The sequence below is a fragment of the Gossypium hirsutum genome, chromosome A01, assembly GCF_007990345.1.
Source record: "Gossypium hirsutum isolate 1008001.06 chromosome A01, Gossypium_hirsutum_v2.1, whole genome shotgun sequence".
NCBI lineage: Eukaryota > Viridiplantae > Streptophyta > Magnoliopsida > Malvales > Malvaceae > Gossypium > Gossypium hirsutum.
The window spans coordinates 19,893,769-19,965,857 of NC_053424.1; the positions used below are offsets into that span (position 1 = coordinate 19,893,769).

Here is a 72,089-nt window from a genome sequence, read left to right on the forward strand (position 1 = left end):
CAAATAATAATTGCTAACTTCATTAAGTTCTGTTGTTTTTTAAAATCTGATGAGCCAAACATATTATCATATGTGTAATGTCTTACCAACTAATTATTTTCACATGCTACTCACTAAAAATCAAATTAATGGACTAAAGACTATCATTTGTATTAAGATTGAAATTTCAAAATTCAACAAGTATGGAGACTTAAAAGGATCAAATTGGAGAATATGGGCTAAATTTACATCTGTACAAACTAATAATTGAATGTAACCAAATGGATTTAACTACAAATGCTTAGCTTAGGACTAAAATTTTAAAATTAAAAAAAGGATAAGGACTAAAATTTACGAATTCAAAAAATTCGGGAACTAAAATTGATCAAATTAAAGTATATAGATTAAATTTACAATTTTAGTAAAGTACAGAGACTAATAACATAATTTAACCATAATTGAAAGATAAATCATAAAAGTATCGATAGATTTTTTTCCCTCAAAATTTAAATAAATAATTTTACCAAAAAATACTAAAAATTAGAAGAAAAAATTTGATTTGTCACTTATAGAGATAACATACAATCTTTTCTCAACAAACACATACTAAAAGAAGAAGAAGAAAATCTCTAATTATTATTTTTCTTTATATATGTGAGTTCCATCCATTAGTGGATTAGTTGGTTTTCTCTCATATATAAACTAGTTTTTCGTATATAAATTTTCAATTTCTCATTTTAAGAAAGATATGCAAGGCAATTGATACACAATGATTGACAAGTTTGTTGGTAGTAAAGGAAATTATGATAAATTCGTTACTTGTTACTTGGTAGCCATTAATTGAAAATTGAGGATATATAATTATATAAATCAATTGATTTTCCATGGTTATTAACTTCTCTAATGATAATTATTTGTTTTCTGATTTATACATATGTTTAACTTTTTATTAATAAGATGCTTACATCTTCGAATCTCAAACAGTGTCATTGAATTGATACTAATACATTTACCTCCTTTTCATCATCATCCTTATTATAAAAGTATCATTACTCAAATCAAAAAAATAAAAATAAAAAATCAAATCTAACCCAACTCAACAGACTAACTTCATACACTCGTCTCATTCATATTATTATTACAGTTATCAAAATACAAATAGCATCACAAATGAGTAGTTAACATTAGATAAGGTTACCTTGGAAGATTATGTTGGGTTATCGATTTATAATTGTGTTGTAAAAATATAAATTTTATGCGTAAAGTTTTTATATAAAGACTTAACTTTATATAAAGCTGTTTTGTAAAACAATAATTTCCTATGAAAGTGTATCTAATTAAAAGATACATCCTAAAGAAAGGTATATCATGGTCAGATATACGCACATTAAATGTCTATATAAATGACTTTTCTATTAGTATTTAAAGTGTTGAGGAATTTATTACAAATTAGAGACATTTTAAAGCATTAAGAAAAATATTCTACGTGTCTTAAAATCATCATATTTTACTAACATTATATTTTATTTCTCTTGCTTCAAGTTTCTTAATTATTCTTCTAACATCTTAAGGCTTTAATATGATTTTCATATGAGATTTAAATTCAAGGCTGTAATGGCGGACAAGAGAAGAATAAATTGCAACGGTTGATTTATTTCAATTATTATTACAATGAATCAAGATCGGTTTCTCATCAAAATGTTCATGTAAGTTCTCTTTTCAATTTTGCATTTTTTTTATTATAATGGTAAGAAATTGTATCACTCTAGCAACAAAGTAAAATAAAAATTGCATAATTCATTTTTCTCTAAAATTTTTTTTGCTAAAAACTATGTTGGAAAACTTCATTGGTGTTGGCGATGACACTACTCCGATTGAGGATCGAATACAAAAAATTTCGCTTTAAGGAGCCCCCAACAAATACTAACAATTTCATGGCGGTGGACTAGACTCCAGTGTCGATGGAGTCATGGAAAGATAAATTGCTAGGAAAGGGACATCATGTTTATGCCGGAGATGAGGATCTCGAGTTTTTAGAGGGTGATATCATGAAGACTATGATTAATGGCAAACACGGTGATGGTGAAATTGTTGGGATGAAATATAGCATATTCCACCTTGCACAGTTGGATCTTCAGTCTTTGGAACCCTTCACTTCCGTTCCATCTCATGGATGTTAAGAATGATTATTTTCTCATCAAATTTCAGGGCAAGGATGATTATGAAAAAGTGCTCACTTAGGGGCCATGAATTGTTTTTGGACAATACCTCATCGTTTAGCCATGAACCCTAAATTTTAACCCCCTTTAGTTGTTCCTGAAATTTGTCATGGCTTGGGTTCGCTTTCTTGGTTTACCCAGGGTTTTTTACAAGAGGAAAATTCTAGAAGAAGTCAGAAGTCTAATTGGTAAGGTTACCAAACTTGAATTTAAGACAAATTGTGGTTTGAGAGGAAGATTTGCTCGTATGGCTATTTTTATCAATCTAGATAAACCGCTCATACCACATGTTTTGGTTATTGGCACAGTGCAATGCGTTGAATATGAGTCGCTGCCGATAGTTTGCTTTTCGTATGGCCGACATGGCCATGTCCATGATATCTGCCCTTACCAAGAACCGGCTACAGAGGGCACAATGGTAAAAAAAGCAATCATGATGAACTTATCGGAGAAGGAGAAGATGAAGGAGACATTGAAATCGTTTGGTCCATGGATGCTTGTTGAGTGAAAATCACGGAAAAATCCAAGGGGTAATGAGAATTTGACAGAAAAAATCTTGCCCAAAAATGGGGTGGGCTCCCATTCCACTATGTTGTCGACGGTCGGTGATGGCGTAAATAATGGAACAAAGAAGGTGTAACACCCTCAACCCGTATCCGTCGTCAGAATAGGGTTATGGAGCATTACCGTAAAAACATGACTTATAATCATTCATTTCTAAACATTTCATAAATCATATCATAGTCCATTCAAACACATGCATATTGTCTCTTATTTGAGCCCTCAAGGCCTTAGAAACACTTTAAAAACAATTTAGGACTAAATCGAAAACATATGGAAGCTTAAGGAAAAATATAAAAAATTTCACACTATAGGGGTCACTCACACAGCTAAGACACACGCCCGTGTGCCAGGTCATGTAACTTTCGAAAAGCAACCTTTAAGACCTACAGGGGACACACGACCATGTCACATGATCGTGTGTCACACACGGCTGAGATACACGCCTGGATCTTAGGCCGTGTGGACAGGAAATAGGCCAAATTCAGGCCATTTCTTTCACCCAATTAAAACACACACTACAAGCCATTTGCACATTCAATCAAACCTTAAAACATACCTAAAACATGCATAATAAGACCAATTCAAAATGTCATTTATCCATACAACCAATATGCCCAAAAGGCACCTTAAACATAATGTATCAAATATGCTTAAACATGTGCATATTTAACCATTCATCAACTAACTTATTTTCCATACCAAAACATATCACAATTGGCACATATCAACCATACCATATGAGATTCATGACATGTCAAAGTAACATTATCATTTGGGCCATTTCTCACATGCATCAAAACCATATAAATGACACAAATCTAGCCATTTCCAAATGGTACTAACAGCCAATATATATGCAAACCATATTCAATCTTACGCATCTATTCAAAAAATTTCCAAAGCATATCATAACTTGACCATGTTGAGGCAAATTCATCACCTATCACTTTGGTCATTTAAACATGCATTATCACATTGTCAAAACAACATACATCAATAAGGCATCGGAAGCACCAAGGTTACATCAACCAAAATGACATATACATGCCAAACTCATCAACTAACATAAACCACAAGTCCACCCATACATGTCATTATAACCTTGATCAAAACATCAAAATCTACCAATATAATCGTTGGATAGTGTGATAGATCTCCGACGAGCTTCCAAACCTATCTAGCTTCCAATAATCTGTAAAGTAAGAGAAAGATAAATACGTAAGCAATGAATGCTTAGTAAGCTCGTAGAACATGACACATAACTTATCACTTCAATATTATAATACATAGATTAACACCAATACTTTAAACCTAGTATAAACCTATTGAACACCATTCAATTTACAATTGAGTATATTAATCAACATTACATATACTTTTCATAAATAAAATATTGGGATTTATAAGTAGTAATACATAATCATCAACCTTTTATAAGATTATGAATCATTCTATTTACTTACTTTCTCTTCCATTCCAAATGTTTAGCATAAGTCTAGACAACATTATCATTTCACGAATTAGTGTATTTATCCATGATATAGGTAAATTATTCCATAACATAAATAGACTTTTCACATATAAGTACATCATTAATCACATCAAACCACAAGCTTGGTATAAGCCTAAGGACATCAACAACACATGTTAATTCATTTAAACATAATTCACTTGAATTAACATAAGATGAACTAATGGTACATGAAAAGACTTCTTTTAAATGCATCATTTCCATGAACATAACATACTTTCATATAAACTTTCCATTTCAATCCTTTTCATAATTTCATGACATAGTTCATTTGAATTCATACCTTTCCTTTCCCTTTTATAATTTCATGACATAGTTTATTTGAATGTATACTTTTCCTTTACTTTTTCATGGTCGTTGAATCGTTTAGAATATCATTGGATATGCGGGATAGCTCACCCTAAGTGTGCTAACATATAACTGTAACATTTCCTTTCCTTTTTATCATTACTCACAGGAGCTGTGAAATGGGCCTGCTCACATGAGTTGTGGGTCAGAATGTAAGCTACACGATGCTGCTCACACAAGCTGTAGAGTATCAGCAACAAATGTTAGCCCTTAGCCATCGGTAGGACATTCAATACCAACATTGGAAACATGAAAACCCTAATGGCATGTTATTTGTATCCTACAAATTCTTAAGGTTCAGACGGGGATCAATAATCATCGTACGTCATTGGATTTCCATCGTTTCATGACATGATAAATTGCATAATAACACATATACATGTTGCATCATTTACATTAGAACAACACATTAACAATCAATTTAATCAACATTTAAGTGACTATAGTTCATACGAACTTACGTGACTAAATTCTAGAAATGTCGAAGTATAGGGGTTATTTGGAAATTTTCTATTCTCCTCGATTTTCCACTTGATATTGATCTAGATTAATAATTTCATTCAATTTGTTAATTTAGATAGTAAAATGATTTATTTTATGCAATTTAGTCATTTTTGACATTTTTACAAAATTGCCCTTAATATTTTACTTTTATTCAATTTAGTCCCTAAGCCTAAAACATGCAAATTAACCATTTTTATTGCAAACCCATACCAGAAGAATATTCATAGCTTCCAATACAACCCATATCTATAAAAAGGTCACATCAAGTTACTACATTTTTACTATTTCAACAATTTAGTCCCTAATCAGCAAATTCATCAAAAATTACTTAACAAAATACTTTTAAATACCAAATAACACTTCAAATTCACCATTTAATATCTAAAATCACATAGATTCATCAATAGAAATATTCAATATCTTTAACAGTTTCAAAAATGAAGGTGCAGGCTAGTTGGACCTAGTTGCAATGATATCAGAAACATCAAAATTGCTAAAAAAGGTAAGAATTACTTACCATGCATGAGGAAATCACCATAGCCAAGCCTAGCTTCATTTCCATGGACATTCAGTTATATTTGGAGAAGAAAACCAAAAAGATGATGATAATTTAGCATTTTGTTTCTTTTAATTAATTTAATTATATTTTTTTGTCCACTTAAATATCATCCAAATTTTATGCTTTTAGTTGCCCAAAACGGTCCACTAAATACTTAAATTGTTTAATTACCATTTAAGTCCCTTTTTCCTTTATTCAATAAGCCATTTAATCACCCAAATCAAATAGTGATTAAATTTTACATCCATATTTTCGGATTCCATCAGCAAGTGGTCTGTTCGGACTTAGAAATTCCAAACCTTGAAGAGCTATGGGTATTGGTTGGGAACGGGTAGGGTGGAGGTTGTTGAGCAGTAGGATTTGTTCGGACATACTCAGAGAACCATTCGTTCATCATCTAGAGGAAGGCTTCTTTAGCCTCTCCCCCTTGACTACTCGATACAGGTCTAGGTTCAGGAGGCATTGTCCTTTGAGCGGGAGCAGGCGCAGGCCAATTACTCTCTACTTCGTCAGCTATCGCTCAATTTGGATCCATTTTCTATATGAAAACACATTTCAAATGTCAGGAGTCATCACACTATTGCAGGTTATATATATGGCATGTATAGCTAGACTCACATACGCTACGTTAGTCCTAGAATCGACTAAACCGTAGTGCTGATACCAACAAATGTAACACCCCTAACCCGTAACCGTCGTCAGAATAGTTTAAGAGGCATTGCTAGACTTATAACTCAGTTCAGAACGATAATTTATCAAATAACATTACATTTCAGTAAATATCACTCATTCACATTCATTATATACTTAAATCAAGCATACAAAACCTTAATCATGCATTCGGGATAACCCGATCAATCGAGAAACTTATAAAATTTTCAATACTGGAGGGGTCACATGCCCATGTGCCCCATCCGTGTCTCTCACAAAACCAAAAGACACATCTGTGTTTCAGGCCATGTGGATATTCGAAATGGGATCACATGGCCGTGTCCCAGCCCGTGCCCAACCCCATGTAACTCTCTGACTTGCTCACACGGCCAGACCATACGCCCGTGTGTCTAGCCCATATGATACACACGACCCACAGACATGCTTGTGTTTCAGACTATGTGAAAACAGCGCATACATACTGACTTCCACCACATGGGCAACCACACACCTGTGTGGCCAGCCTGTGTGAAAACTGGGTGTTACACGGCCAAGCCACACGCCTGTGTGCTAGGCCGTGTGGACAAAAATAGGCTATTTGCCAAGCCAATTTTGTCACCTAAATTGTGCATACCTACACAAGCAATTTATGCAACATTTACTAATCAATGGGCAACCAATTCCTTTACATTTCATACACCTATAACATCAATTCAAATCATGCTTTAAACTAAACCATTTCAATGACACAAAATGTCCCATTTGACAACTTGCAAAACATGCCAAACTCACATTCAAAAAGCATACCCATATTTACCAACTATCAAAGCAACATTTGCATAATTCTTTTTCATCTTTTATAGACAAAAACACATCATGTTAGATCACTGAAATACAACCAAAATACTACACGTATTAAGCCAAATCACATGGCTTCACCACAACACAACTTGTGCCAAAACATCTAATTCAAGTGACCATAACTATCATCCTTATACTAGTCTATACATGCCATATTTACAGATATCCACAAGATCAAAAGTACCGATCTGCAACTGGATAGTGTGATGTGTAACTCCGACTTCGTCCGAATTGAGCTAGCTATCGAACCACTATAAAACACAGAAAAGAAACAGAGTAAGCTTCATAGCTTAGTAAGCCCGTATAATATAGAATTTAACTTACCATCTGTACAAGTCAATAAAAATAATTAAGGTAACTCCATACAATTTCCAAATGCCTAACACCAATAACCATCCATAAGTTAGTCCATTCAACATTCAATATCATATACATACCAAATTCATATAACATGTATAACATGAATACTAATTCATATATACGTACCGGTAATTCATCTATATAACCATTAACTAAATTATGCCCGTTGAACTTACTAGAACATCGATAGATACATGGCTAATACACATTAAGTGTATTAATCGGTAATCCGTCAATTTTTCATCATATTTACTCTTACGAGCTATGATCGGTAAGCTCCTATTGAGCTGATAAATGGCAAGCTTCTCCTGAGCAGATGGACAATAAGCTTTATTGAGCTGGGACGTTAAGCTCTGACGAGCCAAAACGGTAAGCTTATATGAGCTGTGGTAAGTCCGTAACACATGCAAGATCTCGACCAAAATTGTAACCCTAGTGACATGTCACTTGTATCTTACGACTTCTACAGTTCAACGGGACTTGGTAATTCAACAGACTATATTAATAAGGCATTTGTATTACAAGTAAATCAAGTAATTCATTTTATATAACCATAAGTAATTAAAAGTTCGATTCTAATTATACGAACTTACGTCGAGTTGTTGGATAGAAATTTATCGACTACTCGTTAATTTTTTCCTTTCTCCGATCTAAACTTGATCTCAGCTTATCTTGATCTAATTGAAAGGAAAAAGCTTGTTGAAATTTCAAGCCTAAAATGGCTTTTCTTCTTGCATGAATTCGGCTAGATAAAGAAGAAGCACTAAAATTTGGTTTGTTTTATTAATTTATCATTAATAACCATTTTACCATTTTATCCCTTAATAAATTTAATAATTACACCAATTACCATCCACTAACATCCACTAATTCTAAAAATGGGCTAATAACATTATAAGGACTTTCACTTTAATAAACCATAGCTATTAGACACATTTAACTAATAGCACACAAGTTTTTCACTTTATGCAATTAAGTCATTTTTACCGAATTAAGCATTTAAACAATAAAATTTCTTTACAAAACTTTCACATAATAATTATATCATGCTGTAAACCTTAATAAAATAATAAAATAATATTTTAACCTCGGTTTTGTGGTTCCAAAATCACTGTTCCGATTGACTCAAAAACGGGTTGTTACCGCTTTGTCCTTGGAGGTTGCTATAGATTTGTGGAAAAGTCTTTGGACATGATTTGGGCAGAGTTGGAAGCTTTAAACGAAGGCTTAAAATTGGCTGAACGGTTAAAACTGGCCTAGCTAATATTGGAGTCTAATAGCGCCATGTTGGTTAACACGGTCAAAAAGAGGATGCATGACATCACTATTTTAGGCCAACGCATAAAGCATGATTGCAAAGACTTTAACAAGTTTGATTCGGTCCAAATTACTTAGATTAATCGTAACAGTAATAATGTAGCAAATCCACTTTGTAACTTAGCGATTAAAAATAGAAGTGATTTGTATTTCGATATGGATTATCCGTTGGATATCCATAACATTATTATTCATGATGCAATAAAATGAGCTTGACTTTCAAGTCATTTTTCTTTCAAAAAAAAAAAGCTTGAATTTTTCAAAAATTTTAGAACTACGAATTGGTGAAATTAATGGTTTAAATATGAAGTTAAATGACATTTAGGATGTTTGAAATTGAAATTGGGGATAAAAAATGAGATTAGAATGTCGAAACTTCAATTAAAATAATTTTTATTTTATTTGTGGATTTTGAGCTATTCGACGTCGATTTTATCCTTCCCCTTTTTGGTCGAGGATTTCGGTACGACGTTAGCTACGACATTAAAACAATTAAAATACACCCATACAACACAATTCACTTTCACATTGAATATTTCAATTTTTATTCAACATTTGCTTAAATTCCAATTCAGTCCCTAAATCGAGACTAATTTTTATTCTTCACATTTAATCCTATATTTTTAAAAATTCGGTTATAAACTATCAAATTGAAGTGAAATATCTTCTAATTAAGTTAAAATGAATAAAAAAATAACTTTAAAAACATGGGTTTACGGAAGATTTCGAGTTTGCCATTTTTGAATCGAAGCTTACTTGAAAAAAAACAAATTTAAATATAATCATTTAAAACTCAATTTGAATTAACAATACTCTTTATTTAATACTAAAAAGTCAGAATTTAACTTAATTTGATGAAAATGATGATCTGCAACTCTAATTCAGGATTTGAACTCAAGAAGAACAATGACGAATTTGGGGAAGAAAACACGATTCTCGTTTGAAATTGGGGGTTATTTTGGTGTTTGGGAGGTTAATAAATCTGAAGGAATGAATTAATTTTCAAAGAACTCTCCAATTTTAAGTTTTTGAAACTTTTGAATGATTTGGGGTTTAAAAAAGGGAAGAAGATGGTCGTATACTCCATGTAAAAGACTAATTCCAAAAATTGGGCAATTTTCCCTTTTAGTCAATCCATGTTTTTTTCCCTTTCCAATTAGGTCCTAACTCAATTAAAATCCATTTTTTTCAAGTTAGACCTCAAAATTAAATTTTTTTAAAGCTAGTTAATAAAATAAAAATCCAATTATGTTACTCTAATAATTTAATTACTTATTAATGACCCTAATTTATGATATCTGACACAACCCATTGGTTTAATAACTTGATTCTACTAATCAAAACTACTAGGCTGAGTTTTAGGATATTACAAAGTATACTAGAGAACTCATATTTACCGAAGCGGAAATGTGTACTTATTTCAAGCGGGGATCGGATGAAGACATTCAAATGCTAGTGGAAGCTCTAAAATTGAAATAGTTTGTTGCTTTGTTTGAGAGGGCTTAGAAAATGGATGATATGCGTAATGAGAAAAAGTAAGTCAAATCCAAGATTCGAGATTCCAACAAGTAGAGTCTGACCAGATCTTTCCCGACTCTTCTATCTAAAAGTCGACAGATTTTCAAAGTTGTTTCTCCACTCCAGCAGGGATTTCTAGGAGAGATAGGCCAAGAGCTAAGTATTCTGCGACCCCAGACTATGTCGGTAGTTAGTGTTGGAAGTGTTCAAAATGCAAATAGACCAGTCTATGAACATTGTGGAAGAAATTACAGGGGTATGTGTAGATTGAAAAGTGGAGCTTGTTTTCTTTGCAATTCCAAAGAACATTTAAGAAGAAATTTTCCAAATAGACCAGAAGAAAGCAAAGAACAAAGTGTAAAGTCAGTGTTAGCTCCACAAAAGGGTAGAAGATTGGAAACTAGTGATGGTACTGGTGCCAATTGAGGTGGAACCAAATATACATCAGTGATATTCGAGGCTCGTTCACCTACTAGAACTTATGCTATTCGAGTCAGATAGGAGGCTACTACTCTCGATGTTATTGTTGGTACTTTCTCACTATTTGATATTTATAAGAATTTTTTGCCTTTTTCTATCTATATTATTAATAAATCCCTAATTGAATTGGTGTCATGTGTAACACCCCAAAACTTGACCCAGAAGTTTCGACTGGATTTCAAAGGTCACATTGGCCACCGAAATAGCCTTAAAACAAACATTGAACAAATCTCTTAATTTCCTTTCTAAATCCACTTTTGCTAGCTTTTAACAAAATTCAGTAGCAATTCATCTTACAATTTCCAAACATTAGTTTAATTACCACTTAAATTAATTTGAAACCAAATTAACAGGTCATGTATTAAATTTGTAACCAAAAGAGATTTAGAAATTTTGTTAACCGAAGTTCCAAACCAAAATTTGCAACTTAAAGTCAAAACCTTTCTTTTCGCTTGAAACCATAAACAGTTACTTTAGAACGAACATTTGTTAAAGAAAATATCATTTTGGTTAGCTTAAACCTATGCATGAAATTATAGTTTTTAATTCAAAACTAAGAACTCAAAACTTTACGAGTCCAAAATTCAAAACTCATACCACAATCCATATAACTTAATGACAGTCCGATTGAAAATAGTTTATTAAATCTTAGTAAAAACTTATTAAACCAAACCATAATAAAAAACTCCAAGACCTCCGTTTCACTGAGTACGGGACCTAACCTCGTGAATTACCTGAAAAGGGAAAACTAAAGGGGTGAGCTAAGAAGCTCAGTGTGAGTCTAAAACAAATGTAATAAGCAAAGTCGAAAAAAAGCAAACAAATATAGTAACACACAATAGCTCAAACTTATAGAAGCAAAATTCGAATCGTAATCAGACATCATAACAAAATAAAGCATCGTAGTACTTTACACTATAGATGTGCAAATATCATATACAAATGCAATATGGCGAACAACCTACCTATCCAACTACTATGCACCATCTCTATAAATCCCATGCCCACACCAATAAGGGTATACTAAACCCTTTTCAACCTCTACACACCAATATTTGGGTTATGGTGGACCCATCCAATCAAATCACATCTTAAAGTGGTCAAGTGCCACTTGTATGTTATGCAGTCAAGCTGCTAACATAATTGCAGTTTTACCGCTATAATATGGAAATGCAGGTTTACTGCCAAATCAAACTTCCTTTTCTTCATATTCATATCCCAGACACAATGCATATGCAAATCACATCATTCGTATGAATAATTTTTGAATCAGACATGTACATATTCAGTTTTTGATAACTCACATCAAACTCATGACCAATACAAGTTAGAGAAATCATTAATATGGACACTTTTCTAATTAACACATTCAATCCATCCCATATCACAAAATTAATGTAATGAATCATAATAAATAAAACTTATACACATATGTACAAATGCGTAAACATATCCATCAGAAAAACACTTATCACTATCAACCAATAATCAGTATTCATGTCCCAAACATACCTACAGAGGTTTAAACGTGCAAGAAATCAACCAGGGACTAAAATAAATCATTTAACGAATAATGAGTAAAAACTACAAAAAATAGAACATATGGTCGTATGGCCAGGCTATATGGGAAGGTTTAGACCACATGACAGGGTTACACAGTCGTTTCGTAACACCCCTATCCCGTAACTGTCGCCGGAATAGGTAAGGGGTGTCACCGGACAGATAGAGCATTTTCGAACAACACAGCTTCACAGATATCATATAACATTAATACATTTGCCCTCATCAACAATTCATCCATTAAAATGGTCTACAAGACCTAAAATATACATTTAGGGAAGGTCGAGACTAAACCGAACCCATTCAGAATTTTCAGGACTTAATCAAACTTTTCAAAACTGACAAAGTCACACGCCCGTGTGACTAGGCCGTGTGACTCACACGGGAACAAGGCACGCCCATGTGCTCCAACCGTGCCAAAAAGAGGTCCTATACTGACTTTTTAACACGGCTAACAGACACGGCCGTGTGCCATGACCGTGTAAAATTTAGCTAGCTACTGACTTTTTCACACGGCCACAAGACACGCCCGTGTTCCCTAGCCGTGTGGCACAATACAGGCTTGGTTTAAGCCAATTTGCCACCCCATATGGTTCCAATCCTACAAGCATTAATATGCAACAATTATACTAACATTTCCAACCAATTCCATGCTCAAATATGACCAAAACACATTAGAACATGGCACATTACCACATACACCAAAACAATACACAAACATATCATTTGCTAGCCAATTCAAATGGCATAACTTTTATACAATTCAAAACTTAATACATAGACATTCTAACCTATACATGCCATACTTAGCAATATTTACACTTCAAGAGTACCAAAATGAGTTCGATAGTGTGGTGACGATCCTCGACTATCCCCTAGCCTTCAATAGCTACGACAACTGAAATACAGACAGAAATCACACAGAGTAAGCTACGAAGAGCTTAGTAAGCCAAACACAAATGGTCTAATTACTAAAGCATATATATGTAGTTCAAAACAACAATAAGAATTCATAGCCATTTCTCAGAGTTGTTCATAAACTTAACCATGCTCATTTGCTTGTATGCATATTATATTCATTTCCATGATTTCGAACCTACTTCGCAGAAACAGAGTCTTTCATATTCAAAAATTAAGTACGATACAAACATACCTGTATAGACTACACATTTCACATGCTCATTTTCATATCTCATATTTTGTCATCAGACGGTTCAGAAACAATACAAATATTCATAAACGAGTATAATGCCAACGTCCCAGATGTGGTCTTATATGTAATTCAGTATCGATGCCTCTGTCCCAGATAGGGTCTTATACAAAATCAGATACGATGCCGATGTCCCAGACATGGTCTTACACGTAAATTTCAAATCGATGCCTGTGTCTCAGACACGGTCTTACACGATAATTACGATTAATACCAACGTCCTTTTATCAGGATTTCAAGGCCGTCCAATGTAGATAACAATTTATAAACACAGAATTTAATCAACTTAACACATAAGTGTAGTTTGACTACCTCGTACGGATTTCGGATGAAAATGAGTCGACTATTCGACTACTTTGGACTTCCCTCGATCTAAGTCTGATTTTCTTTGTTCTTGATCTAATACAATTCAAATTCAACCATTCAATCATATTTTTCTTTCAAAATAGTCCATGAATACATATTTAGGGCACTTTACAATTTAGCCCTTATAATTTTAGATTTTGACACTTTAGTCCATTTTTCACAAATTCACAAATATACCAAATTCACCAAGACTATAACTTGGCCAAACATAAATGGCTTAAATATAAGCCCATACAACATGTTTAATTCACAAATTAGTCCTTCAAAACCTCATTTTCACAAATTAGCCCAATTAGCTCATTTCATCAAAAATTCAAGAATAAAACATATAACTCATCTAACAAGCCTTCATAATTCATCCAAAAACATCACAAAACTCATGATATCAACAATGGAATTTCATGAAATCTTTAACAGAAACAGAAATTCGAACATGGGCTTTGAAGAACACAAAGCAACGATCACAGAAACGTAGAAATTATCAAAAACGGGCGAAAATTCATACATTAATTTATCAATCAAAATGCCAAATATACAAAAGCTTCAAACCTTTCTTTCATTTTCTGATTTTCGGTTAACATGCATGAGAATAAGGCCATCTTTGTTTTTTTTTCATTTTTAATTAACATTATTAACCATTTTCCCATTTTGCCCTTGTTAATAAAACATAAATTTCCATCCACTAATGCCCATAATTGTCCACCATTTAAACAAATGGTACAATTGACATGCAAGGACCTTTATTTTAAAAGCCAAGCCAAATAGGTGTTTTATCATCTAGCACTCAAGTTTTACACTTTTCGCGATTTAATTCTTTTTCATAATTAAGCACAGAAACAGACAAATTAAATCACAGAAATTTCACAGATGCAAATTCTCATATCATAGACACTGAAAATAATATTAAAATATTTTTCAGACTCAGATTTATGGTCCCGAAACCACTATTCCGACTAGGGTCAAAACCGGACTGTTACACATGTGGCTGAAGGACACACCCATGTGACTGAAATACACGGCCATATGGTTGAGTGACATGCCCATGTAACTAGGGTACACGGCCATGTGGGTAGACCGCGTAACGCTCTATGCCTGTGTGACAAAATTAACAAATTAGAAATAGGGAAGACACAGTCGTGTCTCAAGCCGTGTGGGAACTTCCCAGATCGTGTGCGATCGATAAATTCCCTAACCAAGGTCACACAGTCGTGTGGCCAGTCTATGTGACAAGAAAATTGACCTAACCTTTAAAGTGGCACACACCTGTGTGGTTTAGAATCCATACCAAAATCTATTGTGAATCATGCAATTCAGCATTAAAATGACCCCTAATTACAAAAGTTAAAGAACACATACCTTAAAACGCAATTCCAAGCACAAACAAACGACCGATTCCCACCACTATACTGATACTACACCCTTCAAATCCTTGTTGAGCGAAAAGAAAACACAAAAGAGTAGATGAACTCCAAAGAGCTAGAAATTGAAAGTGATATAAAAACAACAAAGGGCAGAACCAAAACTAACAGGATTTTAACAAAATCCTATCATTTTTTTTAGGGTTGGAACCAAAAAATCAATCTTCTCTAAACACACACGAGGGTTCGAACATGATAGCTAAGGCAAGCTATCACCTTATCACTGAACCAACAATCTCATTCTGTTCTTAAAATGCAGAAACTAACTTAAAGGTCCATCCGAACCACTGACCCAACCAACAAACTTAATTCTTCTAACCCAAATTTTGGGGTGTGACATCACGAGTCAGTTGGGCATAAACTCAGATTGGAAAATTACATAAATGTCCTTAAGCACATATTGTCCTTCATTTTAAGCAGGAGGATGTGGTTTCGAGTATGCTTACCCACATATTACCCTTCATTTATATTGTAAATACGTGATTTCTATATTTCAATATTTATTATTCATATTTATATTCTAAATTGATGGTCTCTTATAAACATGATAATTTCTTTCATCCGTATCATGAAATGGAAATGATTACTCTATCCGTCTAAATTTAAATATACCTTGAAGTGGATTAACTATTTCCCTTACAGAACACATATTAATAAAAATAGTATTTTATTTTAATTAATAGCTTATATTCTAAAATAAGTCATCTTGTTAAGATATTTCAAGAAGTTATGACGATGGGGTTAACATCTTACATGGTCAACAAAGATACAATCCAATTTAATTCACAGTTGAAACTTTGAAAGCGTTATCAATTATTCTTAAATTGCTTTTATTTTAAATCAAAATGTAAATATCAAATTCATTAAAATCAGAGTTAAGACAAAGTCCATGTAACACAACCTTCTCATATTTATTCCTAAGCTAAACTCATCAATTAATTAAATAATAATTAGATTATGAATGGGAATTTTTATATATAACCATTGAAATTGAAATGATAAATTTAAAATTTTAAAATATTTTTTAATTTTCATTTTCAAAAAAAATATTTTTATTTTTTGAAAATTGAAAACCACATTAATAAATAAAAATAAAAATAAAATGTTTTCAATAATAAAAACCTGAAAATATTTTAGATACCTAATTTTCTATAATAGAAACATGAGAAATAAAATAAAAATTTTCTATATTTATATGGATTCAAGAATACCATATTTAATATTTGAAAATATTTATTTATTAAAAATAATTTTGTGTGTATATAGGTTTGAACCAGAATCAATTCATTTAAAGTTAAAATTTTTTATTTTCATCATTTTCAATTTTACAAAATATTTTTAGTAAAAATTTGAATATATATATTTTTAATTTTCTAATTATGACATATTTCATCTTTATTTTCAAAAAATTATTTTTAAAATTTTCAACCAAACATATATTTTTTAATATTTTTCATTTTCTAAAAAAATAAAAACTACATTTATTTCTTAAAACCACAAAAAACCTAAGGCTCAGTTTGGTTTTTTTTTAATATATCTGCTATTTCTATTTCCATTTCCATCTTATTTTTTAAATAATTGAGGCTATTGCTAATTGTTTTTTTTTTCTAAAAATGAAAACACACATCTAGTAAATAAAAATATTTTTTTTCAAAATTAAAAATATATTTGGTACCTATTTTTCTATAATAAAAATATGAGAAATGAAATAAAAAATTATAATTATAGGAATTCAAGCCAGAGTACTAAATTTAATATTTGAAAAATTATTAAAAAAATGTTTTTATGTTTATATAACCAAATAAAACCTAAAATTCTTATTTTTTTAATTTCAAATTTTATCACATGAGCTTATTTTTAAAAAGATTTCAAGTATATTTTGTAAACAAAATTAATATTTTAATTATTTCTTAATAGAATTAAGGTTTGATTATTTTTTTATTTATGAAGGAAGGGTGCTTGGATTGGATGAGTCAATTTATTGTTGCGTATAAGTTATGTTATATATTTGTAAGCGATGCTAATATGTCACACATCTGATAACTAAGATATGATATTATCATTATTATTATTATTATTATTATTATTATTATTATTATAAAAAGTCGAAAGGGTTTTGTCAGCATTATCCTTTCAGGATGAACACAACCCCAACGCAACAACACAAATCAATTCATGTGATTTTATCTTAATGCAATAGGCGTTTTTAGTGCTTCCTCCACTCTGCATTTTCCAAACCATAACACATACAATTTTGGTCTTCAAACCAGTTAAATAAAAATAAAAAACTGAGGGTAATTCAAATAAAATAAAATATTAGTTTAAACGCAACGGGTGGCCAAAATGTGAGTGGAGTAGAGTGGTTGGGCACATTTTCACTTTTTTTCCTAACACCCTTTGCATTCTAGAAGTAGTATATTTCTTTGTAATACATTGGTTAAATGTGAAGTGGGAGGAGCTAGGCGGCTTCATTAATCAAACTTTCCAAAAACAATTAGAAATGCAAATAATTTTGTGGATACTTAATTCAACACCCATTTCACATCGCTTTGTGTGATATAGGTTAGGACAAACACTTCACCCAAAGATTTCCCACCTATATCTCAACCCTAGCAAGTTTATCTAACTAAGGAAACATTTCCCATTAACAAACTTCTATTATTTCCCATCTCTCTCTCTCTCTCTCTTCTTTATTTTAAATTATGAAATTATGTTGATAATGAGTAGTGTGAAGTGCAAAAAAAAAAAAAATTGGGACCAAAATTAAATTCTATAATTTTATAATTGTAAAAATATAATTTTATCATTTTAATAATTTATATTTTTATAATTTTTAAATGATTAAATTAAATTTTTTTATCATTAATATAATTTTACCATTACTTATTTAAAATTTTATAAATTATACATGGTCTAAATGAAAAATTTTTTATTTTTAATTGGGCGGGACCCCTGCTAGTACCCTTGACTTCACCACTAATAATGAGGCAGGGGCGAAGTTAGACATATGATTGAGTGCATATAATTAAAATAAAAAAAATAATAAAAAAACTTGAAGAATATATCTTATTAATCTTTTAATTATAAAATTTATTAAAAATATAGAAAACAATGTTGGTAGAAAATCAAGATAAAATTCTAATGGAATGAAACATAATTTTACATTAATGTGTACAAAAAATTTTAAGAAAAAAAGAAGGGGGTTCGCGAGGAGTATTAAGAGATGTGGTTACAATGAAGAAAATACTAAGTAATGGATCTATGAATAAAAGAGGAATGATGTATTAAATAATATTCTAGTATTAAAAAATGGATGAAAAATAAATGTTACCATATCAAAGTGTTTGGTGGTAAAAAAAATTATGATATTTATTACTCTTCTTATCTTATCCTTAAAATATATTAGCTTCACATTTATTTCATTATTTTCATTACAATTATTATAATTTTTCTTAGCAACACTATTATATTTATAGACGTAAAAAAATTAATAATATAATTAAATTTGTATTTAATCAATGTTAACAAATTTTTATAAAAATATAACAATAATTTAACAATAAAACACAATTAATATATATGTATATAATTCAAAATAGTCCTAAGCTGAATCTTCCGTTGCAGAAAAAAAACCATTATACTTAGTATTATAAACTAATGTTTACCAATAAAATTACATTTACATTAAAAACCATATCATTAATTAAAATAAGTCATTATCCACATTATTTTTCATCAACAGGCATTCATTCCATGAAAAAAAGAAAAGAAATAAATTAATACATTCACATGTTTATATGCTTCAATATATTGATCCCACAAATAAACACTTTAATATAAAAATAGAATTTAAATAACTTAAAAGTGACTTTCAAAGGGGACAACCTAGATTTTATAGGGAAAAACTTAGAAACTTTTTTTTTAATTGGAAAACATGGGTTTTTACATGGTAAAATCATTTCATCTTTTTTATTTTTTAAAAATTAAAACATGAGATTTTACAGGGAATTATCTAGCTTTAAAATGAAAGACTTAGGTTTTTATAGGGAAAAGTCATTTAATCTTTTTAATTTCCTTTTTCTTTTGGTAGAATTAATTTTAGTTTTTCAGTAAATGAGGAAACAGGAGTTTATAAGGAATTATTTGTTTTTCATAAATAATTTTTTTTTATTTTTACAAGAAAAATTATTTTATCTTTTTAATTTTTTATTTCTAAAATAAATTTTTTAGTAAAAAGAAAAACTTGAGTTTTTACCTAGAAAACTTAGTTTTTACACGGAATTAAATTTTAAGAAAAAAATTTATCCTCATGAATAATTCAATTCTCTATAAAAGTTTAATTTTTTTCTTTTTGAAAAAGAACAAAATGAATTATAAAAAAATAAAATGAATCACTAAAACTAAAATCTATTAAAATGGGTGACTAAAATTAATTTCTTTTTTTTAAGAATGAATTTTAGTTTTTTTTCAATAAAAAAGGAAACACCTTGCGTTTATATATATATAAACTTTGATTTTTATATGAAAAATTATTTTATCCTTTTAATTTTTTAAATGACTTTTTTAATAAAAGGAAAAATCTGAGTTTTTACTTAGAAAACTTTAACTTTTACAACGAAATTAAGTTATCGGATAAAAACTTATCATTATTATTAAATAACTCAATTCTCTATAAAAATTTAATTTTTTTTTTAAAAAATATTAATTATAAAAAAATTAAATTAACGACTAAAATTGGATGAGTAAAATGAAAGTATAAATGAATAAAACGAAAACATTTTATTACAAAATCTTTCAGAGGCTCAAATAAAAACTTACAAGTTACCCTAAAATTAGAGTGATGTGCCAATAATTTAAAACAACAAGAGACTTGGGTCATTTTCACTCAACAACCTACACACTAAATCCGAAGCATCCATAGTATTCCAAGGTGTCCAAAAACTGTGAAATGTAAGGCAGGCTTTGAAGCTGACGACCTTTTTTTCGCTCGTCAGTGGAACCTCATCGCCCTGTGTCTGAAAATCACGCATAATTAGGGTCAGCCAGTTCCCACAACTGCGAATGTGAGAGTGACATGGACTGATTATTTTCTAATCCACCTCTGGTCCCTACCCGACCACGCTCATTCGCTCTTCATCATTATTAGTTATACCTTTCCAACTGTGTAACAAAATATAAAGTCACCAACATGTTTTCCCCAAATTAGTTATTACCCAATGTTTTTATGTTTTTCTTAATATTCTTTTACTATTTTTAAATACATTAGCCAGGCACGTTCTGTTTTCAACCATTTCATATCTTTATTATCTTAATTTTATATTTTATCAACAAATATTTATCATCTGGAAATTATATATATTAAAAGTTTTTTAATTTTTTTATAATTTACATAAAATTACAAGTGTAACGATTTAGTGAATTATTATATTCCTATCTCACTCTTAATAAAATATAATAATTTTAGATTCAAATTTCAAGTTTCGTATATAGACTTTGGGCTGTCCGCCTAAAATTTGGAAGAGTTTGGTTAAATATATAATGTTCGGAAAATAGACTTGAATTAAAAAATTAAGTTCGTTTAAAATATAATTTAAGCTCGAGTTTGAACATTTAAGGCATTAACCCGATTCGTTTTTAAGATTATAATATTTTATGTTATATTATTTCCATATATTATATAATTTAGAACATAATAAAAAAGTAAACCTATACTAATTACTAAATATATAATACTACTGTAATACAAATATTAAAATAATGTTAAAATGATTATATAAAAGATTTCAATAAATAAAAAAATATATAAAATTATTAAATATTAAAATAATATAATATAAATATATATTTTTAAAAATTTAAAATAAATGGGCATGCCTAAATGAACTTGGGTTAGTCTTTTGTAAATATAGACGGGTTTGAGCAAAATTTTAAACTCATATTTTCAAATTGAACCGGGCTTAGATAAATATAAAATATATTAATATCGTACTTAGACCTGACCCAAACTTGACCCATGAAAACCTTTAACTGTCTATTAAGAGTAGATTTTTAGTCTAAATATTATTTTAGTTTAAATTTTATTATTTATGGGCTTTATTTATATTTATTTTGATTTAAATCTTAATATTATTTTAATTATCAATACATACCTTATAACGGTTAATTTTTTAGATTAAGTTTAGGGACAAAAGGAGGAGGCAAGTAGTTTCTGGGTTACACACTCAAAAATAATAAAATTTTAACTTAATTATTTTAAAAATTATAAAAATAAAAATTAATATAATAAAAATATATATTAACTTTTATAAAATATATAACATAATTTCACCATTACTTAATACTAACTCGATTAGGAAATATTTTTAATATAGAAAATATCGAAAAATATGTTTACCACAGTTAGTGATATAATTAAAATAACTTTTTACAAAGTGAAACCAACCAAACCACGCAAATACCAAATGAAGCCAACCGAAAGCGAGGGTGTTATCGTAAATAGCATGAATACGTGTCCTCAATCATAAATCCGTGCCAAGGATTTCATTATTATTATTATTATTATTATTATTTACCTTAAAATTGTAGGAGAAACAATTTAAATTAAATTCCTCTTGAAAAGCGTAAGGTTGGCAGGTGTGAACGAGTATTTTTCTGGCTCCGAAGTAGCTATAAATATAGTTTTCCTTTTTTCACTCCCTCCCTCCTTCACTCCCTCATGCCTTCACTCCACAAAACGGCTTCACCAGTTTTCTTTCTAAATAAAATCTGCTTTCCTCTCTCAAACTACCAAAGCTGCAATTTTGCAGGGAAAAGACATGGACTTCTCTCGCCGAAAAACTGGATTTCTTTTATCCATTGCTTTGTTTCAGGCGAGCGCTTCCGTCGCTTTCATCCTCTGCTTCCACTGTTCCAATTTTACTTTCTTTTTTCTTTTCTTTTCTGTTCAATTCTGACTTCTTTTTGGAGTTTAATTTTTATCTCTTTTTTTCACGGGAAAATATGTGTCATTGTCTTTCCTTTTTGGACTCTTGATTGAACTCTGAGAGATCTACAATCAGATTTTGTGCTTCTTATTTTCGGTCAAAGCTTGTCAATACTTCACTTGATCAAGTTTTTTTTCTCCTTCAGTTTTCAAAATGAAATCGAAGCTTGAAATGCTGAATTCAAGTTATATTTTGCCTCCTCTGTTTCTATCAGAAACAGAATCTTAAATTATTTGTTGTTTCTTTGGTCATAATCTTCCATAAAAAATGGGAAAAAAAAAACAAAATAAGTCGCATCTAATTGTTAGCTAACGGGGTCATGAGCAGATCTTTTTCTTTCTTTCGTTTTGGCATTTCAATTTAGCGAAAGTTTTAGCAAAAAGAAAAAAGATTCAATTGTCCTCGTTAATTTCAACTGAATTTGCCGTTTTTTTTTATTTGCAGGTTTTATTAATTGTACAAGTGGCCGTTGCACAGACGAGCAATGATGAACGAAGGTAAGACTTTTTATTCATGCTTACCTCTGCTAAGTTTGTTACAAAATAGAAAATAATAAAATTCAATACAGCTCAAATTTATTTTTCTGAGCTGTCATTGTAACGCGAGTGTCGTACGTTTCTAGTGCTATTATCTTCTCCTGTAAAATAATAGCCCCAACAATTCGTGGTTAAATTTGCGCTTTCTAACAATCTATACAATAACTAATGACAAATGTTTTTCTTAATCTTGTTTGAAAATTTTAATTGGTAAATTATCATTAATTGTTTTTTTTTTCGTGTTTGTGTTTGATATGTGTAGGCAGAGACATTCTGAAGGATATTGTGCAATGTATGACATTTGTGGAGAGCGAAGTGATCGCAAAGTAGTGAACTGTCCTTATGGTTCTCCAGCAGTAAAGGTTAGTTGCTCATTACTGTCTTATTTAAATTTTGTACTAATTATGGTTAATAGCAGTTGACTGTCTCGCAAGATATGAACTATATTCCATGGGCCAATTTGCACAAGAATCTTCTTTTTTTTGGTTTTATTTTTTGTTTTGAAGAACTTTGGAAAAACCTGTTACAAAATATAACTGTAATTATTTGACGTTTACATCTTATTATGCCTCTCAGCCTGATGAGTTACTTTCGTCAAAGATTCAAAGTTTGTGCCCCACAATTACTGGAAACGTTTGTTGTACAGAAGCTCAATTTGACACACTACGGAGTCAAGTCCAGCAGGTAAGATTTATCGCTCTGCTTTGCTTTACTCTACCGTTGTTGGTATGCTGACTTGCATTATTAGACATCTATTTCCGAGGGCGAGCTGATGACTACTGCTTCGCTTATGTGGCATTTGATGTCATTAGATTGTTATTTGGCATGGTTTAACGTTTCTACTAATCTTTGCCTTTCTAGTTTGATCCGAAGTATAAAATTTGTGTCTGACCTGGAAGCATAAAATCTATTTTAAACAATGAATTCCATTTGAGCATCACGGTCGGTTTTGATCGATTGGAGGTAGTCGATTGCATACTCCTAAATTTCATCATTTCATAACATTATTTAGTTCCTTTGTGCATTATTGCAGGCAATTCCTTTTCTTGTAGGCTGTCCAGCTTGCTTGAGAAACTTTTTGAATCTGTTCTGTGAGCTCACATGCTCCCCAAATCAAAGTTTGTTCATCAATGTGACTTCTATATCCAAGGTCAGGGATCTCAACTAATCCTCATGATCATGTTCTAAGGAAACTTGATATCTTGTCATATGATTGTGGCTTGGTGTATGCCTTCTAAAAACTTGGCAATGTCATTGACCAATATGAACTTGGCAACGATATCTTTTATCATATTGTAGTTTCAAACATTATTTTATGGGTGAAAATCTGAATTCACTGCTATCATACACAATGTCTTAGAGTAAGCTTATTTAAACAGATGGCCATGCACTTCTTTATGGATACATTTTTTATATCAAAGATGATAAATTACTTTATATATCTTATTCTCTTTGCAGATAAAAAATAATTCGACTGTGGACGGAATTGACTTTTTCATAACTGATGATTTTGGTGAGGGGTTGTATGAATCTTGCAAGGATGTCAAGTTTGGTACCATGAATACTCGTGCTTTGGAATTTATTGGTGCTGGTGCTAAAAATTTTAAAGGTGAGGTGATAGTTACAAGTTCATATTGTGAGACTTGTATGTCATGTCTCAGTATCTGTATCCACTTGATTGGTTCTGGCAGAGTGGTTTGCTTTCATTGGTAGGCGAGCGCCGAACAACATGCCAGGTTCACCATATGCCATTCAGTTCCTGCCAACTGTTCCTGAATCATCTGGGATGAAGCCTATGAATGTATCTACATATTCATGTAGAGATGTTTCACTGGGCTGTTCTTGTGGTGATTGTCCTTCATCTCCTGTCTGTTCTAATACAGCTATATCTACTTCCAATAAAGGGGCTACATGTTCAGTTCAAATTGGATCTCTTAAGGTGAGGGGTTACTTTTGTATTATCTAATTTTTGTCTATTTTGCCGAATGAGAATTCCTTAATTCATATGAAAGCGCAGTTGGTTTCCTAATTTGAGCTATAATACAGGTTTTTCTAATAAAGTATCTATGTTGAAAATCTGCAGGCCAAATGTGTTGATTTAGCTTTAGCCATCCTTTATATTGTATTGGTTTCTATGTTCTTCGGATGGGGTGTGTTTCACCGGACAAGAAAAAGAAGCCGGTCGTTTAGAATGAAACCATTTACAGATGCAGCTGAGGGTGGTCAATCTCATTCTCTTAGTAGGCAAAAAGCTGACAATCTCCCCATGCAGGTGCTTTTTTTTTACTTTGTGCTGACCTTGGATCTCATTCTATTTCTCAGTCGATATTCCTTTTTAGGTTATTGCATTCATGTTTGGCATAGAACTTTACAAAATTGTAATTCTTATTTAACAACCTTTCCATGTCACAGTTTTTTTATTTCTTCTTTTTATTAGTTTAGTTATATGCTTTTCCTATTAAATCTCACGTGATTTTCTTTGTTCAGAGGCTAGAGGATGCTAATCAAAGTAGCACTGGGGTACAACTTTCTGTTGTGCAAGGATACATGTCAGATTTTTACAGGTTAACTTTCTATATGCATATAAGCTTACATTACTTGAGCAACGGTCAGGTCTGTGATTTTGTTCTTACATACTTATGTTCAGGAAATATGGACTATGGGTTGCCAGACATCCAACCCTCGTACTGAGTTTGTCAGTGGGAATGGTTCTTGTACTTTGCTTGGGTCTAGTCCGTTTCAAGGTGGAAACACGGCCAGAGAAGGTATTATTTGACCGCTGAATAGCTAGATGTATCTTTATATAAACTGAACCTCTATATAGTTGTGCATCATTGCTCATCATTATGGACTATAAATAACCACCTATAATTATCTGTCAAGCATTTTGAGATCAGAGATTGATTTTGATATACTTCTGATTACATGCTTCTTTTCATACACTTTTCTTTTATCTGAATATATGTTATCAATACAATGTCAGCTATGGGTAGGGCCTGGGAGTAAAGCTGCGGAAGAGAAACGGTTTTTTGACAGCAACCTAGCTCCTTTTTACAGAATTGAGCAGGTTTTTGCCTTTTTTATTCTATTTTCCCTTATTAACCATGTTATCTGGTTCCCCTATTGTTTTCTTTAATAACGGTTACCTATTGTTGATTGCTGGTAAGAGGGTGAATATCATAGAATGATTCTGAGGTCAAGGTCTGCTAAGTAAAATTTTCTTGTTATATGGCATACTTTTGCAACTTTCAACTTTTACATTTTCACATCTTTTCTTTAAAGTAAAATATTCCTCCTAATTCTTTTTCGGATAGGATATTTCTGTTTCCTTAAGGGTTCTACCATCTGCCTACAATATCATTTCTATATTTAATAGCCCTCACTACATCTTTTTTTATCTTTTCCTCTCTCCTTTTAACTATTTTTAAAATCAACTTTGTTTATATGATTCTCTTCCTCATAGCAACATTTTTGTCACGTTCTTTTCTTGTCTTCTCTAATGAGATGTTTTATGGGAACCATTGGTTTAAATTCCTCTTCATTGGATTTAGCAATGTGCAATATAATTTCCATATCTAATAGCCCTCATTTCACATTTAAAAAAAAAATATATTTTCCTCTCTCCTTTTCCTGTTTATTTAAATCAACTTTGATTGTATAGTTCTCTTCCTCATAGCAACATTTTATCACATTCCTTTTATTTTTTTCACTAATGGGAGATTATATATGAACTGATGGTTTAAATTCATGTTCATCTGATTGAGCATTGGTTTTGTTTTTCAGGTGCATGTGTCTTACCATATTACTTTGGAATAACTAATGTTATCTATGTTTTTCAGCTAATATTAGCAACAATTCCAGATGCCTTGAATGGTAAATCACCTAGCATTGTGACTGAGGAAAATATTAAGTTGTTATTTGAAATTCAAAAGAAGGTATTGGTTCTACTTTAATTTGTCAGGTTGGATTAACATAACACAGTCTGACCTCAATTGTAATTGTTTGTACATTTACGTTCTCTTAAAAAGGTCTTACTTAAACACCTTTAGTTTATTTAACAGATTGATGGAATCCGGGCAAATTATTCTGGCTCAATGATATCTTTGACAGATATTTGCATGAAGCCAATGGGGGAGGATTGTGCCACACAAAGTGTTATACAGGTACCGTGCTTGTCTTGTATCTGGCATGAGTGAAGCATATAGAATCATAAATTGGCAATTTAAATGTAAAAGTATGGAAGTGGAACTGATGAATTGGATATCATCATAAATTGTTCAATCTCAGCAGAAAAGCAATATGCTTCATATTACTTTATATGGACAATTTAGTTGCTCTTTTATATGCATATTTCAGAAGCGAAAAACATTTTGATGTTATGTCTTATTAGTTTGTTAGTTATGACAATCCATGCTTCTTTTGTAATTACATGCATGTGACATGAACTTAGCCTGGTTTTCTGCTCTTCCACCTGCCTGTGTTTTGACTCTCGTGTTATACTTTTGACTTATCTCTGAAATAGATAATGATCTGTCATTTTCTGTTGTGTTTTATATTTCAGCACCAAGTAACTCATCATTGAATTGCCAGAGCATCTTATAAGTTCTCCTTTCTGATCCTTTTTCTTTATTATTTTTATTTTATCATGTTTCTCTTGATAGTATTTCAAGATGGATCCAAGTTATGATGCTGATGATCGACTGGAACACGTGAACTATTGTTTTCAGGTATATCCTAATACCTCTTTATTTATTTGGTTTAAAGGTAATTGCCTTCTTTACGATTCTACTTAACCAGCCTCTATTAAAAGGCATGTTTAAGTTATAGATTTTGACGGTAAAATTAAATTGTTGATTCTTTTAGTTTTGTCTTACTCTATTTTTTTGTCACCTGAGTTGACCTTTAATGTTTACATGCTATGTATTCTTTCAGCATTATACCTCTGCAGAATCATGTATGAGTGCTTTTAAAGCCCCAGTAGATCCTAGCACTGTATTAGGAGGTTTCTCTGGAAGCAACTATACTGAGGTGCTAATTTTACTTTCCTGATCTGTCAATACAGTCAGATCATTGGATGTAAGATCTTTAAAATATAATTGGATGTGGTAACTAAGATTTTCTTTATCATACAGGCTTCCGCATTTATAGTAACTTATCCGGTAAACAATGCTTTGGACAAAGAAGGGAATGAAACTCAAAAAGCGGTTGCTTGGGAGAAGGCCTTTGTTCAGTTAGCAAAGGTTTGGTACTTGTACTTGCATCATATCAAGGATTTTTTATTGTCTTGCACTTGCCTTGTATTGCCATTTCTCAGATAAGTCAGTTTCACATGCAATGCTATGTTATGGAACAGGATGAGTTGTTGCCTATGGTTCGGTCTAGAAATTTGACATTTTCTTTTTCTTCGGAAAGCTCCATTGAGGAAGAGTTGAAAAGAGAGAGCACCGCAGATGCCATAACCATATTGGTAGGTGTTTGTCTCTATTATGACTTGAAAACATGATACCTGAGTCCTGTATATAGAAGCTTAACTTTTGTAACTAATGTAATCTCTAACAACCCTGCCTTTAGCTTCTTTTAGAATAAAACTATTAACCTTGTAAATGTGATTTTTTTTTCTTTGGAAATTTTCTCTGACTGCTTTCTTGTGCCTGCTGCCTTATATTATTGCAGATAAGCTATCTTGTGATGTTTGCTTACATATCTCTGACCTTGGGTGATACACCTCGATTATCTTCCTTTTACATTTCATCTAAGGTATCTTATTCATGTTTCTTCTTTACGGAAAATATATTCTTTTTTGAATTATTCTTCTTCCTATCTCCTTCTGTTCTCTTTTTGGGTGTGTATTCTGGCTTAAGCTTTTCTTTTGAGGGGTACTGAAATTTATCTGATCAAGTGCTACAGAATTCGAGCCTGGACAGATTTAACTGCATAAGGTTAACAGTCATAAATGCACTCTGAACAGCTTTTTGAAGGTTTACCCCTGATTAGTATTTCTTTTAACAACAATAGAAAGGCTTTTTATCCGGTGGACAAACATTTTGATATAATCTCAGGAAGGAAAGGACAAAGAAAATGAGATAGATTGGTTATATTTTTAGAATCCAACCGTTTGAATGACTTTTTCTAGACCTCTTTTATATGTTGTTTCCAATTTACAGAAACTTATTTTAGGCGATCTTTTTACCTAAACAGAGTATGGCTAATTATGCTTTCAGGAATCTATATCAAATAAATGAGTTTCTCTTGGTTTTGAGGATTTCTAAGTCATGCTTTATCTGATGACTTGGAGGTTCTGCTTGGACGGAGCAATAAATAAGCATCCCTTTGATTCTAGGACTGCAATAGTTAGGTTAACAAGATCAAAAAAGCTCCCTGCTAGGGTTGGATGAATGTCTGAAATTTTTATTGTTACTTATCTTCTATGATGTGTACCGATTGTCTTCCAGGTATTGCTTGGCCTTTCTGGCGTTCTGCTTGTCATGCTCTCAGTTCTTGGATCTGTAGGATTTTTCAGTGCTATTGGAGTAAAATCTACTCTAATCATAATGGAAGTTATTCCTTTTCTTGTTCTTGCAGTAAGTGCCCTCCTACTTTAGCATATTTCAAATTCATATGATGTTAATTTTGTAACTATCATGTGTTTTGACTTGGAGGATTTTTATATTACAATTACATCAAGCATTTTGCCTGGCAAATTCTATCTCTCTATTGCCAAGTTCTGTCGTAGCTCACCTTCTGAACTCTTTTTATCTTGTAACAGGTTGGTGTGGATAATATGTGCATATTGGTGCACTCTGTTAAGCGGCAACCTTTGGACTTACCTCTAGAAGGAAGGATAAGCAATGCACTTGTGGAAGTGGGGCCATCCATAACCCTTGCTAGTCTATCTGAGGTTTTTGTGTTTGCAGTTGGAAGTTTCATCCCTATGCCCGCCTGCCGTGTTTTCTCCATGTTTGCAGGTTTGCATATTTGTCCATTTTATAGTGATAAAAATAGAATTTTTTTTTTCTTTCATGTTGCTTACGTCATTCCTCTTGCACTCGTGCATTCTATTGCAGCACTGGCTGTTCTGTTGGATTTCCTTCTGCAGGTCACTGCTTTTGTTTCTCTGATAGTTTTCGACTTTTTGCGAGCCGAGGGTAGAAGGGTTGATTGTTTTCCATGTATAAAAGCATCATCAACATATGCTGAATCTGAGAAAGGTATAGTTGGTGGATACTGGAGTTGTATGATTGATGAATCATGTAGTGTAGTTGTTATGATGATCTTGATTCTTTGAACTGATTTTATATTAGATGTAGTTTTCATAGTTATTTAATACTTCGAACCCTTTCACATTCATTGTAAAACTGTCATGAAGTCTAACTACAGAATTGCTTATGAAACTTTAGGCATTGGTGGGAGAAAACCTGGGCTACTGGCTCGATATATGAAGGTAATTGTTTCTACTTCAGAATTTTTGTAATTTTTTGGTGTCAACAGTTAACAAGGTGATTTACCTTTTCTTGAAATAATTCATTTCTTTTGCTTATTAATTTGTGTCTGTTTTCACTTTTAGGAGGTACATGCTCCCATTCTCAATCTTTGGGGGGTGAAAATTATAGTGGTTGCTGTTTTTGTTGCTTTTGCATTGGCTAGCATTGTAAGTTGCTTTAACTTTGTCAAGTTGATCTATTATTATTATTACTACTACTACTACTACTACTACTTCTTCTTTGTTTGACTTGAAGTAAACTTCTTATGCATGCAAATTTGGTAGGCACTGTCCACCCGTATCGAGCCTGGTTTGGAGCAAAAGATTGTTCTTCCCCAAGACTCGTATCTGCAGGTTGAATTTTTGTTTCCTTTTAACTGAATGGAGAAATGGATCGCATGATATCCTCTTTTATCCTTGAGTAATTGGGGAATTTTATCCCGCAGGGCTATTTCAATAATGTTTCAGAGTATCTCAGAATTGGACCACCGCTGTATTTTGTTGTGAAGAACTATAATTATAGGTATTTCCATGTTATTTTTAGTTTGGTTAAAATATGCTGTTAGTCCTTTGACAAATTTTGAGATTTAATCCCTGAGTTAAACTAAAACCTACTTTTTTTATTTAAAAATCTTAGTCCAGTCATTAAAATCGTAAGTATTTTCTGTTAATTTGTGAACTTAGAATTTTGATTAAGCTACCCTCATATGACATGCCATATGATTGACAGAAAATAAATATGAAAAATCGACAAATTGTGACAGAAACTATCAAAAACGATGATAATGATTGGATTAGGGTTTTTAAATTGAAAAAGTAGGAGGATTGAATTTTTTAACCTTAGGGACTAAATCTCAAATTCTATACTAGTACAGGGACTAACAACATATTTTAACCTTCTAGTTTCTTTTTGTCTTTAGTTTACTGCATGGTACTGTTTCTGTTTGCTTAAATGGATGCTTACCTGGTCCAAAGCATAAGAGACATTAACATCTGCTTCAATTATTGGTTTTTTTTCACTTTTGTATCGTTGCGCACAAACATGATGAACCTTGCATGTAGAGAATTTTCAATACCATAAACGACATAGCTTAATATTGGCTCTTCAAAAAGCGTCTATTTTTCTTGTCTAAATTGTATCTGGAATAATTATAAACATCTGAAAAAGAACACGATGGAATTTGTTTTACTACTAATGGCAGAAAACTGCCATTTTAGGCTGAGTCTATTAGAGCTCCATGTGAATTCTTCTGTTACCTTCTATAACAGAAGGTGTTATCATTTAAGAAGTGGAAACTTGCTGTCCAAGATGTGAATCTTCATTGCTCATCAAGAAAAAGAAATGGAGTTATTCAAGTTTTCATCTAATTGATTTTGTTGATAAATATGCTTTTTCATGCTGATGCTTTTCTATCCTCAGTTCAGAATCAATAGACACAAATAAGTTGTGCTCCATCAGCCAATGTAACTCAGACTCTCTTTTAAATGAGGTAAAATTGTTTGGTATATTCTCTCTTGAGTGTTCATTCACGATATAGATTTTTTTTAGTAAACCACTTTTCTATTTAGTTTAAAGAATGTTTATGCTTTTAAGATTATCAACAAACCTTGCCTCCTGTTGTTGCTATATGGACTTTGTTTGATATGACAGCTTTATCCTGTTTCCTCTGTAGATAGCTAGAGCATCCTTGACACCAGAATCAAGCTATATTGCTAAGCCAGCTGCTTCATGGCTTGATGACTTTCTTGTATGGTTATCTCCAGAAGCATTTGGTTGCTGTCGGAAATTTACTAATGGGAGTTATTGTCCCCCCGATGATCAGGTTATTATCCTATTATTCTTGGTACTTGTTAGATTTAATTCACCTCCTGTGGTATCTTAATACTTGGCTATGCTCAACAGTAGTCATTTCTTAGAAGATAGCACTGAGTTCACGATCCTGTTTCTCATATCTTGCCAGAATTAGGTTTTCCAAGAATTTCATTTATGGTAATTGGATATGGTTTGGTTCACTGAAATTAAATTTTCTTTCCTCCAGCCTCCTTGTTGCTCTCCCAATGACACTGCTTGTGGGTTGAGTGAAGTGTGCAAAGATTGCACTACGGTAATATAAACCCTTATATTCGGCCTGATATTTTGGTACTTCTGTAATATTTGTCAACATGAAAATAAGCAGTTCTTGTGACTAACAATTATGTGATGTTTCAGTGCTTCCGTCACTCAGATTTACATAATGATCGTCCCTCTACAGCCCAATTTAGGGATAAACTTCCATGGTTCCTTGATGCTTTGCCTTCTGCTGATTGTTCAAAAGGCGGACATGGTGCTTACACTAGCAGTGTGGAACTCACAGGTTTGTTTGAATAGATCTTTCTTTTGCAATTGCACCCAATTTACCATTCGTTGACAATTTTCACTTGCCTATTTCACTTTGAGATAAAATCTGTAAATGATACATATTCTAATTTGGATTTGGTAGTCACTGGTTTTACATTTTGTTATCAGGCTACGAAAGTGGTATCATTAAGGCATCATCATTCCGCACCTACCATACACCACTCAATAAGCAGGTAGAACTAATACTCAGTTAGGCAGTCATTGTTAAGTAATTTTCCTTTTTATTTTGTATTGCAGCAGCACCATTAATTGGCTTTCACTTGTTTTAGATTGATTATGTTAACTCAATGAGGGCTGCTCGAAAATTTGCATCAAGGGTTTCAGATTCTTTAAAGGTAAGATTTCAATTGTAATATTCTGTCTTAAATTTTTGGTTTGTATATTTGTCCTTTAATAGAAAAACATGTTTTTTTCTGCTTAATTGGGTACCCTTATCTAGCTCTTCTGTTGCACGGTAAAATTGTTAGTCTTTATCATACAACTTTATGGTCCTCATTAATTCTCCTCAACCAACATCGAATGGGAAGTTATTAAGCTTCTCATGCAAGCTGTCTCTTGTTTTGAATATATTTGCAAATTTAAATGTATGCTAGTGATGAGATAATATCTGTTTGTAAACTGATTTTTCTGGTGCAGATGGAAATCTTCCCATATTCCGTGTTTTATATGTTCTTTGAGCAATACCTTGATATATGGAAGACAGCTCTCATCAACCTTGCAATTGCGATTGGTTAGTAATTTGCAGAAACCTACCCAAAAGTGTCATAAATTAATACACATTTTTCCGGAAATTATTTATTTTTAAGGCATTTCTGGTACAAATTAATGATTCAAATTTTATTTAATTTTGTTCTGTCTTTATTTCGCAGCATTCTATGGCTTGTCATTTTGTTGTTATTTCTAATGGTCAATTCTATTTTCTTCTGTTTGATTGCTTGCAGGTGCGGTATTTATTGTTTGTTTAGTTATTACATGCAGGTTAGCTTTCCTAATTTTGTCCCTTGACTTATTATACCAAAGTCATTATCGGTCGTTTTTTTTTTAAAGTAGATGATAGATGATAGATTCAGCTATTTAAAATCAGCAAAAGGATTTTTAACTTGGAGCTAAAGTCATCGTTAACCTTTGGAGAGATGAAACTATAATATTTCTTTATTTTACTTACCTGTATAATTATTACTAATCTCTTGGCATTTTCCCCCAAATATAGTTTGTGGACCTCAGCGATCATTTTGTTGGTGTTGGCAATGATTCTCGTTGATCTTATGGTATTCTATTCTCTGACAGTCACCATAAAACTTCTTCCATTTGCTTATCTTATACCCTCTTACAAAGTTAAACTCCTCAGGGTGTGATGGCAATTCTCGGAATTCAACTCAACGCGGTCTCCGTTGTTAATCTTGTTATGTCAGTGGGCATTGCTGTTGAGTTCTGCGTGCATATAACACATGCATTTTCAGTTAGTATCAGTCGGCTTTTCATTTAATCTTGGTTCATCCTCCTGATTTGTTGTGTGGATCTTTACCACATTCATCATAATTTTGCTGATATAAACTTACAAGTTCCTTGTGCAGGTAAGCAGCGGGAATAGAAATGAAAGGGTAAAGGAGGCTCTGGGAACGATGGGAGCTTCTGTCTTCAGGTTCTGTTTCTAAACTTATAAGCATCCCCCCTCCCCCCACCCACACTCCACTCCGTCTTCCCTTGATTAACTGTCACTATCTGATTTAATTATTGCAGTGGAATCACTTTGACAAAGCTAGTAGGGGTGCTGGTACTCTGCTTCTCAAAGACGGAAGTTTTTGTGGTATTTATTCCTTCATTGACTTTTCAATTATGGGACCCTTTCATTTTTTCTGTAAAATTTTAATCCATTACCCTCTTTCCTTTGGATTTTGTAGGTCTATTACTTCCAGATGTACCTAGCTTTAGTCCTTCTAGGTTTCTTACACGGGCTTGTATTTTTGCCGGTAAGCCCTCCCTTGTTTTTGTTTTTGTTTTTTTTTTCCTCTTTCATGGAGGGTAAAATGAAATAATGTAGAAAGCCAAGCAGTAACTTTAGTTCCCAAGCAAACGCATTGACCAAATGTTTTATTCAGGTGGTGTTGAGCATGGTCGGTCCACCGTCAAGATGTATACGAGTTGAGAAGCAAGATGAGCGACCCTCGGTTTCATCTCAGCCATAATTGACAATCTTTCACACAGTTCATAACTCCTTTTGTAGAGAGTTTTACCATGTCTGATATAGAAACTGCATGTACAACCAGAGCAAAGGCTTAAAAAGGGGGGGGGGAAAGAGAATAGTTGTCCCCATCCCATCCCATCCCAACATGTAAAGGTTTGTTCAGAGAAGGAAAAGAAGAAGAAAGTAATAGAAAAAAGATATTGGGTGCTGTCGTTGTTGTTGTCAATATTATAAGGTAGCTGATTCATCTAATTTAAGAGTTAATACTTGGGATAGAGTTGTGAGATTTATATCTCTGTTATTTTTCGGACATGTTCACCGTATTCGTCCTATGTAATCTTTAATTTTTTTTCTTAATTTTCGTTACTTAAATTTGTCCGGTACTTCATATTTCTCTTCTACAAGATCAAAGAAGTAACTTTTTGGTGAAACACTTGCACATGGCATTTGCCGTATAGGGAACCCCAAAATCCGAAGGAAATAATGTTCTGTTTTCACCTCATGGTATGAGATCCTGATGTGTATCAGACAAAGGTGAAAGAATATAAAGATTTTCGCTGACAAAAGAGAGAAAATAAATAATCTATGGGCGGGGTCAACAAAGAAAAAAAATTAAAAAGTTTTTGAAAAATTATGTAATTGGTAGTTGAAAACATTCCTGTATTATATAGTGTACAACATTACAATATAAAACTTTATTAAAAACATATTCTTATGGTGCAGTGTACTATACGCTACACTATTAAGATGTCATTTGTGTATGGTTCAAATTTTGCCAGGGTTCAATAAAACCAAATTCAAATTAAACCTAGCCCAAAATCCAACAACTTTCAAAGCCCAAACCTAAATGCACCTATCCAAACTTAAGCCCAATACCTAAAATAAAATAAAAAAATAAAAGAAATAAAATCTAAATATCTTTACTCCACTAAACCACTCCAACCACTCTAACCACTCCACTAAATCACTCCAACCACTTCACTAAACCACCCCAACCATCCTACTAAACTACTCCACTAAACCACCCAACCACTTCACTTGCCTACAAAAAAATTTATTTGTAAAATTTAGCTATAAAAGTCATTCAAGACTATGTTAGAAAGAGGGTTTTTGTTTTTTGGAAAGGCTAGTTTTTGGAGATTAATCAAAGATCAAAATAAAAGAGGTTTCTTTTGTCTATTCTCAAGTTCTTTGTTTGTTTATTGTTTTCCTTTCAATTTTATTTTGTTTTTTTTATACGAAAGTAAAAATAAAAGTAAGAAGCTTACCCATATTTTCATTATTGAAAAATGTTTTTTTTTGAGGTCCGGTCGCTGTGTACGGTGGCGCCGACGGCGGCCCGTGGGGGTCCGTGACCGAAGCAAAGCCGGACCAATGACCGGATTTAGAAAAGAGGGAGAAAGAGAGTTGAGAGCTTTGTTTTATTTTTTTATTTTATTATTTTTACTATTATTTATATTATTATTATTTCTCATGTATATATTATTATTTATATTATTATTATATTATATATACCCTCTCCATATTTATTTATATTATTACTATCATTATTGTTACTTCTATTATTTTTTATTTCTGACTACTATTATTATATATATATGTATTATTGTTTGTATTATTATTATTATCACCCCTATTGTTATTACTTTACTTTTGTATTCTAATATATTATTAATATTACTCTTATTTTCATTATTTTTGCTATTACTATTATTATTATATATTAGTGTATATTTTTATGTATATATATATTTATATATAGTATTGTTTTTTATTACTTTAATTTAATATTTTTATTATATTTGCTTTTTGTATTTCTATATTTATTATTATTATTATATAGTAGTGTGTATTTCTATTATATACATATATATTTTTTATATATAGTATTATTATTTACTTTACTTTAATATTATTATTATTATCATTATATCCAACCCAATAATGATTCTTTCATAAAAGTAATATTCTGTATTTGGTAATTTGAGACAATCGTGCCCTAACTTACTGGGTTTCAATTTTTCTCCTTTAACCTAAATAACGGAATACTCTTTTAAATCGCGACATGAGTTTTGAAAAATGCTTATTCTCGGAGATACGAGGTGTTGTGCCCTAACTTACCGGGTATGGCATTTTGTTACCTCGAAATAAGATTTTTGTAAGTAAAGGCAATATTCGGTGCTCGGGAATTCGAGGAAACGTGCCCTAACTTACTGGGTTTCGATTTTCCTTGTTCACCTTAACTAACTGAATAACCTTTTGAAATACACGAATTTTTATATAAAAGGCAAGCTCGCTCTCGAAAATTCAAGATGTCGTGTCCTAACTTACTGGATGTGACATTTTATATTGTGAGACGAGAAGGTCTTTAACATTTGAGCATTTTCTTTACAAAGAGGGATCGTATTTTAAATTCTTTCAAGTTTTCAAATTTTCGACACTAAGACACTAATTGATCAACTAGGTACCAATTTTGGGCGTATCGAGGGTGCTAATCCTTCCTTGTGCGTAACCGACTCCTGAACTCATTTTCTGATTTTCGTAGACCAAAAATTATTGTTTTAGTAAATCTTAACTTTTATTAAAATGATTAATTTAAGGTGATCCGATCACACCTCATCAAAAAAGATTGGTGGCGACTCCTCTATTCGTTTTCATTTCCAAAAATCTAAGTCGATTCCCGTTTTTAAAAAAAATGGTTATGACAGCTTGGCGACTCCATTGGGGAGTTTTATAAGAGAGTCAAGCCACAAGTTGATTAACTTTTGTCTTTTTTTCAAAAATTGAGAATTTGGTTTTGATATATGATCTCTTCATTGCGTTTCACCCGTTTTTCGTACTGTTTTCATCATTTTATTCCTATTTTCTTTAATCGTTTCAAGTTTTTATGCATATATATTCTCGCATTGCATTGCATGACCGTTGTGGTCACACCCTTAAGTGGGAATGAGAAACTACGCCTTCGTGAGATTTTCACCTCCGTCCAGGATAGTAGATCACTTTCGGAATACATCCGTACCTATGGTTTCGTGAGATTTTCATCTCCGTGTAGCCATAGGGAAATGTATTTCCCTGAATTGAACTCGATTCAAATGAGCCTATAATGGGTGAGGATCGAGGAATCTGCTGGTTCAGGTACCCTTACTCTAGAACCAAACCACATATAAGAGAGACCTAGGAGCCCACACTAGGTAGAGCCACTCCGAACCCCTAGTGGTCACCTGAATTGCTTTATTTGTTATTTATTTATCCTGCACTAACGTGTTTTATTTTTGTTTTGTTTATAATTGCATTACATTACATCATCCTAGGAAGGAGGTGTTGATTCATATTTGATTGCTAAATAGAACAGTTTGTCATAAGAAAACGGATTTCTTGATAAAGTGGATTATAATACGGTTGTCTAAATATGGTCCAAGTGAACACATGAAAGAAGACTGATAGCTCATGAAGAAATACAAGACTTTGCTTCATTGCCTGAAGACAGAAACTAACAAAGACTATTCGAGAGCCGTCACGTCTTGACCTTCTTAAAGGAGCTGACAAGTATCACAGTAATAAGTGAGCAACGAGTCGCAGCCTAGATCGAGTAAAAAAGGAGTTAATATAGACATCTCTTGGAGAATTCGTCAGACTCGACCATAAGATCCGGATATGAAGAGGAAGATAGGTGTCTTCACTTGGAATATGAGAGAAAAGCCGTATATGTAGTCCGTTTTATGTAAAGGAATTTGCTTTCTAGAAAAGTTGTTCTAATAAAATTAAATTTAGAATCAATGCCTTCCTTTTTTTTTTGCATTTATGCATTTGCATTACATTACATCAAAGAAAAGAATGTGTTGATTCGAAATTCGATTCCTAAATAGAATAGTTTGTCATAAGGAAACAAATTTCTTGATAAAGTAGATTATAGTGCAGTCGTCTGAATATAGTCCAAGTAAACACGATGAGAGAAAGCTGGTAGTTCACGGAGGAATACATGATGTAATTGCCAGAGATTCAAGCCAACAAAGGCATGACGAGAGAAAGCCGGAAGTCCACGAAGGAATACATGACTTGATTTTTAATTGCCAACGAAGATTATCCAAGAGCCGACACTTTTTGATGAGTATCATGGAGATATGCGAGCAAGAGATCGAGGCTCAGATTAAGCAGCAAGGAACTAGCAAAGGCATCTTTTGGAGAATTTACAGGATTCGACCATGAAGAAAAGATCAGCGTTTACTTGGACTATGAAGGGCAATACCACATATGTAATATATTTTCATGTAAAGAAATATGTTTTCTAAAAAAGTTATTCTAATGGAATTGAATTCAAGATCAACATCTTCCTTTCTTTTGCATTCATTCCATACATTTGCATTACATTGCAACATTTGCATTAAACTTTTACTAAAGAACCCTGATTAAACAAAATTATTTCAGTTAATCTGGAAACCAACGAGAATCAAGCAACCGAACACAGCTACTATACCCGCCGTAAAACCAAAGCAATGGACCAGAGATTAGAAAGGATAGAACAAATACAAAGGGAGATGCAAGAACAATTACAAGCGCAGATGCAAGAGCAACTGGCTAAGATACAACAAGATATGAAAGAAAAAATGGAAGAATCCCAAAATAATCTGATAGGCCAGTTGGCGCAGTTGCTGGCTAGAGAATGCGAGAAAGGGAATAGTACTATGGGGAACAATAATGAAGACCCTATCTATCCTCCAGGCTTTGCTCCGGTAAACATTCAACCACAACCGGAGGTCCATCCATAAACGATACCCGTCACTATCAGACCCCAGCAATACCAGGCCAATGCCTCAACACCAATGAATATTCTTATAGGATCAGGCTCTAATTCCGGGGATAATCCAGCTAATCTATTGGTCTCGAACCTTGATGACATGGCAGAAAAGGAGAAAGGAAAAGTAGACATGGCAAAACAACTCGATGATAGGTGTAAATGGCTTGAAGAAAAGTTTAAAGCAATAGAGACTGCTGATTACCGTGGCGGAATCGACGCTAAGGACTTAAGCTTGGTCCCAGATCTGGTGCTCCCACGAAAATTTAAAACTCCGGAGTTCGAAAAGTATAATAGGACGATCTGTCCTGAAGCTCATATTACGATGTTCTGCCGAAGGATGACAGGGTATGTTAACAATGACCAACTTTTGATCCACTGTTTCCAAGATAGTCTGATCGGATCTGCGGCCAAGTGGTATAACCAGCTCAGCCGTGCCCAAATTGGTTCATAGAAGGACTTGGCTCAAGCTTTCATGAAACAATACGGTCACGTGACAGACATAGCACTCGACAGAATTACTCTACAAAACATGGAAAAGAAGCCGGGTGAGAGCTTCAGGCAGTATGCACAACGGTGGAGGGAAATAGCGATGCAAATCCAGCTACCTCTCTTGGAGAAAGAAACGACCATGCTCTTCATTAATACTTTGAAGGCCCCATTCATCACCCATGTGATTGGGAATACTACCAAAAGTTTTTCCGATATGGTAATGGCAGGCGAGATGATTGAGAATGCCATAAGAGGTGGCAAGATTGAAGTTGGAGAAACTACCAAGAGGTCAGTTCCAAAGAAAAGGGAGAATGAAGTGAACAGTACAAGCTCATACAATAGAGATCACTCAAGGTCAATAACTGTCAATCAACCAAAGGTAACTACGATGGGGCAACAAGGTTCGACAAAGCAGGAATCAAGTGTAAGGCAAAATTTTGAAAAGCTCCAATTTACGCCAATCCCAATGTCGTATAAGGAGTTATATCAAAGTTTATTTGATTCACATGTGGTGTCCCCATATTATATAAAGCCGTTGCAACCCCCGTACCCTAAATGGTATGATTCAAACGCTCAATATGATTATCATGCGGGAGTATCGGGGTATTCAATAGAAAACTGTACTGCCTTCAAGAAGACGGTTGAAAGACTCCTCGAGATGGGGATTGTGAAGTTTGATGATACCCCTGGTACAAAGAGTCCGTTACCAAATCACGATGATAAGAGCAAATGATTAAAGGACTCTGTCAAAGATGGAAAAATAAGAAGAGGATTAGTAGCATTGGATCTTGAGTAGAGAAACTTGTGAGGCATTCGTCCTTACAAACCTAAAAATGTTTTGAACAATTAGTCTGTAGAGGAACCTCTTGTAGTTTTTAGAGCTAATCTAGAGTAATATTCAAAACACGCTTGTTGCTTTAAGCCTAGAAGCAATTAAACCCCTTTTGTGAAATAGGCTTGTATCCTAAGTCTTTATTTCAATAAAATGCATCTTTTTGAGCAAATATTCTTTGATTTCATCTCATACGGTACAAATAACTGTTCTTAGATTCTTTTGTTCTTTGGAATTTATTTCAAATATTCATTTATTCTTCATTCATGATCATACCATACAAATAATCATCCTTAGAATTATTTATTCTTTGGAATCTGCCTTTAGCGGGTCCCCAGATATCAATGATGTGAGTAACGCTGTCATTGACTCCGAGTCTCCTTTTGAGCAAAATATGGGCCTAAAGGGATCTCAACACTCTGAAGATGATAGAGATGTAGACTACTCTTTGATTTTTTAAGGATGGTAGAGTAAGATGAAAACAGATCCTCTCTTACAAAAAGACAGTAGACAGTAGGCCTAGGACAAGAGAAAGAGGTAAACATCGGAGTCTGCATTACCACAAAGGCAAAGCGAGACGTTATTGAGTCACTTCCGAGAATTTAAAATTTTTTTGCACGATCATATCAAGATACGCCTGGCTACTAAGACAGGAGGATGTTGCAGGGTTTTGAATGACATATGCTAATGGTTTTACGATGGCCATGCTAATCATGAGATTTGGGTTCTGCTAGTCTACCATAGAAAGGGATTGCATCAGTATGCCATAAATGCCAAATTTATGGAGAGAAAATTCATATGCCCCTTCATTCTTTCGACTTTCTCTATGTGAGGCATGGAGATTATTGGGCCAATCTCGTCGAAGGCTTCTAGCAGGCATCAATTACTTCGCCAAGAAGGTGAAAGTCGCTTTATATGTCAATCATCAAATCCTAAAAAAAAAAGATCATGGAAAGATGTCTGAGACTTGTAAATATCGGCATAAGAAGTCATCATGTACCCTCTATGCTCATCGAACGTCAGCCAGGACCTTAGCTGGGGCAACACATTGCTCGTTGGTTTATGGGATAGAATCGGTTTTGAAGATGAGATTCCTTTCCTCCGAGTCTCGTCAGAGCTGAAGTTAGATAAGGTAAAATGGATCCAATCCTGATAAGATCAATTGAATTTGAAGAAAGAGGGTCCAAAGCTATCTATCGAGGTCTAATACGCCGGAAATGATTGATACGAACTTACTATAAAGAGGTTTATCCTAGAGAATTCCACGAGGGGAACTTGATAGTGAAGAATATCCTTCCTATACAAAAGGACTTCAGAGAAAAGTGGATGCTGAACTGAAAAAGACCTTATTTAGTAAAGAAGGCCTATTCTGGAGGGGCATTGATATTAACTGAAATGGATGGAAAAGATTTGCCCAAGTCAGTGAATTCAAATCCAGTTAAGGAGTGTATTCTACCTAAAAAGGGAGAAGCCAATGTGAAAACTCGCAAAGAGAGCCCTAAAAAACACACAAAAAAACAAAACAAAAAACAAAAAATTCTAAAAAAAAGCAGAAAAAAAAGAGAAGCCAGGGTGAAACCCAGCAAATGGAGCCTTGAGACTAAAAGGGTTTCAGTTGAAAACCCGAAAAGGGCAGCTCAAATTTGGATCAAAGTGGGGCATACATTAGTGTTGCTATGCCTGAATTAACAATGAAGAAGTATGCTACATCTTGGGGCATCTACAAAGTACTCCGGATCCCCTAAACACATGTTGAGCTCAGAAAGGTCCTCAAGAAGTTGGTACAGAGAAGCTCAGGCTGCGATATCTGGGGCATCTAGCTTCCATTTTGCCCATTTTGAATTTGTTATCTAGATATGTCCAAATAAATTTTCTTCTTATTGCATTGCTATCTTTGATTAAATCATTCGTTTTGAGTTGATTTCCTTCTTATTGCATTTGTAATCTTTGATTAATTTATCCATTTCGAGTTATGCTCCTAATCAATTTCCTTCTTGTTCATTGTTTTGATCTTTTTCAAGCATTTTGCATTGAAATAACGATTAATGGACTAATAGCACTTTCACAAAAGAAGTTTTACATATTACTCTGGAAGTTTCTAAATAATACAAGAACCTGAAACAGGACTATTTTTTAGAACTCACCAAGCTTAAGGGTTGGAAATATTATCTCTTTGGACTCTTTATTGGTTGAACCAAAAGACAAGACATTTCGTCAGTGATACAACCTCGACAAATGACGAGTAATGTCAACCTAAGTGTAAAAGGGGGTCATTCTCGAGAAAAGAAAATGATACTCTGTATTCATATACATCTGGTCATTACACCCAGGGAATAGTGTAACAGATCGAACTGATTGAAGATGATACAAATCCTATGCCTTTGAGTTGCAGCGAAATGGATGGAAGAAACCAAATGTTATTCCTCTGAAATTACAGTAGGAGGCACAAACTTTATGTCCCAAAAGGTACAGTGAAAGGGACTCTGAAATTACAGCGGGGCAAGCTTGCTGAGCAAAATGTGATTGTTTCTTTGACTTTTCTATCAAGAATACCAGCCGAACAAGATGCCAGCGTAATACGTCAGCGATAATGTCCTAATGAACAACGAACGATGATACCTTAAGCCTTTTTAAAAAATGCTCATGACATTTCTACAATAACACATCTAGTTAGGAGCATTTGATTCATTTCATAACATCTTAATTATTTGACATAAAGCATCACATTTAGTTAGGAGCATTTGATTCATTTCAATCATAGCATCCTAATTATTTGGCATAAGCATGGATACATGAAACTAATTTTATAGATCATGTTCCTCAGAGGACAGTGCAGTAGAATCGGTGAATTCACAAGTCTTAACCCCCTAAGCAGTGGGGCAACAAGCTGAAGATATCCAAGATGATTTGACATCTCTGTATCAGGCAGAGAGCAGATCGAAGACATAGCTGATTTAGGTTTCACGTGTTTACGTTGAAGCAAATCTAAGATGATTTGGAATTTCTGTATTGTCAGAGAACAAATCGAAGTCTAGCATCTCCACTTCGACGGAAGGCAGACACATAGCAGATCTAACCTTCAGATGTTTATACTTAAGTAGATCCAAGATGGTTTGGCATCCTTCTGCTTACAAGGAGCAAATCGAAGACATAGCTGATTTGGCTTTCACGTGCTTACGTTAAAGTAAATCTAAGATGATTTGGCATCTCTGTATTGTCAGAGAACAAATTGAAGTCTGGTATCTCCACTTCGATGGAGGGTAGACACATAGCAGATCCAACCTTCAAATGTTTATACTGAAGCAGATCCAAGATGGTTTGCCATCCTTGTGCTTACAAGGAGCAAATCGAAGACATAGCTGATTTGGCTTTCACGTGTTTACGTTGAAGCAAATCCAAGATAATTTGGCGTCTCTGTAGCGGCGAAGAGCATATCGAAGATTGCAGATTTGGCATCCCTGTGTTTATAGGGAACAGATCGAAGATAGTAGATCTGACATTCCTGTGCTTACAGTGAAGCAGATCGAAGATTTCAGCATGCATCCCTGTGCTTATAGGGAACAAGTTGAAAACAGCAGATTTGACATCCCTGTGCTTATAGGGAATAGATCGAAGATAATAGATCTGACATTCCTGTGCTTACAGTAAAGCAGATCGAAGATTTTAGCATGGTATCCCTGTGCTTATAGGGAACAAGTTGAAAACAGCAGATTTGGCATCCCCGTGCTTATAGGGAACAGATCGAAGATAGCAGATCTGACATTCCTGTGCTTACAGTGAAGCAGATCGAAGATTTCAGCATGGCATCCCTGTGCTTATAGGGAACAAGTTGAAAACAGCAGATTTGGTATCCCTGTGCTTATATGGAACAGATCAAAGATAGCAGATCTGACATTCTTGTGCTTACAGTGAAGCAGATCAAAGATTTCAGTATGGCATCCCTGTGCTTATAGGGAACAAGTTGAAAACAGTAGATTTGACATCCCTGTGCTTATAGGGAACAGATCGAAGATAGCAGATCTGACATTCCAGTGCTTACGGTGAAACAGATCGAAGATTTCAGCATGGCATCCCTGTGCTTATAGGGAACAAGTTGAAGATAACAGATTTGGCATCCCTGTGCTTATAGGGAACAGATCGAAGATAGCAGATCTGACATTCCTGTGCTTACAGTGAAGCAGATCGAAGATTTCAGCATGGCATCCCTATGCTTATAGGGAAAAAGTTGAAAACAGCAGATTTGGTATCCCTGTGCTTATAGGGAACAGATCGAAGATAGCAGATCTGACATTCCTGTGCTTACAGTGAAGCAGATCGAAGATTTTAGCATGGCATCCCTGTGCTTATAGGGAACAAGTTGAAAACAACAAATTTGGCATCCATGTGCTTATAGGGAACAGATCGAAGATAGCAGATCTGACATTCCTGTGCTTACGGTGAAGCAGATCGAAGATTTCAGCATGGAATCCCTATGCTTATAGGGAACAAGTTGAAGATAGCAGATTTGGCATCCTTGTGTTTATAGGGAACAAGTTGAAGACAGCAGATTTGGCATCCCTGTGTTTATGGGGAACAGATCAAAGAAGTAGATCAAGAACTAAAGACTCGGCGAGCCCGGGCAAAATTGGTCCTTTTATAGTCTTTGCTCTGTTCTTGTTACACAACAACAAGCAAAGAAGGCAGCTGTATGGCCCAAATTTTGCCCGGGGCATAATAAAACCAAACCCAAATTAAACCTAGCCCAAAACCCAACAACCTCCAAAGCCCAAACCTAAATGCACCTACCCAAACCTAAGCCCAATACCCAAAATAAAAAAAATAAAAGAAATAAAATCCAAATATCTTTACTCCACTAAACCACTCCACTTGCCTACAAAAAATTTATTTGTAAAATTTGGCTATAAAAGCCATTCAAGACTATGTTAGAAAGGGTGTTTTTGTTTTTTGGAAAGGCTAGTTTTTGGAGATTAATCGAAGATCAAAGCAAAAGAGGTTTCTTTTATCTATTCTCATCTTAAGTTCTTTGTTTGTTTATTGTTTTCCTTTCAATTTTATTTTATTTTTTTATACGAAAGTAAAAATAAAAGTAAGAAGCTTACCTATATTTTCATTACCGAAAAAGGTTTTTTTTTGAGGTCCGACCGCCGTGTACGGTTCATAACTCCTTTTGTAGAGAGTTTTACCATGTCTGATATAGAAACTGCATGTACAACCAGAGCAAAGGCTTAAAAAGGGGGGGAAAGAGAATAGTTGTCCCCATCCCATCCCATCCCAACATGTAAAGGTTTGTTCAGAGAAGGAAAGGAAGAAGAAAGTAATAGAAAAAAGATATTGGGTGCTGTCGTTGTTGTTGCCAATATTATAAGGTAGCTGATTCATCTAATTTAAGAGTTAATACTTGGGATAGAGTTGTGAGATTTATATCTCTGTTATTTTTCGGACATGTTCATCGTATTCGTCCTATGTAATCTTTAATTTTTTTTCTTAATTTTCGTTACTTAAATTTGTTCGGTACTTCATATTTCTCTTCTACAAGATCAAAGAAGTAACTTTTTGGTGAAACACTTGCACATGGCATTTGCCGTATAGGGAACCCCAAAATCCAAAGGAAACAATGTTCTGTTTTCACCTCATGGTATGAGATCCTGATGTGTATCAGACAAAGGTGAAAGAATATAAAGATTTTCGCTGACAGAAGAGAGAAAATATATAATCTATAGGCGGGGTCAACAAAGAAAAAAAATTAAAAAGTTTTTGAAAAATTATGTAATTGGTAGTTGAAAACATTCCGGTATTATATAGTGTACAACATTACAATATAAAACTTTATTAAAAACATATTCTTATGGTGCAGTGTACTATACGCCACACTTCTAAGATGTCCTTTGTGTATGGCTCAAATTTTGCAAGGGTCCAATAAAACCAAACCCAAATTAAACCTAGCCCAAAATCCAACAACTTTCAAAGCCCAAACCTAAATGCACCTATCCAAACCTAAGCCCAATACCTAAAATAAAATAAAAAAATAAAAGAAATAAAATCCAAATATCTTTACTCCACTAAACCACTCCAACCACTCTAACCACTCCACTAAATCACTCCAACCACTCCAACCACTCCACTAAACCACCCCAACCACCCTACTAAACTACTCCACTAAACCACCCAACCACTTCACTTGCCTACAAAAAATTTATTTGTAAAATTTGGCTATAAAAGCCATTCAAGACTATGTTAGAAAGGGGGGTTTTTGTTTTTTGGAAAGGCTAGTTTTTTGAGATTAATCAAAGATCAAAGTAAAAGAGGTTTCTTTTGTCTATTCTCATCTTAAGTTCTTTGTTTGTTTATTGTTTTCCTTTCAATTTTATTTTGTTTTTTTTATACGAAAGTAAAAATAAAAGTAAGAAGCTTACCCATATTTTCATTACCGAAAAAGGTTTTTTTTGAGGTCCGGTCGCCTTGTACGGTGGCGTCGACGGCTGCCCGTGGGGGTCCGTGATCGAAGCAAAGCCGGACCAATGGCCGGATTTAGAAAAGAGGGAGAAAAAGAGTTGAGAACTTTGTTTTATTTTATTATTTTATTATTTTTACTATTATTTATATTATTATTATTTCTCATGTATATATTATTATTTATATTATTATTATATTATATATACCCTCTCCATATTTATTTATATTATTACTATCATTATTGTTACTTCTAGTATTTTTTATTTCTGACTACTATTATTATATATATATGTGTTATTGTTTGTATTATTATTATTATTATTATCACCCCTATTGTTATTACTTTACTTTTGTATTCTAATATATTATTAATATTACTCATATTTTCATTATTTTTGCTATTACTATTATTGTTATATATTAGTGTATATTTTTATGTATATATATTTATATATAGTATTGTTTTTTATTACTTTAATTTAATATTTTTATTATATTTGCTTTTTGTATTTCTATATTTATTATTATATAGTAGTGTGTATTTCTATTATACACATATATATATTTTTATATATAGTATTATTATTTACTTTACTTTAATATTATTATTATTATCATTATATCCAACCCAATAATAATTCTTTCATAAAAGTAATATTCCGTATTTGGTAATTCGAGACAATCGTGCCCTAACTTACTGGGTTTCGATTTTTCTCCTTTAACCTAAATAACGAAATACTCTTTTAAATCGCGACATGAGTTTTGAAAAATGCTTATTCTTGGAGATACGAGGTGTTGTGCCCTAACTTACCGGGTATGGCATTTTGTTACCTCGAAATAAGATTTTTGTAAGTAAAGGCAATATTCGGTGTTCGGGAATTTGAGGAAACGTGCCCTAACTTACTGGGTTTCTATTTTCCTCATTCACCTTAACTAACTGAATAACCTTTTGAAATACACGAATTTTTATATAAAAGGCAATCTCGCTCTCGAAAATTCAAGATGTCGTGTCCTAACTTACTGGATGTGACATTTTATATTGTGAGACGAGAAGGTCTTTAACATTTGAGCATTTTCTTTACAAAGAGGGATCGTATTTTAAATTCTTTCAAGTTTTCAAATTTTCGACACTAAGACACTAATTAATCAACTAGGTACCAATTTTGGGCGTATCGAGGGTGCTAATCCTTCCTTGTGCGTAACCGACTCCCGAACTCATTTTCTGATTTTCGTAGACCAAAAATTATCGTTTTAGTAAATTTTAACTTTTATTAAAATGATTAATTTAAGGTGATCCGAACACACCTCATCAAAAAATATTGGTGGCGACTCCTCTATTCGTTTTCATTTCCAAAAATCTAAGTCGATTCCCGTTTTTTCAAAAAAAATGGTTACGACACTTTGTATGCATTATATCTCAACTTGTCGCTACTCTAGCACATTCCTAGTTTGGTCTCTCCTAGCGTATTCACTCTTATAGTAGAACTTGAAACATGAACAAACACTTACAAATTCTCAAAAACTTAGTGAGTTTAATCTAGATTGCCTCGAAACCTTTTTAGTTGAACTCCTTATCATTAATATTTTGCCTTTTTAATTGAACACCTTATCATGAATATTTTGGAATTCATCTCTATCTTTGGCGAATACTTTCCTAATATTAGACATATACATATATATCAGCATCCATACTTAACATACCTACTCGCCCTTCACTTTTCGGCTGATTACAGATCTTACTAGTCAATACAGATTTTATTTCCTATCCAGAAAAAAAATTATTCTTCTCAGAAGAATATCCATACAGAGTCTACCTTGGACAGATTCTCCTTCAAATAAACATAGAATACTTTTTCCCCCAAGATGGGTACTCCTTTTAGCGGATAGTAAAACTAACGAATCTCTTAAGTTGAACTCCATATTGATCTTAACTCTAGCAAATTCTTATATTGATTCTGGTAGCTATCAGATTACCGATCAGATCATATCTTGAATCAACCCCGGATCATAATTTATACAAATAATGAAACGTTCCAGATCATCTAGAAGAATTCCAGACAACTAAGTTACATAACATGAGAACACCCAACTTGAAAAAAGACTTAGATTCCAAATGGCCTCTATACGAGACCTGAAAATCATTTAGATTTGGCGGTTACTGTGATGACCCAAAATTCGTGGGCACCGAAAGAGTGTGTTATTGGGCCTCCGTCTTAGTGAAACGGGTTCGTAAATAATTATTAGAAATAATTATAAATCTCGTAGTGTGTTTAATTAGGTATTAATTAAGTAAAATTAACTCAATTTAGAGTAATTAGTAAAAAGGACTAAATTGAATAAGGGATAAAAGTTAAATTATAGAGCAATAGAAAATAGAAAGGACTAAAATGGAATTAAGCCATTTATATGAAATGAGGCGACATATATGCATTAAAATCTAAGATTTTATCTAAGTTATATATAAATATATATAATTATTATAATTATTAACCATTATTATGGTTTATTATTATTATTATTAAATAAAGTAAATAGTAGACAATTGTATGGTAATAAAATATACATGTGTAAAAAAATTATATTTATACATTTGTAAACTAAACACCTAAATTACTTATAATTTAATTATGAAGATATTTTATAATTATTAATTGTATTAATTATATTATGAGATTTTTATATAATAAATAAATTAAAGACATGACAAGTGTATGATGATGAGAAGGTACAAATGTAATAATATTTATGTGTACAATTATAATAAATGTAAATGATATTAAAATAGATATTTACCAATTATTATTATTAAGTTAACGATATTTATTAAATTAAATAATTAAACTATGAGATTTTGTTTGATAAACAAATTAAATAATGACAATTGTAAAAAAAATTATTGGTACAAATGTAGAAATATATGTGTGACCAAATGTAAAATGAATATTGTTATTAAATAGATATTTATTATAATCATTATATTATGTTAATAAAGTAAATAAAATATAAAAGAAACAAAAACAAAGAATAGAAACAGAATTGAAACGAGAAGTAGGGGAGAAAAAGAGAAAGATAAAGGGAAAGAAAAATAAAAGAGAAAATTAGGGTTTTAAAGCTCGAAGTTTAATTGGTAAGTTTAATCAAGTCATTTTCTTATAAATTTGATGTTTTTGGAATCTCAGAATGAAATACTCTTGGATTTAAGTTGAATTTTGAAAGTTAATAGATTTTTTAGTAGGGTTTATGTTGAACAAATGATGGAATTGGGGGTTTATTTTATAGAAATTTTAATTGGAATTGAATAATGGATTGAATTGTAAACTAAGCTATAAGTTTTGAGTTTTAGGGATTAAATTGAAATAAATCCGAAATTATGAAAATATGATAAAAATTAGATAGTTAAATATGAGTTTGGCAAGAAATTGAGTAGCAAAAAGGTATGAATTGAGAAAGAAAAATATATAGGTTTAGTTAGGATTAAATTGGAATTAAAGTAAAAGTTAGATAAAAATTTCAGTATTTAAATTGTGTTATGCTAATAATTGTGAAATTATTTTAATTGTTTGTAACTAATATCGAGTCTGAAGCATCAGCCCAAAAAGGAAAAGAAAAGATCTTCGAGGATTAAATCCGAAGAGAATTCTGGTTTATATCACTATAACTCAAGCTGTATAATTAATATGTGTTTAATTTAATATGTATGTGTTTAATTTAATATGTATGTGTGGTAAGTATTTTAAGGTAAGTATTTAATGAACTGATAAAATTTGTGATTGGGTATTAAAATTGAGATTGATACTGAACGGAATTATGAGATACTGAATATTTTTTTGAATACCGAATTGAACTGTGAAATTACTGAATATTGTTACGTATACTGCATTGAACTGTAAAATTTCTGATGAAACGAATTACTGTATTACTGTGAAAAATTGATCGAAATAATAAATTATAATTAATATTGAATCGAAATGGAAATTGTACTAAAAAAAGTGAATTAAATACCCTATTAACTAGTCGGGCTAGTCGGATATAGTTGGCATGCCATAGGATATGGAAGAGTACGGGTTTTTGTCGGCTTACTGATCAGGCACTTATGTGCCGACTACTGTTACTGTTGTCGTTACTGTTACTGATTCGACACTTTGTGTGTCGAATACTGTTACCGTTACTGTTACAGATTCAACACTTTGTGTGTTGAATACTGTTACTGTTACTGTTACTGCTACCGTTAGTGATTACTGTTTAGGTACTGTGTACCGTTAAGGCACAATGTGTCGTACTGGTGTGTTGGTTGGAATCTGTGTATTCCCAAGTCCGAGTCAAGTTAATAGGGACAAATGAAATAAATCTACTGATAAAAATAAATTTGAATGATATGAAATATGTGAAAGATGAGAATTGAAATAAAGAAATAAGAATGGTATATATGTAATCAAATGATAACATAAAAAGATTGAATTATTCATTAAGTGATGATAATTATAATGTAAAAGTATGTGTGTGATTTAATGTATTTAATTATAAATTGAATTATAGTGATACCACTGAGTATATGCATACTCTGCGTACGGTTGTTTCCATGCGCAGGTTGTAGAAGTCAAGTACTGAACCAGCATCCAAAGCCAGACCCGACTTCAGCAAACTTTTGGTGATGAATATTTTCTTTTGGTAATGTGGCATATACATAGGATATGTATAAAGGTTATTATGTTTTGAATATAAATGGTTAAAAATGTTAATATTACAAGTCTAAGAATTATAATGAAAGAAGTTTATCCATTTCAATTTAATTAGTATATTGATAAATTTAATTTGATATTATATTGATTGAGTTTGATTAGAAGGTATTTAGAATAGAAAATGAGTATGTGAAATGAGTTGGTTGAATTGGTTATGTTTGAAATGGACACAGTTTTAATTGCAGGGGGTTTTATGTAAAAATAAGTAGAAATGCTGTCAAAATTTGTTAAAAAAAAAATTCTGGAGTACTTGAATGAGTCCCTTTCACTTTTAATACATGTTTTAGACTTCAATAGTTCATTATAAGGACTTAGTTATTAAATTATACTATGAATGTTATTTTATTTGTGAATTATTCGTAAGTTGTCTGATATGTCTGGTAATACCTCGTAACTCTGTTCCGGCGACGGTTCGGGGTTAGGGGGTGTTACAGTTATCAGATAACTCATATTACTTCCTTAAATAGTGTAGACAAGCTTAGGTCTAGTGAACAGTTAAACCTTTCATAACTACGAATATGTCAATTTCCTGTACTGACATACGACTATGACAGATTCCCTTTTTAGAAATACAAATGTATACTCTTTTTCAGGAAACACCCCTTAAAACTCATTCAATTTCATCACAAAACTAACCAAATCAAATTATCTTCAGACTTATCAGATCCTTATCATGGAGTTAGTTATCAAGAAATCACAAAACTTCCCAGATATTGTTACAAATGTGATTAACCAGATTCTACCACGTAGGCATCACTGAATACGCCGCATAGGCATTATAGGATTCACCACAAAGGCAATACAAAATACGTCACTAAGGCTTAGCAGAACACGCCACACAAGAGCCACAAAGAGTTATGTGTTTACTGTCCCATTTACATCTCACCAAAGGCAACACCATTAATATTTTCATTGTCGTACTATGCCATAGGTCTCAGCCACATGGACTTACACATCCTCATGTCGTGTTTTACCTGTAACGCCCCAAATTTTCGGGAATTCTGTAAAGGTTGTAAAATTTAAAATTCTGTGTTTTATTTGTTATATGTAGGATTAATTATGTTGGTGGGCCTCTAGAAGGCCCAAGCTTAGGATAAAACCCGGTAGTTTTAATTAATTTTAAATCTGTAGGGGAAAGGGGTTATGATAAATTGGGCTTTTTAGGAATTATTTGTGAAAAATGGATCACAAGGAAGCAAGTGGTAAAGTGGCATGTGACGCCACTGGGAAGGATGTTAGTGGCGTGTGAAAGCTTGGGGAGGACCCAGGTTCAAGTCACAATGACAACAAATTAAGTGATTAATTTTTATGTACAGGAAAGGGAAGTAATGGAACTGAAATAAAAGTCTGTCAGGAAGAGTTTAAGAAGGTAAGGGGATTGAATAAGGATAAAGATAAGGGAGGAAATCTAGGAGCTGATCAAGGAGTAAGAGGTGGCTGGCCAAGGGACTCTAGCATGGGAAATTCGGCTAGGTATTGTAGTAGTGGGAATTTCGGCATTTGGGGTGTGTTGTGCCGAAATTCTGATCATCTTTTCTTCTCCTCTTTTCTTTATTTCTTTTTCTCCATCTACCTTCTCCTCTTCCTTCTCCATAGCCGAACCCTTCTATCTCTTTACTCTTCATCACATCCTTAATCTTTTTATTTTTAGCCTTATAAGCCGAACATCATAAAAAGCCGAAATCCCGAAAGCTTATTCTTTTTGTGCCGATTTCTTATAACCAAAACCACATCTCTTCCCTTCATCATTTGTGGCCGGTTCACCAGCCCTCTAAAACCCCAATTTTTGACGACAAGACCATAGCAAAACCCTCTCGTTTTACCTTTCTAAAAACAAGTTGCAAAAAAGCCGAAAAACCCCACATTAAAAGGGACTTGGCCGAATACTGAAGTCACTGAAATATCGACTTTTGTTATCATCTGAGGGCTTAGATCTACATCGGGATCAAGTGGGAAACTCATTGGAATCAGTCACTAAGGAATCGTGGTAAGTCTTCGCCAAAACTTAGTCTTCTTACATATTTTAGGAAAAGCCGAAATCCCTAAAAGTTAGGGAGGTTGTCGATTTGGACTTGTAACCCTGAGGGGTTGTAATAACTATTTTGTTTTGGTAATAGCGTGATTTAGAGGCGGTTGATCAAGGGCTTGGACAGGTGGAACGATCGGATCTTTGGAGTTAACCATCTTTCGGCAGTAAGGTAAGAGCAATAAGGGTTTTTGGCATGTTTGGCCGAATGTGGTAAGGGACTAGATACTCAATTGTATTTCTGATATTTGGAGTAATAGTAAGTGATTCAATTGTAGGCAGTTCGGGTGTAGATCTCGACCAGGAAATCTCGAAAATAGGTGTGTAACTGACACCCTTTCATAGGCTAGATCGGCAAAAGCCGAAAAGCCGAAATGCCAAAAAATCGGTATTTTGGGCACTTGCGAGTGTGCGAATGCTCGTAAGACGTATGGGTAATTATTACTGGTAATCGAAAGTGATAAAAACTGCTGTATGCACGATTTCGTGCGTTTTGATATTTTAGGCTTAATGGGCCAAAATTGGGTTAATGGGCCAACGGGCCCAATTCGGTAAGAACGCTCGGTAAGTGTTTCTGCCTAAACGTAATAGCTACGATATGCATGAAAACCTTAGAAATAGTTAGATTTACTAGAATACCCCTATGTATGCAAAATTACCATTATACCCCTATGTATACAAAATTACCATTATACCCATATGTATGCAAAATGACCTTTATACCCCTAGGGTTAATTTTGTCTGAAAAGCATGATGAATTAAATCTGTATGATGTGTGCCATGAATGTATATCTGCTGCATGGGGACATGGGTTATATTATGGAGGAAGCGTCCTGGTGGCTATGCCACAAATTATCTGTTCTGGTGGCCCTGCCACGTATATCTGTTCTGGTGGCACTGCCACAAAATGTCTGTATCTGGTGACTCTGTCACATTTTCTGTATCTGGCAGCCATGCTGCATATTTCTGTGGCGTGTAGCGGTTGGGTGGGTCGAGTAGTCTCCCCACATGGCGAAAGGATGGTATGGGGGTGTATGTGGTTGGATATGGTTGGGTTTCTGCATAAGCATGATATATCTATTCTGGTCTGTTCTGGGCCTACGGGCTTTATTCTGATATCTGTTCTGGGCTGAGGCCAACTTATTCTGTCTCTGTGGTTTGAACTGATTTAGGCTATGGTTGGGTTGGATTACACACTGAGTTTCCCAAAACTCACCCCTTATTTTCATCCTCGCAGGTAATCCTCAACCATAATGGGCTTGGAGCTGCGAAGGATTCGGACTGGCCACATGTTTCTATAAACCTGGTTTCTTTCTGGTGAACTGGACGTCCTTTTAATTTCATTTATGGTTTTAGGTTTTAAGTGTAATAAGGCCTTTTAATTATTTTTATGCTTTTGTTTTACTTTTATTATTTTATTTTATTATGATGAAAAAAAAACTATGATAACTAAGGAAAATGGATTAGCTTTAGGACGCGTTTTCAAAAACATCAAGGGATTTCAAAATAACACGATTACAAGTAAGACTTCCGCTAAGCAAACGTTTTCAAACTTAATCCTTTTCTTAAGATAGACACAACCAGACGGTTTTCTCAAAATTATACGAGTCGTTAAGGTGTGGCAATGGTGGTGTGCATGTCTAGGATTGGATCCGAATGGAGCTTGGTACTTAAGCAGTCCGACGGACTCACCTCCTCTTCTTCCTGGTTTCCTACCTGGTGCACAGCTTCTATTCACCTTAACCTGCTTTAAAAAGTATCTTTTACAACCCCAACTAAGTTTTCCAAACTAAGTAAAACGGAACGTTTTGAACGCATCGATGTGGCGCACCGGATCCGGTTATAACGTCTAGGCCGGGTTTGGGGTGTTACATTACTAGTCCGATTTACATTTTACCAAGGCTACACCATGAGTATACTTATCGTCAACATGATCTGCTTGTCCAGTAGCAATGTATCTATCCTACCGGAGGCATCACAATTGAATAATTTACTCACTTAACATCAATTACACTTACCTAGATTCATTCACTCACCTAACTAATTCATACTCTTCCATACCTACTTTTACATGCATACATATCATATATCATCTCATTCATGCAACAACTCATATAGCTCACTTATAAACATGCAATGCTTTTTATGATGCTTCACACATATATACTTTCACCAATTATATAACACCCCTAACCCGTATCCAACACCGGAATAAGGTTAAGGAGTATTATCGAAAACTTTTAATTTAAAATTTTGATTACAATCATTTATAAAAAACATCATACTCCATTCAAACACATGCATAACATCCCTTTTTCGAGCCATTGAGGCCTTAGAAACACTTTAGAAATGATTCAGGACTAAATCAGAAACATTTAAAACTTCATGGAAAAAGTTGGAAAAATTCACACAGTAGGGGTCACACGGCTGAGACATACGCTCGTGTCTCAGGCCGTGTGGGCATTTGAAGTAGGGATACATAGTCGTGTCCCATCCCATGTAACTCTCTGACTTGGTTCACACACTCGTGTGCTAGGCCGTGCCACTCTCGAAATGCAACCTTTAAAAAAACTACATGGGACACACAGCTATGTCGCGTGGCTGTCTGTCACACACGGTTTAGACACACGCCTATGTTTTAGGCCGTGTGGACGAAAAATAGGCCATTTTCAAGCCATTTTCCTCACCCAAAACTTGGTCACTTACACAAGCCAAATGCACCTATTTTCATGCATCCAAATTGTACCTAACACATGCATATTCAAACTATATCATCACAGTATTCAATCATACAACCAATATGCCTAAAAGGCACCTCAATCACAACAATCAAACTTGATTATACATTTTCTAAGTTTAGCCATAAATCAACCAACCATTAGAACAAATTCTATACCAACATTTACCACAATGTTCACATACCAATCATACTCAAATATACCAATTTGACCATTCAACAACTATCATCACTAAACCTTAATAAACTTGGCTATATGCCAACCACATTCAAACTTACCAAAATAGCCATTTAGTAATTCAATGTACACTATCTATTTCCATATCAAACCATACCTCAATGACAACCTTCAAGCATATCAAAACAACATTTTATAGCATGCATTTAACTTACCATTCCATCATTCCCCATTTAAGCACCAAAATGCCAAAATGCCAACAATTATAACATCACATTTACATTCCAACATAAAAACATATTCTTCAATCGAAGTCCCATATTTACAAGTCATATATATAATGACTATTTCATCAAACACAAAACACTTATACATGCCATTATAACCATGACTCAAAATTATCAAAATCTACCGATATGACCGATGGATAGTGTGATGGATCTTTGACTAGCGTCCAACCCAATCGAGCTTTTGATAATCTGTAAAGTAAGGGATAAACAACTATGTAAGTAATAAATGCTTAGTAAGCTCTTACAAACTTTAAACATAATATTCCAATTCAATAATGAACTTTATATGATAAATATAAAAATATACCAATGCCTCAAGATTATTCAACTATATAACCACCAACTCATAAATGAGTAAGTCTATCAACATCATATATATTTCATTCCTAACATAATTGGATTTTATAAAACATTTTACACCATCATTAACCTTTTCATAAAACTACGAATACCTTCCTTTACTTACTTTCCATTTCATTTACTAAGTGTAAACTTAAATAACAACATCAATTAACTAATTAATACATTTATTCATAACATAGGTAAGTCCGACCATAACATACGTAATTTCGCATATACAAGTACATTATTCAACTCATCAATCCCTTTTTCATCATATTAGACTTCAATTATGAACTTACCATTTCATTACATTTTCTTACCATTTCATTTGTATAATACCAGACATAAGCATATACATCAATCATAATCTCAAGCTTGACATAAGCCTAATCACCATCATCATTACACAAGTTAGTGCATTTATGTATATAACTCTTTTAGGGTCAATCACATGATAAACCATTTTATAAGAAATTACACCTTTTGAATCTTACCACCTTTTCATGAACATAAGCATATTTCCATTTGGCCAATTACCATTTCAATGTATATCATTTATATTAAACATGATATAATGCAACCAAAAGCTCAGCAAAAACCTAAGCATCATCCATACGAAGAACGACTTACGGATAAATAACAGATCTTTCAAATTCATAAACAATTTACCTTACCGAGATTTTCCATATGAAGAACGACTTACGGATAAGATTACATTGTCAGTCCAACCAAACACACTAGATGCTCACACGAGCCAATCCCTCCAGCACACTATGCTCATAAGAGCTAATCCAACCAACACACCAAACAGAGTGTATAACACGAGAGTTTGCAACAAATGCTAAACCTGGTTTACTTGGGTAATATGAATATACATCACTCCATAATCATCTCCACTCCAATCCCCCAAAACACACCAAATCACAACTGTACTCTATCTCGCGTTTCATCCAATCCGAGTAATCAAATTCAATATTATATATCAAATTGCCATTAATTATCAACAATTAAAAATAAATATACAAGTTGTACCATGTTAATCTACTCAAAAATTCATATTAATGTTAAATTTTAACCGCACGAACTTACCTGGATAAATTGCAAAAATGTCAAAATACATAGGCATTTTGGTAATTTTCCATTCTCCTCGATTTTCCACCTGATCTTGATCTAAATTAATAATTTCATTCAATCTATTAATTTAGACAGTAAAATAATGTATTTTATGCAATTTAGTCATTTTTATATTTTTACAAAATTACCCATAAAGTTTTACTTTTATTCAATTTGGTCCCTAAGCCTAAAACATGCAAATTAACTATTTTTCATGAAAACTCATGCTATTAGATTATTCATGGCATCAATACAGCCCGTTTTTGCAATAATTTCACAAAAAAACCTTGCATTTTTACTATTTCAACAATTTAGTCCCTAATCGAAAAATTCACCAAAAATCACTTAATAAAATACTTTTAAATAACAAATAATATCTCAAATTCATCATTTAACATCTAAAATCACAAGTTTCATCAATGAAAACATTCAAAATCTTTAACAGTTTCAAAATCGAAATTATGGACTAGCTGGACCTAGTTGCAACGATCTCAAAAACATAAAAATTACTAAAAACGGGAAAAGTTTGCTTACCTAATCACCAAGCCAAAGTTTGGCTGAATATACTTCCTTCTCTTTTAGGGTTTCATTGAAGAACTTCAAATGAAGAAGATGATAATTAATTTTGTCATGTTTTGATTATAATATACATAATTAATAATTTACTCTTTTACCATTTAAATTATAATCAAACATTAACAATTTATAAGTCCACTAACGTCCACCAACCCTTGAATGGTATAACTATTATTTAATTCCATTTTTATTTATTCAATTAACCATTTAATCACTCAAATCAAATAGTGATCAAATTTTACATCTTTTACAATTTAGTTCTTTTTAATTAATTAACTATCGAAACGTTAAAATTTTTCGACAAAACTTTAATACTACCTTAATGACACTCTGTAAATATTTTAAATATTTACGGCTCGATTTATAGAAACGAGATCCCGATACCTCATTTTTGTAAAACTACTTGACCTTAAGGTCATCCACTTGAACTTAATAAATAACTTATATAACATAATTTATCAAACAAAAAACCTTTTTACAACTATATTTTACTCGTAAATATTAAATAATAATATTTATGAACTTACTCATCGGATTTGGTGACCCTGAAACCACTATTTCCGACACCACTAAAAAACGGGTTATTATAAGTTATCTATTGCGACATCTACATCCAATTTTCCATTATAAATTACTACTCATGAGTCAAGATAAAGACTCACCTTTACTATATCTCAAAGCTCTAAACTTGAACGTCCTTCAAGAATCAGCAGCAACAACTACTTAAAAGAATATGGATTTACCTATGGATTTACCATTAAAAACCCATTTATAGGTAATTTGCTATCATCTCACTTATAGACAACCCCCATGTAGGGTCTCTTATTCATATCTTACTGTTTATGCTTCATAACATTTTTACTCTTTCAAAATCCTAACATGCAAAGATACTAAACTTATTAGGAGGTTGGAACATCCGCCGATGACCCCAGAAACCTTAGCTTCTAGTTTAACAAGAAAGAAAAGAATATTTAATCTTAAGAAAGCTAAAGCATAGAACGGAAGGAAGAAAAACCGTCTAAACGTTCCCCTTCTTACCATATATATACTCAATAGTGTCAAATGCATACAGAATTTCTCCTTTAAATATCCTACAAAAATCAGAGAAAATATAAAAGAAAATCCGATATCAGTTCTATTTGACCTGTCAAACCATTCAGTTGACTCTCAACCAATCACTTTACAAAACCCATCTTGCACATCTTTCGAGTAAACTTGTTGTACCATACCTATAGCGATAACTCGTATATGGCGTGGCCTTAAAAACACAACCCCTTACAGCTTTAACATATACTTAGTAGGCGTGTCATGCTCAACCAACATTTTGAGGCGTACTCTTCACTTGTCGTACTCTTTCTTCAATTGAAGAATATTACGAGAATAAATCATTAGATACTTTTATGGGTGAATACTCTATACGCCAAACATTAGCTCGCTCGAAGCTTATAAATTGGCAGACTAACTACCAAAGTTCTCCAAAACATATCACCTTCACATTTGTTTGCCTTTCTCTCAAATCTACCACTATTAGGGTGTGACACAATCTTTCAATACTTTTAAATGGATGCATAAGGCCTTTTCAAAAAGAAATAACATTTTATGTTTGAAAGTTTACAAAATAAAAATGATTATTTATATTTGAAATCACCAAACAAACATAAGTTTTCAGCTTAAGACACCAATCGAAACATCATTTCCTTCCATTGCTTAAAAAGTTTCATTAACTTTTTCTTTCTTCTTTCACTATTGTTATATACATAAATGTATATAATATATAATATATAATATATAATTCTATACTAATCATAACTATACATATTAAAAATATCATGCATATAATAAATTAGCATTTGATTTTCATCAAAAATTAATGCACGAGGCACTGATACTTTTTTATATAATATTTCTATAAAAACATAACAATTGAAATATAATTCAAATAAAAGAAGTAAAACAATAAATTTTACATACATTTTCTTCTACAAATATTTTTTTTTTCTAAATAAAAAGTTCATGAGATCATTGGCCTCAATGTTGCTCCATTATTAATAGTCATTCTCATAGTGCAATGCTTACAAGAGCATGTGAATGTGCGATGAATTGGTATACCTTCTCTAATTTCTCATGAATTTGCAAAAAGTAGAGTCTTAAAATTGTTGGTGTGGGGAGATAAAATAAACTTATGAGAAATTAACTGAAGGTTTCAAGACGTGTAACCAATCCACTGTCTTTAATGTTTTTTTTGTTTCCACATATAGTTTGATGTGCAAAAGAATTATTGGCTAATGGACCTCAAAGACACAATAAAGAACAATAACCGTTTGTGTTTTGCACTGGCAAACAATCCACTGAACATTAAGCGAACTATAGTAAGAGTATCAATTTTTATAAAGAACTTTTGTAATAATTTTTTATAGAACTATATTTGAATATATGAAAATGGAGGAGAATAAAAAGAACATTTTTACATATCATGCAAATGAAACTCCACATTTATTTATAGGAATTCTCATATCTCTTCGTAAAAATATAACTATTCAATATATGCCTATTTAGATAGTCGCGTCTATTAACAATGAATACAATTATTCATTACATATTACTTGAATGATTATAACTTTTATTAATAATTAACATAATTTTTAATAATAAGAGACATAAATTATCCTATGAATAGTAATAACTTTTGATTAATAATCAACATTTGAAACTAAAATGTTAAAAAAAAACTCAGTAGAAGAGAGAAAAGAATAGGAATATATTTCTTCATTTCTACTAGTAACAACCACAGTTAATGGGATGTTTGTAGGTTAACTAATAAAAAATGAAAATAAATACAAATTACTAACAGATGTATTACTAATAGACCTATGGCTAGGTAGTCTGCTTAATCCAGTAAGTCCAACCAAATACAATTTAAATAATAAAAAAATATTTTAAATTTAAATTTAATTATAAAAATATAGAAATATTAGTTATAAAACATATTTTTGTTATTTTATTATTTTTTAATGACAAAACAGGTTTATGAACCGAGCTGACTTAAAAATGGGCTGAACTTAGAACTAGACTCCAATCAGACCCAACCCATAAAAACCATACTCTTACACCGTATGACCTCCTAACCCAGTAACCATACCCAGCAGACAATTCCCATTACTTTTATTGTCAACATACAAGTAATCAGAAAGAAGGTCTAATTTGCAGTAACAAATAGGCTTAATATAATATTTGATATCTGAACTTGACTTTTTTTCTAATTTGGTACGTAAACTTAACATTTTTTCATAAGTTGGTACTTAATCTTTTTTAGGGTCCAATTCGGTACCTAAACTCAACTCTTTTTCCTTATTTAGTACTTAATCTTTTTTCGTTCGATTTAGTACTTGACCTTGTCAAACGTTTTACAAATTACTCCAATACAATAACAAAACTATTTTTATTATAAGGTAGCAAAAATAACCAATGTATGACTAACATGTAATAGAAGATATGATTTTTTATTTTATTTTATATGTTCAGTTACTTTAAGTTTTATTTATTTATTTAATTATTTTATTAATTGAAAATATTAAATTTCTTTTGATTTGGGGTTTTTAAATTTTTTTCTTATTTAATATTAATTAATTAAGTATAGTTCAATACCTATTTTTTAAACATGAATTTTCTCTAATATTGATAATATTTTTGTAGCATAATAAAAAAAATTTAACATCGTTAATATTTTGCTAATTTGTATAATATTTAATAAATTTAGGTACATAGAGCGTCAATGTTAAATTAAGCATAACAAATACAACAAACAGCAACACGAATTCCTAATGCAATGGAAGAGCACAAAGAAACACAAAACACATATATCGTTGTCGATTAATACACCTCCCATTGGATGAGTTTATTTGGAAGTCCCACCTCTAATACTCCAACCATACAAGCTGATAGTATTCCACGCCTTTGAAATTGGCCAATCGAAGCTTCAATATTTCAAAAATTATTGTTTTTTTTTTAATATTAACAGATTATACAGACGTTAGCTCCATCACCATAGTCACCATAACAATAAACAAGAAAAAAAGAATGCTTCCTTACAAACTAAATACCCATTCCACATTTTGTTGGATATCAATAAAAGGAATCAAAATCATTGCAAAAAAATATCCTCTATACTACTATTACTAGTATTCTTTGTGACATAGCAGCTTTTGCTGCTCCGCTCATCACTAAAATATACAGCAATTCTCAGCAGTGCACTGCATCCGAAAGTGTTACCGTCATCAAGGAGCATTAAGGTTTCTGCTCTCGGAAACATCACGTTAAGAGCCAAAAACCCGAATCATTGAGAGAACACATTCATATCACTACTACATGCTGATACTACAACTTTAGATCTTCATCAAGAACCAGTGCTACCTGAAAACTGGTCCAAATGATGATGAGAAACTTGCAAGGACAATTTGATTGTGTTGCCCTGCGACGATCCACATACATCAATACACTCCACCATATCAGCATCACATGTTAATAGCACCCACTCAGAATCATCATCTAAGTACTTTAGATCAAATCTGCTTATATCATCTATATTGAACCGTCTTGCGATTTCATGCAATAAATCTTTAAACCGCCATTTACTCTGCATGCGGAACCGGATTTTCTCATCTCCATACGTGACCTTTACCCTTTGAGCTTCTAAATCATGAGCAATTGGGCTAGTATTCTTAGATATGGGTTGAAGATTGTCACAAATAAGCTGTTCCTTAAGAGATCTAAGGCTCTGGGATCTTGGGAACAGCTTTGGTCCTTCTTGACTTAAGGCATGCAACTCTACATCACTTTTGACCCTTTTCAGTTCACCATCCCCAGAGTTGTCTCCAATTATATGATCTTCCTTACCAGGCATGTTAAAATTTGAAGGTCTATGTGTTCCACTCGAACAGCTATGACTTGAACTGGAACTCTGACTACACGAGGAGGAAGGTGAATTTGAGAGAGCACCTTGGGACAGGAAATTACCACCCTCAGGCTGTATGTTTATTTGCTTTGGTTTATCATTCAGCGGTGAGGTTGATAATGCACTGTTTCCTAACAATTTTGGAGATGCCAACTCGGGAAAATTTGCATAGAAGTTACTAATATGAAAAGCGCCAGAGGCACCTTGTACTGAGTCGATGACATGTTGGAGTTTCTGTAAGGAGTGTCCAACTTTCTTGATTTTTCGAGATGGCCAGCGGTTTATTCCGTGTTGCCTACAGATTCTTTTCAAGGTAGTGGGACACACTGAAATCAAAGGAAAACAGGAAATGGCATCAAATTACAAGGAAATAATAGAGAACAATACAACATTTATCTTCATTATTTGACCATACTATAAAACGAGATTTTCCGAAACACATAAAGCCCATAAACCAGAAAGAAAATAGCAACCGAACATTAATAAATTTTAGCTTTACAGAGTAACACTTACCACCAAGGCTTTTTGCTGCATCTTTTAGGCTTCCAGCAAAATATTGGCGAAGAACTTGTAAAGTGATAGTTTTTTCTGCCTTGCTACGCCTCTTCTCACTTGTTTTTCCCATTGTCACACTCGAAAAGCTAATCTCATTAAAAGTAGAATCTCCACACTCAACACTTTCTTGTAGGCTAATATGTTGTTGATGCTGCTCCACCTCAGGTATTTTTTCATCCAACATCGGCCTTGGCTTTTCTTTCTCGAGTACCAAGGCAGTGTTACTACTCTGTTGAACCTTAGTGAGGCAAGATGAACTTTCTCCAGAAAGTTTCTTTGAATGATGACGAGTGCACTGCTGTTTCAATGACTCTTCTCTAATAGGTAAGCCATCTGAAGGTGCTACAACTTCACTAACTGCCAAATCAGTTTCTTCCACTAGCTCCTTATCTGTTACAACCCGCAAGCTACAGCATACTTGCTGTATAATGATAGATAGTGAATTAAGCATCTTCCTTTGTCCCTCGGGATCTCTGCAGTGCGCAGGTAAGAAGAACTCCAAGACAAAGTCTGCTTTACCGGTGTGAATGGATCTGAACCGTATCGCAACAGCAGCATGCAAATTAAACATCATTGCATGGTGAGCAAGAGGATATTCAGTCTTCTTAAAGGAAGTTATGTCAGTCATGAAGCACGGCTGATTAGTCATAAATGCTCTCCCGACAACACCTTGACCTTTTAACAAGTGATGCTCAGAGCAAGCCTCATGAAAACCCTGGATACTAGGATCAGCTATACAGCAAGCATCATCCACAGTAGACACACAATGAACATAGTTCTCAGAGGAATGCCGGCAACCCTCTTTACCTTGCTGGATACAAGGAACCCAAGCCTGAGCTAGGGGTAATCTGTGTGTCTCACAAGCACACCTTAAAAGTTCTTTGATCTCGGGTAAGGCGGCTTGGTAGCAATTACTGTAAGCCTGACAAAACATAAGTCAAACCCATAAGTACAACAAGAAGTTTAGTACTCTTAACAATTGAACTTATTCCATAACTGTCACAATTACCTTTATGTTTTGAGTGCTAGAAGTTATAGAACTCCGAAGATTGACAGCCTGCTAGCAAAGAAAAAAGAGGATAAGGAGTGTTTATTAAGCAAGAACCAAGTACATAACAAAACAAAAAACACAAGGTAAAGGAAAGGACCTCTAATGCTTTGCAAACACTTTCGAGCTCAGGCTGAATCTTGATTTTCTCGGTTGTCATCACAACTTCAATAACACCCAAGCAAGTTCCACTACCTTGTTCAAAAACAGGAAGGGCAAAGGTACCACGGACATCATGTTCTTGAGCATGACCTACTCTTGGGTACTCATCCCTTTTAAAGAATCGAACATCAGGAGTCCACTCCGGAACCTTACTCAAGAAAACCCGACCAGGCAATCCTGCCATGTCCTTGGAATCCTCCTCTGCTGGAAAATTATATTTGACAGAGATGTTCCTATAACTTGCAAGTTTTTGGCTTTTTGAATCGAGTGAAAAAGGTTGCTCACTGGTAGTTAGAAAGCGCCTACCTCCTCTATTTACAGGCAACCATAGTTGTACAAGGACATCTTTTTCTTTTCCAAAAGCTTTGATATAACCAAGTGCTTGAATTAACCTCTGCATTACAGTGGTTGCAGGACCTGAATTCACACTTGGTCTAATCCACCATCTTCGATTCGGCTCAGAACCGTCAGTTACACAATCACTATCTAGACTGTGACTTTGGCTAAAATGAGGACTGACCAAACTTTCACCTTGAGCTTCATTCCAATGCAAATTTCCAGACAATAATGATCTTTGGTTCTCTCCTTGGTGAGAGAGGCCACCGCCCAAATCACCCGCGTTAGACTCCGTAGTAGGCCATGCAAATGCAGGATCAAAGAAATTATTTGAAAAGGGTAGAGTAGGATTAAGGAAATCAGATCCCTGTGTTGTCTCTAACCAGCATCCATCTAACAACAATTCATCCATGTAGTCGAAATCCATTGCTGAATCTGGTAGTCCACCCAGCATGGTGCCTTGTGAGAAAATGGTATCTTCCATGGCAACGTTATTCCACTCGATTTGGAAATCAAAGAGGATGGCAAAAAAAAAAAAAAAAAGCTTCCAGTATCAATTCTAGTCTTCACCAGAGAATCTGTTCAAAATATAATGACCCATCAAATATTTGAGGAATACCACCAACTAGGACAAGATCATAAGAATAATGAAGTTCCAGAGAACTCTAAGCAGGATTATGTCAAAGGATAAGGAATAATTAATGTGCGTCACATAAAGATTAGGCTTCTCTTTTGCTGTTCCACATCTAGTATCAGTCAACTTAAAAGAGAGGGGAAAAAAATACAAGAAATAAGAACAAGAATCAATCAAAGGATAAATCCAAATCTAAGGAGCACCATATTTCATGATGAAAATTCAAAATAGCGAGAATAAAAGAACAAACATTGAAAAAAAAAAACCCACTTTCTACATATTCTTCCCCAGTTAGTCAGCTGATATCTTCAGCACTTTTGGTTCAAGATTCTCACTTTACCGTAAGGGAATAACATGGAGTAACATGGCCCAGAACATTAACCATTAAAACCAAGAGATTTTCATTTTCTTTAAAAATAAAAAGACAAGACAGCAACTCAAGATGTTGTATATTTACTAGGCGGAGATTCTTGAAGATACCCGAAATCTCAAACGGATACTACATCACCATATCAAAATGTTCTATTTTCTGGAATATTTATTATTATTTTAGTGTCTTGTAAGTTGAAATAGTAGTTCAAAGAGAAAAAAAAAACTGTCTGAAGAAGCAAAAACAAGAACGTGGAGGAGCAACAAAGAAAGATCTCATAAAAAAAACAAAGAAAAAAAAGAAAGCTTGAAACAGACTGTCTCTGTTCATACCTCTCTAAGATAAAACCTGTCTGGGGGTCATAGTTATTATCTGCGGCTGCCTTGGAATAGACTCAATATGATTCCTGGGTAAATGAGAATGAATGAAGATTCTGCTGCCATTGAAGCACTGACCCCACGTCATACATAAGCAAACCCCTTCATTGGGCCTTGATATTCTCGATGAAAAGTCAACCTTGTCCAGCCCACCGCTGGTGAAGAAGAAGAAGAACAAGTATGCTTTGATGACGAATAATGGAGTTTACTATTTAATTACTAAAATAAGGAAAGTGGAATCAGATTTTCTTCCTTCAAGTGGTAAAAAAATGGTTGCTTTCTGAGTGTTTACCCACTTGGACGTCCCTTGAGAATAGAGATGCTCTGCTTAACCATCACCAGCTTCCCTCTCTACATTAATTTATTTCCACAAACATGAACAATCCCCCTTTTATTTATTTATTCAGTAAACAACTGGTGCACGATGGGTGGCCAAGGCTCCTCCAACCGAGTGAGTCGGACACAGAGACAAGAGTGGTACTTTACCCCTCCTCTAATGTTAAAAAGGTTCATTCATTTCCTTAGTTTTAACAGTGTGTTGAAGTTTCCATGTTAAAAAGTGAAAATCTTGAGTAGACTCCAATCCTATTTATTTAGAAAATAAGAATTTTCATTTAGAAATTGGTTTTTAGAATTGAAGATCTAAAATTATATATAATATAGTTGCAAATGCAAGTGGAGAATTATGGCATCCACGCTAGTGAGGTTTAAGCCCTCTCCAATCAATTTGACCAACTTGAAAACATCATCATCGTAGACTTTTCCTTTTCTTTGCTGTGTTCCCCGGGAAACTGTTTCTAGTCTACCTTTTGAAAACTAAAATTGTTATAGAAACTCTTTCAATAAAAATTATTGATTTATGTTTATTTTTTATTAAAAGCAATATATATATATATTTTACCATATTTGTTGACGGGGAATTGGCTCCAATTATCATCTTTCAAGCAGCTAACTTGGATCGCTAATAATAGGATGTGTTGTCTCCATATTAAGACTTTATTCCTAACATCCGTAAAGAGCCGTGTACAAATTACAAAAAGGAATGTCTTGATTGATAGAATTAAATACTTGACTCGGGAAAAATGATAATATAAGGCGTACAAATAATAATAGAAATACCTTAGAACACTATATCTTAAATCACCAATCTAGGCTTAAAAAGATAATAAATTTACAAATATCTCTTTCATTATACACAACTTTTTATAAGTTTAAGAATAAAACTTCCATACGAAAACAATACTTTTAATTGTTAAAAGTTTAGAAAAAAATAATTCAAAAGAAATTTAAAAAAAATGAATTTTCTCAATAATATTTAATTAAAACCTTAAAACCCTTAAAAAATTCTATCTTTAAAGTTAAAATCCTTATTTTTGTAAATGGAATGTATAATAAATTGGAATCTCAATCTCAATGCATGATTAAGAGATTCAATTGATAAAAAAAGAGAGTAAAAACTCATTCTAATCTGACACTTTACCTCTTCACTAAGAAAATTTTTAAAAAAATTGTAATGGAGTGTGAAAACAGTACACGCAATGTTCAATTAGTTTAGGTAAGGTTATGACTTAGGAATTAAGAATGATTTATGCAGTAAATAAATAGAATTTTGGAACATAGTGGTGGGGTTGTTTTCATTAAAAAGTAAGATGATTCTAGTTCTTTTCTTTCTTTTTTTTTATTATTTAATGTTATTATTGATTCTCACCTCAGCTAAACTGTTTTAATACTAGCCTACCCTAGCCTGATGTTGGATTTTTCTTTTATTTTAATGCTAACTAGAGTGAACAGTCCTGCTGGATTTCTAAAACTGATTTATTAATTTATAATTTCTTATATCATATTAATTATGCTAAATCCAAATCAAGGCAATTCTTATGCAATTTAAAATAACATTATAATTTCTTTTCATATTATAATTATTTTAAACTCATCAAAATTATCAATTAAGTCTTAGTCCAATTGGTATATGCATTGTTATTAATGTGTAAGTTTAAGTGTGCTAAAACATATTATCTTTCTATTTATAAGTTGAAAAAGAACTATAAACTTTCTAAACATTGTATAAAAAAAAACACAATAAAATTAAATACCTTTTTTCTTTATTATTTGTAATAAATTTATCGATTTATTTTTTATTTGTGATGTAAAGGTGGTATTCGCTGTATTTGAATACGTTGTTTAAGTTAATTAAAAAAAAAGGTTGTTTGAATAAAATAAAATAAACAAACGTTTTGTAATTTTCTCAATTATTAAACTAAAAAACGTACACATTTATTTATTTATTAAAAAAAAACAAAACTCAAATTTGAAATGAAGATGTTGGAACAGGGACAAGTTGTATAAGCATTTTGTCTCAGTTTCATTAGTTTACATACATTCAAACAAAACACATCAGCAGTGTAGTTTGAAAGATTCATTACCATTTAAAAAATTAACAAAAATCTTATGTTACCTAGTGTATTCTGATGTACCCAAAAAACAAAAACTAGTCTTTTTTTAGAGTATCATTTAAAATTAATTTAATATTTTTATCAAATAAGATATTATTATATGATAAATTTAAAAAAAAACATCTTCAATTTCATCGTTATAATTAAAAAATTACTCATAAATTATACCTGTTTTTAATTCTTAATTTACTGTGTCGTTACCCATTTAACCGGCAAAATTAGGCGTAAAAACCGTTTTTTATTTTTAAATTAGGCTTTCGGGTTGTTTTTTTTCTAAATTTAAGGAAATAGGTTAGTTGAACACACTTTTTATATAAGTGACAAATAAGCGCATTCAATTGGACATGTTTTTCTTCAACGGTAAAAAATCAACGAATTTTTGAATGTTGTCGCACCAATGATAAAAAAAAAATTAATGGGGCCAATGGTAACCTATTTTTAACCTATAAATATCCCCAAAATTTTATTTTTTTTTCATTCACATCTTTTTTTTTTCAACTCTCTTTAAACTTTTTGTTCTAAACTTATCAATATTCTCATTTAAAAAATATTTTTAAATTATCTTGTGTTTTATTCATTCAAATTAATTTCTCACAAATGATTGCCTCTCTAATTCGTTTCGACGAAAATTATATTTCTATTACCCATATCAACAATGGTAAAACAAAATTTAAAATATTTTTATTTTCAATTATGTTAAATTAAATTAATTGTTTTTTGATAATTTGAAACAATTTTTTTATGTTATAAATAGGCGGATGATCATCTTTTGGAGGGGGTTCATACATAATATGGGAAAGTTTTCGATCCCTTAAATTCATGGCTATTTGCAAGAGGCTAGATTCTTACATACATTTCGCATGCTCGGGGGTTGCAAACTCGATTATACACTAATCAACGTGTTGGTGGAAAGATGGTGACCCGAAGCACACACTTTCCACTTTCTATAAGGCGAGTGTACAATCACACTCGAGGACTTAGCGTTACAATTGGGTTTGTCGATGGATGGGCCAGTCATCACAAGATCAATCGTCATTCCCGGTAAAGTGGACCTTTGTAGAGCAATGTTGGGGAAGGTCTCGAACAGGTTTGACGATGGTTAGATATCGATCAACCGATTGGAGGATAATTTCGAAGTAGCTTCTAAAGACCCAACGAAGGAGGTCATAAAACAATACACCCGAGAATTCATCATGAGATTAATCGGGGGAATTTTAATGCCTGATAAATCTCAAAATTTGGTGCACATAAGGTAGCCACTACATTTAGTAGACTTCATCAAATGTAGAAAACTAAGTTTGGGGTCTGTCGTCTTGTCCACGTTATATCAAGAGCTATGTCGGGTCACGGTACCGAATGCGATGTCAATCAGTGGTTGTCTGCTTCTACTACAGTCATGGGCCTAGTGGCGACTACTGTTTCTACGTCCTAGTGTGACCGACTCATACGTGTTCCTGTTGGTGACAAGTTAAAAATTTTAAATTTATTAATAAATACGTAGTTTGTACAGTAAATGTTTTTATTTATTATATGTTTCGACAAACATATCCCTCGTACAGATGGAACCATGGGCCGAGTTATGTGGGATTGTCGAAGGAGCTTGAAG

General features: G+C 32.9%; 2 protein-coding genes across 6 annotated transcripts; one reads left to right on the forward strand and one right to left on the reverse strand.

Moving 5' to 3' along the window:
• Positions 1 to 22,077: 22,077 nt before the first annotated feature.
• LOC107917961 (NPC intracellular cholesterol transporter 1) lies at positions 22,078 to 46,483 on the forward strand. 2 transcript variants are annotated; one of them, XR_001689869.2, is made up of 40 exons: positions 22,078 to 22,314; positions 22,873 to 22,925; positions 23,227 to 23,326; positions 23,541 to 23,648; positions 23,998 to 24,114; positions 24,423 to 24,573; positions 24,656 to 24,903; positions 25,048 to 25,236; positions 25,452 to 25,528; positions 25,612 to 25,729; positions 25,948 to 26,031; positions 26,804 to 26,899; positions 27,026 to 27,127; positions 27,626 to 27,691; positions 27,897 to 27,992; positions 28,097 to 28,204; positions 28,318 to 28,431; positions 28,638 to 28,721; positions 29,417 to 29,545; positions 29,731 to 29,929; positions 30,029 to 30,172; positions 30,362 to 30,405; positions 30,529 to 30,612; positions 30,730 to 30,798; positions 30,891 to 30,967; positions 31,865 to 31,934; positions 32,118 to 32,267; positions 32,484 to 32,549; positions 32,654 to 32,798; positions 32,951 to 33,015; positions 33,112 to 33,177; positions 33,479 to 33,572; positions 33,784 to 33,820; positions 34,053 to 34,110; positions 34,191 to 34,301; positions 34,417 to 34,484; positions 34,583 to 34,649; positions 34,744 to 34,812; positions 34,942 to 35,086; positions 46,337 to 46,483. XR_001689869.2 is itself a non-coding variant. In XM_016847413.2 (39 exons), exons 1-39 carry the CDS (start codon positions 22,261 to 22,263, stop codon positions 35,026 to 35,028), a joined length of 3,864 nt encoding a protein of 1,287 aa, XP_016702902.1. In that variant the 5' UTR covers positions 22,078 to 22,260; the 3' UTR covers positions 35,029 to 35,410. The 2 variants fall into 2 exon arrangements, 1 of the variants encoding a protein (XP_016702902.1); XM_016847413.2 differs by lacking the exon at positions 46,337 to 46,483 and having other exon boundaries at positions 34,942 to 35,410.
• Positions 46,484 to 63,579: 17,096 nt separating this feature from the next.
• On the reverse strand, positions 63,580 to 68,707 carry LOC107918009 (protein NLP5). Of its 4 annotated transcripts, none has more exons than XM_041116544.1 (5): positions 67,986 to 68,707; positions 66,252 to 67,227; positions 66,113 to 66,160; positions 65,062 to 66,025; positions 63,580 to 64,874 (listed from the first exon to the last, which is right to left on the reverse strand). In XM_041116544.1, the coding sequence occupies exons 2-5, from the start codon at positions 67,131 to 67,133 to the stop codon at positions 63,991 to 63,993; spliced, it is 2,778 nt and encodes a 925-aa protein (XP_040972478.1). In that variant the 5' UTR covers positions 67,134 to 67,227; positions 67,986 to 68,707; the 3' UTR covers positions 63,580 to 63,990. The 4 variants fall into 4 exon arrangements, with proteins under 4 accessions (XP_040972478.1, XP_040972550.1, XP_040972506.1 ...); XM_041116616.1 differs by having other exon boundaries at positions 67,764 to 67,991; XM_041116572.1 differs by lacking the exon at positions 67,986 to 68,707 and adding an exon at positions 67,554 to 67,968.
• Between the last annotated feature and the right edge of the window lie 3,382 nt (positions 68,708 to 72,089).

Bases quoted from the DNA above. Each gene is read 5' to 3' on its own strand.
- LOC107917961 (XM_016847413.2), top strand. From the start codon at position 22,261: ATGGACTTCTCTCGCCGAAAAACTGGATTTCTTTTATCCATTGCTTTG. The intron at 23,649-23,997 runs GTAAGATTTATC...GCATTATTGCAG, and splicing joins TACGGAGTCAAGTCCAGCAG to GCAATTCCTTTTCTTGTAGG. The intron at 25,529-25,611 runs GTTAACTTTCTA...ACTTATGTTCAG, and splicing joins TACATGTCAGATTTTTACAG to GAAATATGGACTATGGGTTG.
- LOC107918009 (XM_041116544.1), bottom strand. From the start codon at position 67,133: ATGGAAGATACCATTTTCTCACAAGGCACCATGCTGGGTGGACTACCA. The intron at 66,026-66,112 runs GTAATTGTGACA...ATGTTTTGTCAG, and splicing joins CTAGCACTCAAAACATAAAG to GCTTACAGTAATTGCTACCA. The intron at 64,875-65,061 runs GTAAGTGTTACT...CTTTGATTTCAG, and splicing joins TGCAGCAAAAAGCCTTGGTG to TGTGTCCCACTACCTTGAAA.